The sequence below is a fragment of the Lepisosteus platostomus genome, chromosome 12, assembly GCF_059453375.1.
Source record: "Lepisosteus platostomus isolate fLepPlt1 chromosome 12, fLepPlt1.hap1, whole genome shotgun sequence".
NCBI classification, from domain to species: domain Eukaryota; kingdom Metazoa; phylum Chordata; class Actinopteri; order Semionotiformes; family Lepisosteidae; genus Lepisosteus; species Lepisosteus platostomus.
In genome coordinates this window covers 31,520,941-31,593,029 of record NC_142622.1, presented here as the reverse complement: position 1 = coordinate 31,593,029, position 72,089 = coordinate 31,520,941, and the positions used below count along the sequence as shown (strand labels likewise).

Genomic DNA, 72,089 nt, shown 5'->3' with positions numbered 1-72,089 from the left:
TGTAACAGTTTTGGCAAAAAGAAACCTCTACAGGCTTCTTAACAAGACAGTGTGTGGCAGATTGCTATCAAAAAGATTTACTAAATATCTAAATAAAATATTCTGTTAAATAAAGATGCAAAATAATATTAAATACTAATATTTATTTTTTATATATTATGTTTAATTATTATTATATCTTCTTGAATTATGATCTGTCTCATGGAAAACGTAATAGGATTTGTGAGAGGAACATTCAGGTAGTGTATATTGTAATATGTTTTCATATGCACTGATATCTTTGGTAAAATAAAAAAAAGTTATTAATAAAATCTATTTTCAATTGTGGCATAATTTAACAAATAAATGAGCATACAATGTAATGTAAGGACATCTTTTTAAAGTTTGTCAGACATTTTTAAGTGTATTTCTTATAGTTTTGTCAGTTCTGTCATTTAAATTTTTCTATAAAAGTAGAGATTAGGATTAAGAACATACTTATATATATGCACCATTTGGATTATTTATTTGTTGTTGCTTATGTTGGTCTTTTTTAAATATATCAAAAAACGTAAGAAATCCATGTTATGCACAGTGTACTTTAAACTAAAACATAATTTGAAATGTTAAATTACCATTTTTATTGTTGTTGCTTTTATTGTATATAGCATTTGGAACTGAATGTTGAGCATCTTTTTGAAAGATAAGAATGTAGGTATTGTTCCATACCTAAAAAGTCACATAATTTGTTTTTGATGTTATCATTAAGTATCGTGATAGCCTCAAATAGTTTACATTCCCTTGCACACACGTCTTATCCCAAAATCAACTGATTACTGTAAAGTAATACTTTCAGAAAAAAGTGCCCCTTGTTGAATGGACAAACAGGCATTTATTACCATTAATGGGTAATTCTATTTTAAAACTAGCAGAGAGGATTAGATTTCATAGGAATTTTTTGCAACTTTCTTCCTTTAGCATTTATAATTATTGCCTGTTGTTTCTGTAATGAGGTCATTAAAGCAGAAAGCCATCTTGTGGTATCCTCTGGAATGACATGCATAAGTAGGTCTGTACCTTCTATTATCCTTAGTATCATTCAATTAATGTCTGTTACAAAAGGCAGTAGTTTAGTTTATGACCTTACTTCAAGATCAAATTCAGGTCCTGTAACCTTTCCATATCTACTGATTCCTACCTGCAGATAAACATAACAAAACCCATTGTGAGCTTTGCTAAATTATGATAGTTTTTTTGAGTACTGTAATTCTCATACTTGAAAATCAAAAATGTTTTACAAATTCATATATCAAAATATATATCAAAATGAATATAAACAATTCAAAAAAGACAGTGAATATATTGTTGGTTTCATGGGAATTTTTTTATTTCTGTCAAAGTGACAGAACTATTTTTGCAGAAAACATATTTTTCCTCACTCAAAGTATTCAGGACACTTTGAATACATGGATAGAAGTATTCTAATGTACTAGAGCACAAATGAAAACAGGAACCATAGTTGTAATGGTATCTTTTACCATTTACCAATGATTTTTCAGTGTTTTTCTTTCTCTTTTACAGTATGATGGCAACATTCAAATATGTGCAAATCAGAGAACAAACCATTTAGAAAATGAGGTATTTAATGGTAAGAATATGACTAAATATGAAACTTTGTGAGCTTTGTGTGGAGTCCCACAACCACAATAAATCTGTACTTTTCGGGGAAAAATTGATTAACTGGCAATTACAAAAACGGAGGCACAGGCCAAGTACATAAGTGGTTTCATTACTCTTCCTATTGCTGTGTTTAAATCTGCATACTTGCGCTAAGTCACACATATTCTTAAAAGGGCACAGAATGCTGATTATCTTGTTATTTTATCTTCAAACTGCACTTTTACCTTGAGTTTCATGATAGCTGTAGGGAACCATAGTGGTTTACTTGAGGATTTCAACAAGAAGTGAAAGGGAGCCTCTTTCAATTAACATTAAATGATAAATAACTCCACAGTGACGGTGTGTCATAAATCACGGAGTAAACTCCATATTTTAGGATTTTTGATTTAGGATTCACAACAAGACCAGAATAGTGTGATCTTATTTGCTGCAACTAAGTACAGGGTGACAGCAGATTAAATAAATAATTAAATGCAAAATGTAATTGGAACTTTGAGAAACTGCTGCTTCACAGCTTTGCTCTTGCTTTACTCTCATTAACTTTGCTGCTGCTTTATTTATACAATTGTGTAAGGGCAATGGGATCGCAGCAGTTAGAGTATCAAGGTTGTGCAGGCAGATAGATACTTGGCATCTACTGATTTTGCAAGCAGAAAAATATGATTTTTCAATGGAAGAGATGAGGAAATTGCTTGAGTAGTTTTCTTGATTTCTAACTAAAGTCCAATATCTGATAAGTTCTAAACTGTTGTGGCTTACAGCTTCTAATAAGAACTCATTAGAAGTCTTATGTATCCATATATATATATATGTGTGTAGTAATCCACTAGTGTATCTCAGTCTTATCAGTGTAATGTTATAAAAAACATTCTGTGAAGTCATAATACCCTTCTTGACAGGACTGTGGGCAGACCAGCTCTTAGCAAAAGGAGAAGGAATGCATGCTTCCAGGCAACTAGTTGTTAATCCAGGAGTTTGCTGCCAAATCTGCCATTTGCTGAAGTGACGTACAGTATGAGGGCTACTCTGATGGTGACAAAACATTTTATTAAGTATAGAAGAATAAATCAGATTAAAATTTACTTTTATACAGATCCGTTTGGTACAGGTCCTAGCTCTGAATGTTAAAGTTATTAATGTGGCTCCGTTAAATTACTGTATGAAGGGTGCTGTTTATTATTTTAATGACCAAAAAAAGCAAATACTGAAGTTCTGGAAGACTCATGTCAGTCACTTACAGTCATACGGTAAATGAGAGAGGAAGGAGCCTTAAAAGTCAAATGAGGAATAGTAATGACTCATAGTATGAACCACAATGTCCCCCATTCACTAGACTGTCAAATGCAGTTGCTTCTGCATAGTGAGATGAAGATCCTTATGCCAGTCTACCTAATCAAACCAATGTGGCAGTTGAGAGAGTTGAATTGAGAACTCATTTGAGGACTCACAGTCATTAAACCTGTCTGGATTTAAACTGGCTAACTCTAGGTTATAGTGCTCATTCTATATTATGGTCTAATCCCTTTAAATTATAAATCTTTAGAGAGAACCAGACTTAAAGTATTTTGATTATGAAATATTTTTAATTTCAATGCATAAAGTAATGCAGCAGAAAGAATAGTACCAGCTGTAACAATGATTATCACAAAGGAGCTAAAGTACACATGGGGACTACATATACCTATTAAAATTAATTAAGATTTTTTTATATACATAGATTTTATTTTTCAAGCTTTATCTAGAAAAATACTATAAAGATTTGAGATTTGAGAGTTGCCTGGGGTTGTAATAAGGAGAAAAGTACAACATTTGGACAAAGTAGAGCTTCGAACTCTGAACTTTCATCACAAGGGCTTTCAATCAGAAAGCATGGAAAATGAACCTCCTGGAGAATATTGTACACACTGTTTTGCCCTAGATATTAGCTTCTGAATAATCTTTAATTTTAATAAAACTGTTTATCTGAACAGGACGAATTGCAGATTTTAAGGAGCACAAATGTCAGTTCAGCTTCAGCTTTTGCTAAAAACATTCAAAACTGCACCCCTCAGATTACTTGGTTTCAGTTTGAAAAAGGCAACAGGGGTGCAAATTACAGAAACTATGGGAATGACTTGCATTACACCTCCATTACGTGTGTCATAAACCTTCTGACCTAGCAGAACTACACTTCTAACACTCATCCATTAACTACTAAAACACTAGAACACTAAAACACTAGAAAGTAATAATCTCTTTAAAAAAAAACTGTGGCCTCATACATTATAACAAGGCTCACCATCTAAAGTCTTCTCATGGTATACATTTTTTTTTCATACTGCTGTTTGTAATTTTGGGAAATGTCTAAATGACACTTTTACACATAGCTTGTTATTGTAACTTTGAGCCATTTTTATTTTGTTTCAGTTATGTAAAAGCAGTTTAGGAGAAAAAGGTCTGATATAAATGTACTTGAAAACTAACGTTGACAGTGCAGAAACCATTGCAAAGATGAAGAAGAAGTACTTAACCTCTTGTGGAAATGTATCTGAGGGTTTTGTAGAGGTCACAGACTTCAGATCGGATTGTAAAACAATACAATTCCTGTAATACTATTTTCCTGATTGGTGAGAAAAGACAATAGCTCTACTGTTTGTTTCTTTAACTCTAGCCATCAGGCGTGGTTGGAATTTCGAGACATATTCTACATGCATTTTATTGTGGAAGTGTGTTGTCTGAATACTGGAAGATAATAATAATAATAATTGCTTACACTTATAAAGCACTTTTCTGGACACTCCACTCAAGTCGCTTTACAGGTAATGGAGACTCCCCTCCACCACCACCAATGTGCAGCATCCACCTGCAGCCATAGTGTGCCAGAACGCTCACCACACATCAGCTATCAGTGGGGAGGAGAGCAGAGTAATGAAGCCAATTCATAGAGGGGGATTATTAGGAGGCCATGATTGGTAAGGGCCAATGGAAAATTTGGCCAGGACGCCGGGGTTACACCCCTACTCTTTTCAAGAAACGCCTTGGGATTTTTAATGACCACAGAGAGTCAGGACCTCGGTTTTACGTCTCATCCGAAGGACGGCGCCTGTTTACAGTATAGTGTCCCCATCACTATACTGGGGCATTAGGACCCACATGGACCACAGGGTGAGCACCCCCTGCTGGCCCCACTAACACCTCTTCCAGCAGCAACCTTAGTTTTTCCCAGGAGGTCTCCCATCCAGGTACTGACCAGGCTCACACCTGCTTAACTTCAGTGGGCTGCCAGTTGTGAGTTCCAGGGTGATATGGCTGCTTGTAGATGGACATTCTTGTGTTTTGGAAGGTAGTTTGTGCAGTAAGAACTATGCGTTAGTCCTTCTACCTGGAAGGATTTGATTATGTTACTGTCTGCAACAGGGACCCGCACAACAAATTCATAACTGTTTAGTTTTAAATAACCCACTATGTCCAAAAATCTGTTTATAGAAGTATACTGTGCATAGATATAAATATATTTTTGTGATTTTAAAATATTTACTTTTTATGTGTCTCTGGCATGCATCTTTGATGTGAAAGACGTTTTTGACGCCCACTTCCACTGGACAAAGGGTCATGCATCTTTTCAGTAGAAACCATAGTAACTAGAAGCAATTTGAAGTGTCAACAAATTGGCATCTAATCCAGTCAGTTTCCTTCTAAACTGCCTATAAAACAATTTGTGGGAAATGACTGATGGTAATGTATAGAAAACAAAGCATTATTTATAAAAAAATTCTAGCAAGCTTCCTGCAAGCTGAAACATTAAATGATTGATACTGTATATGAAAGGATAATTTGGATTTTTAGCCGAAATACTTTTTTTTTTTTACTTTTTTTGTTACTGTGGTCTGTTCTTGTTCTTACTATAAAACAATAATCGTGCATTGAAAAATCATATGCTTCATATGTCATAAATGTGGATTCGTTTTATTTCAAATCTTAAAACAAATGAACTAGCAGAATTAGATTTTTGGAACTATATTATTGAAACAAGCCAGGGTGTCAGTTTCTTCAATTTGGCTGAATAGTTTGTTCTTCACTCCTACAACTGCTTGTGGAAAAAAAATTGAACACAGGACAAACATACAGTCTCCACACAGATACATTCCAGTTATGGAATTAAACCCAGGCCCTCAGTGCTGTAAGGCAACATCTTCTAACCACTGCACCACTATACTGACTATACACTATACACTATACCAGTGGTTCTCAAACTGTGGTACGCGTACCGGCAGTGGTACGTGGCGTGCCGCCAGGTGGTACGCCAAATGACCCTGGAACTGTGTTGTGTGCGCTGAAAAAATCGGGACGGGTTTTCATATTTTGTATGTCGAATACGCAGCCTACGTACTACGATACAGTGCGCGCTAATACTTCAGTGGACACAAGAGATACTGTACTCTGTAATTCTATACCACTCTATAGGAATGCGTGCTAGGGACGCAAGTGACCAATTGTATTTTAAAAAAACTACTGTATCTCCAGCAAACAGGGAGAAAGGAGAATGTGCGTGATTTTGGAACAATGCCAACGTTGTAAACACAGGAATGCATAGAAATGCGTGCTACGAACGCTGGTAATCTTGTGAGCACAGGAAAGCGTGAAAATAACAGAAAAATATTTAAGAACTGTTCTAAGTTAATTTGAGAAAAATACACCGAGCGTCTCTGTGTTTCTCTCCCATGCGCATGAAATAAATACTTAAAATAAACCCTGAAATAAAAACGGAAACGTGGAAAAATGCAAGCTTGCGGATTGCTAAAGCAGGTAAGCCCCACACTATTATGTGTGGAGAAAAAGCTGCTGCCCCCCCCCGAAAGACACAGTCATTCATAGAATTATTGAAATGAAGGATTATATCAAAAGTACGCTGACAGAGTGTGTTAAGATGAGCAGATGTTTTTCACTGCAATTAGATGAGTCTGTAGTCGATTTGGCCAATTTGCTCGTTTACGTTAGATACAAGTTTGAGGGCATGTCCCTTGAGGACTTTCTGTTCTGTAAGCCGCTACCAACAGGAACTACAGGAGAGCACGTATTTCAGCTTCTGAATGAATTTATCGAAGAGAATGGCATCGACTGGATAAAATGTGTCGGAGTTTGTACAGACGGTGCTAGAGCAATGACAAGCCGACACAGCGGTGTAGTTGCACGAATTAGAGAGGTTGCTCCAGAAATTAATGGTTTCATTGCAACATCCACCGCGAGACCTTTGCCGTCAAGAAAATGCCTGATGATTTAAAATCTGTTAGACTGTTGTGTATCAAGGCTCGAAAAATTAATTCACATCTGCTTTGCTCGACTAAACAGGCTCACCCCTCTCAGTGAAATGGTGCTTTTTTATTTTTATGTGTTGGTTTTTTTTCTGTAAAACACTTTGAGAAGCCACATTTTAATATATCAAACAAAGTTTATTATTATAATATTTATTATATGTATGTGTGAGTGTGTGTGCACATGCGCTCATGTTGGTCATTGATAATTTCTGGGGTTCCTATGAGATGATGACTTGTAGGTGGTACTTGGATACTTTGGTTGGATTAGGGGTGGTACTTGGTCCAAAAAGTTTGAGAACCACTGCACTATACTATACCACTATGCCAGCAGCCACATCACTCTGCAACTCACAACTGGCAACCCACTGAAGCTAAGCAGGTGTGAGCCTGGTCAGTACCTGGATGGGAGAACTCCTGGGAAAAACTAAGGTTGCTGCTGGAAGAGGTGTTAGTGGAGCCAGCAGGGGGCGCTCACCCTGCGGTCCATGTGGGTCCTAATGCCCCAGTATAGATCCTTCAGATGAGACGTAAAACCGAGGTCCTGACTCTCTGTGGTCATTAAAAATCCCAGGGCGTTTCTCGCAAAGAGTAGGGGGTGTAACCCCGGCGTCCTGGCCAAATTTCCCATTGGCTATACCAATCATGGCCTCCTAATAAGCCATGAATTGGCTACATTACTCTGCTCTCCTCCCCACTGATATCTGATGTGTGGTGAGTGTTCTGGCGCACTATGGCTGCCGTCGCATCATCCAGGTGGGTGCTGCACATTGGTGGTGATGGAGGGGAGTCCCCATTACCTGTAAAGCGCTTTGAGTGGAGTGTCCAGAAAAGCGCTATATAAGTGTAAGCAATTATTATTAATTATTATTATTATACTGCCTGTCACTGTGCTACCATGCCGCCCAAATCAACACTTATATTTTTATATTCTGTTTACCTTTTAACCTCTTTTCCACATTATCTTGAAGATGAACATCATTAACCAAAATGTATTTTCTTATATATTCATTCTTTGCATCCAGTGTTTCCCAGCTTATGTCTTTGCTTAATATTATTTTGCTAGCTGAATGTAACCCATTTCTAGTTCACTAACTAGAAGAGAAAATAGATTATTGACATAGACATGGAAGATCCTAAAACAGACACATGTGGTACTCCAATAAGTATACAATTCTGTGAAAAAGTATTTTCCCCTTTCAGATTCTCTGTATATTAGCATTTTTGTTATTTGTTGAGCTTCATGTGGGCCGTAGTGATACTGTATATAAAGAGATTCTTTGTGAACAAATAATACCAATGTTTGTTGACTGTTTCATTTATTTCATATACTGTATGTAGTCATCCAACATCCAATGTCTCCATGCAAATAAGTAATGGTACCCTAGTTCAATCAATTCAATTAAAAAGATAACAAGAGCCAGCTGTGTGAGTACTTTATTTTTGAGCCAGGCCTGCACTATATAAAACTTACAACATTTGGCTCTCATGAGCAGAGTGATCCAATGGCTACAACGGATACACCCTCTATTGGATTCCAGGGCACACACAGACAAACATACATATACACAGTCACACCAGGGCCAGTTTTCCCAGACTCCATAACCTACCAGTATGTATTTGTATTGTGGGAGGAAACCAGAGCATCCGTTGGAAACCTACATGAACAATGAGAGATCATTAAAAATACACACAGACAGCAATGAAAAATGAACTGAACCCAAGAATGGTACCATTCCACATTAATTTGGCCCCAGTGTCCTGGCCAATTTTCCCCATGGCCTTTATCAATCATTCCCTCCTAATAATCCCCATCTATGAATTAGCTTTTTTACTCTAATAGCTGACAACTGACGTGTGATGAGTGTACTGGCACACTTTGGTTACAATTGCATCATCCAGGTGGATGCTGCACATTAGTGGTGTTGGAGGGGAGTCCCCATTACCTGTAAAGCACTTTAAGTGTAATAATAATAACCTACAGGTCAGAAAATGTTTAGACAACCACAGTATATAAAGTAGTCAAGCCCTTGAAACTCCTATAGTCCATAGTTTTTCCTCTCTAATTTGGTTTACCAGCTCTCTGTTTATATACCTATCTGAAGTATTATTTATGAAAGCTATATTGTGACATCTCAGTCATTCATACTTTCAGGATGTTGTGTTTTACTCTGATCTACTATTGTAATTTTCCCCAAATGCACATACAATTTCTTCTTTTTTAGTCTTTTTGTGCTCTATCTTTTAGAATAAATAAAAACTAGCTTTGGGTGGTTATTACAAAAATTAGTTAATTGCTTTTAAACACACTTACTGGCTAATTACCTTTTTTGTGTTTATTCCTTAAATTGAACTTCATTTTGTTAGTAATTATATTGCTAAATGTTTACATTTGAACAAACCTTAGTATGATCCCCTTGTAAATGTCTTTCATAAGTGGATTTTTATTATCATTTAAATGTTTAATATATAAAACATAGTTTTAAAAAGTATTTTTTTAAATCATTGAACTAGTATCCTTCTCCCTTATATTTACAGACACTATAGTTCTCCACTTATTACACCACCTCAATAGAAAATTTCACCCCTTGTCTATAATTTGTGTTAACTATCTACTGTAACTAGTTTGCAATCCAAATATGCACATTATCATTCATCATTGCTTACACTTATATAGCACTTTTCTGGACACTCCACTCAAGTCGCTTTACAGGTAATGGAGACTCCCCTCCACCACCACCAATGTGCAGCATCCACCTGCAGCCATAGTGTGCCAGAACGCTCACCACACATTAGCTATCAGGGGGGAGGAGAGCAGAGTAATGAAGCCAATTCATAGATGGGGGCCATGTATGGTAAGGGCCGATGGGAAATTTGGCCAGGATGGAGGAGTTACACCACTACTCTTTTTCAAGAAACACCCTGGGACTTTTAATGACCACAGAGAGTCAGGACCTCAGTTTTACATCTCATCCGAAGGATGTTTACAGTATAGTGTCCCCATCACTATACTGGGGCATTAGGACCCACATGGACTGCAGGATTAGCGCCCCCTGCTGGCCCCACTAACACCTCTTCTAGCAGCAACGTTAGTTTTTTCCCAAGGAGGTCTCCCATCCTCCTGGGAGTACTGATCAGGCTCACACCTGCTTACTGGGTACTGATCAGGCTCTCACCTGCTTAGCTCCAGTGGGTTCCCAGTTGTGAGTTGCAGAGCGATATAGTTGCTGGCTATTACCTTAAATGTCTGTTTTCTTCAATTTGGAAAACATATTAAATTCTTCAATCCTGCCAGGTTTCATTCCAATTTAGCATATTGGCTTAACTGGGCTAGTTTAACAACTTCCAGGTCCAGGATCAGTGACCATTATACTAAAGTGTAAAGCATATACAGTAGATGTTCCTGTGAGTTAGAAAATAAAACATAGTATAAGACTAAAGGTGTGGAAAATGATTTAATTTGTTGCCGTTGCACTTAATTTGCTTTATAATGGTGCAAGTGTGCATAAGAGCAAATCATAACAGCACATGTGATCTGTATTTTAGAAATCCCACACCTGAGAAAATACATGATACAGTGGACAACATTAAGGTTGTACTGTATGTATTGTTTCTGAAAACTGTAAAATAATTCACTCTAAATAACAGCTACTTTCTGGCTTTAAAAGCCTTAAGAATTCATTGTCTAATCATTGAATGAGGCTTTTTCCTAGTTCTTGAAGAAAGCTGTTCACTATCATTTTTTTCTAAACCCTTTTGACTTTTACCATTTATATTTCATCTAACATCACTGCTAAGATGATCTTGATACCATCCTCAACACATTCTTCCATTTCACAGACCTCATTTAAACATGAAACAACCTACACTATCATATCAGTAGAGGATTCAAACATTAAAGTATTTGCTGCCACCTACATGTATATACGATATCTTCTTCACAAATAGTAGTGCCTGCATGCACAAAGGGGATTATAAAGTAACTGCTTGATTTAACAAGTGTTCATTCCCCCTATACTGTAAACCAGAGGAAAATAGATAACATACAGTGGTAATCCTGTGCGCTATAAAAATAGGCTGCTGTTATGCTTATTGTGCCACAACTCTAATTGAGAGTTCTCTTGTCTAAAGCACATAGGTTTCAGCTTTGGGAAAATCCTCTAATCCACTTGTTAGGAACATGGCCTTTGTTTGGGGATTTGTAGGTGACATGTATGTAATGTGTGATACTGGTTAAACAAAAGAGTGGTTTTGAAAGTCTGAGCCTATACAAATCATAATTTGCACAGCTTCACTTGAGAACTGCTTATCTATTGCGATCTCATAACAAATTTCGCGTTTTTCAGCTGAAATAATTTAAGTTCTGCATAGGAAAAACCTGATACCAACGCAAAATAAATTGACTATACAGAATTTTAGGTTTTCTTTCAATGATTTGGGAAAAAATGGCAAAAAAGTGCAGAAATTTTGAAAAGACAAAAATACAAATCAAAGATGATTACTGAGTTGGTCTGATATTATTTCAGGACAGTACTTACATTTTTGTGAAGCATTAATTATGGATTTTGACTTTATTTAATACTGAAATTGAAAAACGACGGTTCCGGCGACATTATTACACTGATTTTTATAAAGTAGTGTATGTGAGATGAAATGGAAAGACTTTGGGGAGAGAGGGTCATAGATACGGTATAAGCGTTATCATATCACGTAATTCAAAACATCGCTCTCTGATGTTTTATGTTAGGAAGAGAGGAAACTCACAGGTTTAACGCCAGTATCTGTCCATAAAGAAAAAACAAAACTTAAATAATCACCATGCGTTATCCTACTGAAGTAGTGTGTATAGCAAATAATTTGTCTCATTTGTCATATAGCTGCATTTTAACTGTGTAGTGTCACATCAATCTGCGGGTCACCAGATGTTTAGTAGAAGTCTAAATTGATAGGAATTCTTAGTTATATGAGATTAAATATACCAGGCTCAAAGAAAAAACGTCTTCGACATAGTTATGGGAAGCATACTATACACTTCCTATACTTAATTAAAAGTTAAAAATAAACTTAAAATATTATCTCTACATTGAATGGAATTACAGTAAAACACATTATCTTTACAAGAACAGTAGAGCACGGTGTACTTTATATACAGTATACATATTACTGTGAACAACGTGCTTTTTAAAATGATGCACGCTACTCTAATCTGAATTATATACTGTAGAACTATTAACTTTACATTAACGATGCTATATATAAAACATGACAGTATTTTGTTTTGAAATGGTTAAAAGTCATACCTTTGTCCAAAAGTTTGATTTTCATTTGAAATAAAATTGGTCACATTACAGGTATTAAAAGAATATGTATCGATAAAATAATGTATTCATAGCTTTTATTATTACTTATTAGCTACTTCTTCGCAGCTGGTAATCACAGAAAATGAATCCATAAAATCTTCAGAATAAAAGTTTTACCAAAGGTACGATGCATTATTGATTCATTTTTGACCATTTTTGCGATCGCTTTCCCTTGTCTCTTCTCCGTTTTATTGTATTGGATTTTCCGGACACTGAAACTATAAAGAAAATAAAATGCAAAATTTAGAAATGCCACGAAGAACATTTAAAGATATCAAAAATACAAATACATTACAATATTACAAAGTTAGGCAGATTTTTGCAACGTTTTTGTTTTCCTGGTGCCCAATATTTGAAAACACCTCGCACCGAGTGTTTATCAATGATACTTAAATATAATAAGAAATAAAACTTTTTAAAGAGTCTCTTCTGGACTGACGGTGATGATGATGATCATTATCATCATCATTCCAACTCTACTACTGAAAATATAGAATTCAGGATATTTTAGAGGTTTTGAAGTTCTTCAACTATTAAGAAACACTGCTAATAATTTCGCTCGTCTTGTCTGCGTTTAGGAGGGGAAAGGTTTTATTAGGATGGTAAAGGATGTCTATGTTATTGCAATACAGTATCTGAAAATGAAACATTTTGTGGTGGCACTGCGCGATACGCCTGTTTTATGGTTAACCAGGAATTAATATTTAATTCCGAAGTCTAGATGCGCTGTTTAATCTGCGTGATAATTCAAGGCACGTATAGGTTATTCTCATTTGACTTTGTTAATATTACCTTACATTTTTCATAGCAAAATTATGCATTTTCTATTAATGTAGACAATTTTATTTTTTAGACACGAAAGTACAACAAAAACAATGTGTGTTTTTCTTTAGAAATAAACCACATTAAAAAAGTCCAAAATATTATTAATGTATTTTAATAATATTCAGTTTCTTGTCAAGTAAGCATGTGGGGTAAAAACATGAACACAGATAAGTGAGACAGGGGGCAAAAACATCCTCGCAGTCTTCACTTCTCCCCGGTTACTGTGAAGCTGTCTCCCCAGGGAGCCAGCTTTGAAAACCGCTATAAAACAGCTCAAGGCTTCAGAAATGCTACGCCACAGCTGGCAAATCACCGATTTGAACATCAGAAACTGGGAGGGGTCGACTCGTTTACCTGACTTCCTTTCGGAAAACCCTCCTCCCCTTACTCTACCCCATTCCTTAACCCGCGCTGATCTCACTTGCATTCATTCGATTGACTCAAAACTGCAGCGGAGGAACAGTAGCACAGAAACACTGTCGCTGCAAGCTTTGATCTGAGGACTTTTTCTTTATTGGATCTCTCAGGCGGGGAACAACTCAACTGACTTCGTAACTTTTGATGGAAAACGGGAAATTTGACATCGTCTGCTAACTTTGGCATCTTTAAAGGTATCGTTTTTTTATTTTCCCAACTACGGTTACTAACACCTGCTATGATCTGCCTATGTGCGTTCTCTATCAAACCCAAAAGTTTACCTTTGCTCTTATCTCATTTACTTTTACTAGAACTCTTACTAGTTATATTTAGATAAAATAATTAATGATCTGTGAAGAGCTAAATTACGTAATGTTGATATAGTCAGTTTAAAGTTATTTTTCTTAAATAATATTTAATTTAATAATCATTGTATATATGATTTATGATTACAGAGAAAGTAAGGAAATATGTCTCTATATACTTTTGCCCAACCCATACGTTGTTTTTCCTTATAAAATAAAGCCACAAACGTGTTTTGGAAACGGGAAGCTGGGACAATGATAGGCAAGAAACACCGAATACGTACAGTGCAATAATTTCGTTTAGCTTTAGTAATTTGTTCTGTGATTTCGGGGAGGGGTGAGAGGGACAAGGGGGAGACTACAGTAGGATTTCACAACTATAACGGTGACTGCCATTACCAGTCATTTTAGAAGGGTTTTAGATGGATTACAAATCCCCGTACTGAAGAGAATGTAAAGCACTGTTAAAGTTTTGTTTTGCATCTAATTAACTATGATGAAACTTGAGACCCAGTCAGTGAATCTGAATTGCACCGCTGCGACTTTCACCTACAGCGCACCTGAAGTACATACTGTAGATAATGTAGTTGACGTTAAGGGAAGGATGTAGTGTAACGTAATGGATACTGTCTTGTACCGTTTAGAGAGACTAGTACTGTCTTAAATCTATAAGTTTAGTGACTTGTGTGATCTGTAAAAAAAACAGACTTTTAATCTGAAGTAAGGGTGTAAATATAATTCCCGTGAAAATAAGATTACATAAAAACATGAATAGAATATACGCTGAATTAATTCCGTTACGAGATCGTAAATAATTTAAATTAAGACGTTGACACTCAATGTACTGTCAAACAGCTTCAGATGCTTCTTGGAATTTATGAGGAGTACCTGAGATGCATAATTAATTGCATTTTTTCATTATTTGTTTTTTAATTAAAAAACTTTTCTCTTCGTCGTTACATTTTCTAAGATTGCTCTGTCTTTACTATTTGAAATATTGCTCCATCATATATAAGGTAAATCTGGTGGAAAACGCAGGATTGCTTGAGGAAGTGAGGAAGATGTCATCATTCAAAAAGCTCTCTAAATCCGTGAGTTATCTAATGAGAACCTTTCATCACTAGAGTTTATTTTAATGGAAAAGATTGTTACCATCCATACATTTATTACTGTACATAAGTTTATAGTATCACTACAGTTTACTTTCCATCGGTAAATAATAGGCTGTTTAGCAGTTTCCTAAACCTTGGCACATAGTATTCATGTGCTTGAGTTGTCTGGCTAAGTTTGCACCAGATATTTCATTTTAGACTGTAATCTTTCCTGAAATACAGGTAGAGGCTTTTAAGACTCCTTCTATAAAACGGCAGTTACCAAGGATACTGGCGTTAAGTATAAAATTTGGATAAAATAAAAAAAAAAACTTTTATCCCCAGTGGATCAAATTTACATGAAATTGGCAAATGTATGTCTGTTGAGTACTTAGTGGTAATAAATGTAGTTGATCTGTAAAAAAAATAACTGAATTGCATACCGAAAGCTTAAAATGCTTCTGGTTACAGAAAAAAAAGAACATTTTACCAGACAAGATAATCAGAAGTATCTTTGAAAGCTTTAGTGCAATTATAGTTTGTACCTTATAATTTGAAAACTGACCCAGAAGTTATCTGAAGTTGTGAAAAGTTGGCAAATGTATACAGTATCTGTTGAGTACTTTGTGGTAATAAATGTAGTTGATCTGTAAAGAAATAACTGAATCACCTTTTCTCTTATACAATTTATACATTGTATGCCAAATTATGCTCATACCTGTCAGAGAAGAATCAGTATGACCTCGGCTTAATTTCCACTATGTACAGTAATCCATTAATTAGACTTACAGTTATGCATCCTTTAAAAAAGTCATTTTGCAATTAAAGGCCAGGCTTTTGAGTTTGAAGTGTATATATTTGAAAATAAACACTTTAAGTCCTTTGGAATCTAATGAAATTACCAGATGGGTTTGGTTAATTGGGGTGCAAAGGTGAATTTTGAAACACTGCGAGTGGCTGATTCTAAAATGTATAAATCTGTAACACTTTTCTCAGGAAGTGAAAAGCAGCATATCTGCTTAAAGAAAAAAAAAAATATTTGGTTGAGTACCTCAACACCCTTTCCAACAGGGAATGGAGATTTTTGCATGTGTGAGGTCAAAATTAATTATGAGCCTTTTCTGTGGTTTTGCTGTTGATGCATGATATTTTGACGTAAACGAATTGTTTTTTGAGTAAGAATGGTAAATGCATATGAGATCACTAATGGGAAGTTGTACTGTATCATTCAAGCAGTGCGTGGGTGTCTGTAAATTAGCTCCATTGTATTTTTTAGCTTTATGGTCCATTGTTGCACACTGAAGTTCACATCAGCAAAATTTTGTTTTTTAATCTTCGTTCTGTCATCTGTTCTAACATCTTTAATAGTGGAAAAATATTGTAAAACAAATTGCCTCAAAAATATTTCTTCTACAGTATAATCCGCTGCACTTATTTAACATGCATGTCGTGACAATCATGTTGATAAAACTGACATACTTTTGTTTTGCATCATTAAAATAGACCCATTTAGTCAAAAATACACTTAAAGTGTAGATTGATCTTAATTTAAAAATTTCCATGGAAAAACACTTTGTATTGCAGACACAAACAGAAATGTATGTAAACTTTTCAGTATAATGGAGAGAGGTCCTCTATAATGTATTTACTCAGCACTGGGAAAGAATTGATTATTAAAATGGATTTTAATTTAGCTCCTTCTAGCTTTATATTATTCTTCAAGATTCCATTTTCATTTTGTTTATGGATTTTGGATCCTTTTAATAAAATATGTTATGAATCAATGTTTTCAGGGTTTGGAATTACTCCTCAGTAGAACTATCTACTAGGTTTAAGCACTGTGCATCACCATTATTTGCAATGTTATTGACATACATTTGGAAGTAGCAAAAACAAGTCAGCTTCTGTGGAAATCCAGTGAAGATGTTTGTTGATTATCTACACAGTTGTTATTGATAATGGTTTTTTTACATTTTGTGTATTTTTAGGTTTAAACATTGGTGTTGTTTCTTAAAACAACATCACCTTAAAAATAATAGAAATACATACAGTACAAATAATGTAAACCTTATTCATTCTTCTATAAAGATAATATACTATTAAAAGGGGGATAAAGCATTAGAGTGGGTCCTGGACATCATGCACAAATAAGCTATAGCCTTGTGCTAGAGTTGTTAGAAATCATGTCAATTCTTGTAAGTCCTTTTAGACTTCTAAGGCAATTTATAAATTGTGAACGTTATTAGCAACATTCTCAGTCTTACTGTATACTTTCATAGATGACTAAAAAGTGTATTATGCATTCAGCAGGTGTGCAAGTGTTGAGCACTCTTCTGATCTTTATGCGAATGTGTTAACCCCGCTTGTTGGCATGACATAACTTCATTACATACTGTAAGCTCTGAGAAATTGTGCCGATAAAGAGATCCTTAAACCATAACCTGATATAGATTAAATGCAGATGCAGAACTGTACGCTCCTTAAGTACTATACTAATGCTCTAGGGAAATGCTGTTTATCAACTGTCAGTGTTTCGTTATTAATAAAAAACACAATTTACTCTTCACTTCTTAGGTTTCCCTCTTCTTTGATAAAAACAAAACATGTTCAGACATTGTGATAAAATGGTGTTACAGCAGAACCAAAAATATGTGATTTCTTTAGAAAAGAAACGTTTCCATTAAGTGTCTGGTTTGAAGAATACAAAAGGGGCTGCTAGTGATACTGGAAATTCAATATATTCTTTAAACTAGGACAGTCTCCTTATGAAGTATTTAATGGATGGCTTGTAAAATTAATCATTTTTTCAGTCAATTTTTCCCAGGACAAGAAATCTAGCAAATACGGTATGCGTTCTTTTAAGAATTTCAGAATGATGAAGTATGTATTGTTTGCTACCAGCACTGGCAGGAAGTCATACCATTTTTGTTTTCTGGTTTTTGTGTTGTGATATGAACCCTGATGATCCCTGCCCAGATTCAGCTTGGCCTGAAGTTTACATCATATTCAGAGCTAATTGGTACTTAATTTGTCAGTTTTATCTCAGAGGAGGTAAGGGGGAAACACATTGTGAATGTGATCTTGATATAGTAATGTTTTTTTCTCACACATAGAAGGTCGGTGAATGTCATTGTTCAAAACAAGACATTGTAAATTTGAATGAGGTTTTATGGCTTAATTGAAAAAGGTTTGAAATGTGTATGCAGAAATATATGTTTTACAAAGAAGAAAACAACATTCTCCTGCACTGAACCTCTGAGACCAATTAGTCTATACATCAATTATTTTATGTGAAAGAGCTCAGTGAAGTGAAATGCTGCGAGATACAGGAAAACAGATATGTGTTTGTGTGTGATTTCTCCTGAATTTACTTGCATGCTTTCTATGGCAAAGTAAAATCTCATAAAATAATCCATCTTTTCGTAGTCTGACATTTTAAAGACAATTCTAAAAAACACAAAATGGTTTGCAACGTTTTACATTTTCAACTGCTTACCATTTTAAAAGATGATATTGTTAGTCGATCACTGGAGGCTGTGATATCAGCAAACAACATAAACTGGGATTGAAGAAATCTTCTGGTTTCCAAATGCTTACTTTCGAGGCACTGGTTCAAAATGTGTTCACAAAATGTGAACAAAGGTTGTTAAAAATCCAAAACCAATGTATACTTACAAGAATGGATATAAAGCCCTATAGTATGATAAGCAGCAAGCTGTATTGTTTATGTGTATTTCATTATTTTTATTTATGAGAAGTATTTATTAGACTTATATAAAATCTGCCAGTCAAGAGAGTCACAAGAGATTTAAAACCTTAATAATTTCTATTAAAGGGCTGAGAAGGGGTTTACACAAAAGAACCCCCCCACCTCACCCCCTCACTGGTATAGTGAATGGCAGAGGACTGCTACTTTGGCTATTGTGGGTTTCTGTAATCTGTCCCACTTAAGGGATGAGGCCTGATTTCCCACCTGAGACGATTAACACCCCCCCAGCTCACACCCCCCCTCCCTAAGTAATTAACAATGTAGTGAAATAACAGCTCAGCAAACAGAGGGAAATTATACCTGCGGTAACAGGAGAGTAAATACCTGTTTAGCTGCCAGTGCATGTATTTATTTTCCTGTCGCCAGTAAATAAGGGCTCTGTCTCTCTTTTAATGTGTAGCTGTGTTGTGACTCCTCCTTGTTTGAAAGGCCTCTGTTATGGTTCCAAATGAGGGGAAAAAACAAAAACTTAACAATGATTCAGATACTTTTTGTGGCAAGCAACAACCTGGATTTAAAGAGGCAGTATCTTTACATGGATTGTTTCTGAATTCCTTGGAACTGAGGCAAAAATGTAACTAAAAATTACGCACATACCTAAGAACATACATATTCATAACAACTGCAGACAGTTTTATTAGAGCTAATTTATGTTTTTAATTAGGAAACAATTTTGTAAGCACTTCTTGCTTCACAATGCAAGTATCTTACAATTCATCCAGGGGAGCAGAATATGAAGTGTGTTTGTTACCTTAGCTTAATCTTAAATGTTTTAAGGACAATGGCGTAGCCTCATTTTCTGTTTATTAAGTTCTCCTCTTGTTTTCAAAAAGAGTTGTAAATGATGAAACTATATAATGTTAATTGTGCCATGGTTAATCACCAGTGCAGCTGTATAGCATTTGAAAACAAAACATATGGATGGTTTTGAGGAAAGCTCATAACTACCAATGTTTTACCGTATTTATTGAAGCTTTTAACTTCTTAGGTTTTTCATCTCTTTTTAAGACTATACATTTTTATTTCTTTATTTTTTTATGCTTGTCAATATCAGATCTGCGTGGGTTTCCCAAATTCTTTGTTCTTGTACTGCAACAAATGTAAAATACCGTGCAATGGATGAAGCCAAAAATGACTCTACATCCTGGATTTTACGTTGTAAGGAAGCAGTTGTAATTCCCACCCACAGACCCCAATAAAATGATTTAAAACAGCATTTGATTCTGTTGTTCGTAGTGTGACAATGATATTCTATGTCCGTCATAGCTGGGTGCCAAACCTGAACACCTCACTAAAAGTGGGTAACCAACAATAAGCACTGGTACAGAACACACACATGCACAAAAACAATGTTTTATTAAGGAGGTGTTGTACTTTATAACAAATATTTCCTACACCATTTTGTTTCTAAAATTTCTAGGGATTATACAAGAAAACAATAATCAGTTACATCCCTGATAATGTGAACAGCACTCAATTTAAAACCCTTAAAGGTTTCTTAACGGCAGTGTACCAGTATATTCTTTGGGGAGGTGAGTGCAATTGTTAGCAGTAGTTCTGTATCTAAAATAAAGAACATTTCAATGTTTGCAGTGCTATAAAACTAATTTCATCATCAACTGTATGTCAGATATAATATTCCCTTGTTTGATTAATCTATGTGAATTCAGAATGACAAAGACTAAGCAACACTCTGTAGAAAGGAATTGCATATCTTTAGAACCTTACTGTATGTCCATCTATACATTTAGATAAACAACATATGTTTTTTGGTTAAGAATCATTGCAAAATATTTTTTGACTAAAGATTACCTTGGCTACATATTCAGATTTTCTGTATGTGCATATAAAAATGTAAAAAAAAAACAGCTATACTGTGTATATTAGGGACATATTTATATTGTTACATAATATACAGGGAGCAAACTATTTGACAACTGTCTTAGCACTAACAGAATAAACAATTGTTTGTAACAGCTTTTCATGACAGATGAGGCTTTAATTACGGTGTATTAAGTTGCACTTAAATACATATGGTTAACTACTTTTCAGGTAAATTGTTGGTCATTCTTGTAGATGATCATATATAAGAAGTCAGTGAGTGAATTATTATTACTAATTTTGCAAAACATCCTTTCGCTTATAGGTGAGCAGTTTTTGTATGATGCAAAAAAATCTTTTTGACCTGAAAACTAGTAGTTACCAATACAACAACCTATATCATCTTTAGTTAATTTTCTATATTACACTGTCATACACCATAATCGTATATACATATCATCTCATATGCTCACATCAATTATTACCACATTGCTATTTTCAGCAGTTATGCACAGTCAAGATTAGAAGGCCAGGAACTACTAAAATTCAAACAGTTCACTGAAAACATCTGATGACAAAGTGATTTATATGCAGTTCTTACAGATTCCATTCCTGACATTAAACCTTGCAGTCAGGGGGCTAAGAAATGCTGTAGATTTCATGCATTCTGCAAGACGGCTGGACACATCAGTACCGTGAGAACAGTGCTCGACTCACATTTTAAATAAAAAAAGATCATAGCACCCCCTACTGTAACTCCACCCTCCATTCGGTATACGCGTTATCACTATTGTATGTAAGATGTATCTTGTTATTTTCTAGTTTTGTAGGCCAATTTTTAACATTCATAAATTGATATCCTGGCCTGCAGAAAAAAATTGGAAAGAGTCACACAAAGTTACACTAAGGGATAATTTCAACATTTAGGTGGTTTTGAACAATAAAATATTTAAAACATTGTCATATAGTATATGGAATTTAAATAGCTGATTTTTAAAAACTCTAAATCTGTGATTCTCCACCTTTTTCATACCAGTGACCAGCTACCAAAGGATCTCCTTGTTAAAGGACCGCTTAAACTAAAAACAAAACAATAGAAGAAAAATATTGAATTCATCCATTACAACTGTGTCTCTCTGGCTCTGTAATTTCCCAGCAGAGATTGGTCAGCATTGCTCCAGGGACTGGTGCCAGTCCGCGGGATGAAGGCTTGGGAAATTTATTCTAAAACATTTCTGTTATTTAATCCAGCACTTTCATAAGATTTTCATAAGAATCAGCACAGCAGAAGCAAGGTATCTCTTTTCTATTTCCTTTTTAATTTTTATGGTTCTTAGAATCTGATGGTTCTTATGCATCTTGAATCTCGTTGACTTTTTAAAGTGCATTTATCGTAGTAGTCGGAATACTATTTTTGTATTACTTTTTGAAACTCAAAGATTCCCGTGTTGTTAGATCATCCCAACATGCTGGACAATAGCGAGATTATTCATTTTTGCCCTCATTAGAATAACGCTTAAGGAGTATATTTTTTCCCTGGCAATGTCATTTGTTGCCAAAGTATTTCATCACTGCAGGATCAGAAGAGTATAATTTCCCAATATTTACAGATCTCCTACCTTTAAAAAAAAACAAAAACCCTGTTACACCATTCATCAGGAATACAGAGCCCTGTCTCTTTAACATATCTTGTTTAACTCTATTAATTGTTGATACGTTGCAATCCACGAGGCAAAAATTAGACCTCTAATTATTTAATCATGTGATGCTACTCTGTACCAGTGACAGAAAAGTAATTTTCAGGGCCCTCAAACTGAGATGTTTGTTGATTGTTATATGACTAATATATTTTATAATTTAATAAAAGCTGGAGGAATAAACAACCAGGCAAGCTGATAAAGAATATTCTCAACACAACAAACCACATCTGTGATGAAATAATTGGTTTTAAATCATTAATACTACACTTACACTGAGGGTTAGCTAAAAATGAATGCCGAGCGTCTCTCTCCTAACCAGTTAATTGGAATATTTTTTACAAGGTTTATGGATTTTGTGAAGTACGAGGCTGAGGAAAAAGCCTAGAAAACTTGGAGGAAAATAAAGTATTCAGATTACCTTTTAGAAATGCATTGCTTCAGTGTTCAGGCTTGAATAAACCGCAGAAGTCTGCTCTTATGCGGAACATTCATCTGCAGTCACTGTCAGGATCCGTTGTTTAAAAAAATACCCACAGTAACATGCATCTGCAAACCGACCCTTCGTGTTTCCGTCTTGTGTTTTGGTCACATTCTTGCAACGTGCAACAAAATGTGTTAGAAGAGAACTCTTTTTCCAAAAACTAAATTGTTGTCAAGATGTTACAGATTTATGGTCATTGCATGTACTCCAGTTTTATTTTCTATTTTTTTTCCCACAAAAAAGTTATTTTAATATTGCAATTCACACAAAGTACATTACTTCTACCGTCTTGAAATGTAATTCATTCTTTATGTACCAAGAGAGTCATGAAATGATTGAGATGAAGTTTTGAAAAGTTCAAGGAAATTTTTATTTCTAAATGTTTAAGGAATTTTAAGTCATAATCAGATCACATTGCTTGATGGTTAAGTCACAGAAACTTCTAATTCTAGAAGATTCTAATGAAACATAGAGATGACAGTTCAAAAGAGAAAATATTTGAGGCTTAGGGAAACAGCAGGATTAAAATAATGAGGAAAATAAGTAAAATAATGACTTAGAACTAACAGGATTCCAGCAATTGTATAGACTTGAAACATATAGGAAAGCATTGCATTTTTTCAGATAATGTACTATAAAATCATCACTAGCTGTAAATTGTAATGCTACTGTATGTATATTGTAATTGACTTTCAAACCAGTTATTGTACAGCATGATACTTTGTTCTGGTATCTTATGTCTATGGAACAGTAGGTTGAACAATTATGTATGTTTAGATGATGTTTCAGTTTTTTTAACCAGATTAGTTAATTAAGTATTCTCTTGGGGTCTATATGTTCTGTGTATGAGAAAATTGGTGTCTCAAATTGATATTTCATACAGAATCCAAATTGACACATAGACGTTTTTTAGAGTTCATATTTGAAACCCCTCAAGCAATCTGTCCTTTTACTTGACTTATATTCTAAAATGACAAGATACTGTAATTGCAACCATTACAACATTTCAGTGGTTTTGCTGAGTTTTTTGAGAAATAAGATTTATGTTGTTTTACAGCTCAGGATACAAATGTTCAGAAAAAAATACTTGTATGTCCTTTTCACAATAAGGAACTAGAAGTTTCATGTCTTATATATTTTAGTAGTTCACAAGTATTGAAGTAAAATAGTATAAAGAATGTTTAAAATAATACCGGAATACAACAGTACAAGACTCTTTGATCACACATTTCTTCAAATGTCATTATCTTAATATGAATTGTAAGGTAACATATATTCAACATCAATATGATAAAATAACAAATAACTATATTGTCCCAGACTAATGCTACTAAGCATGGAAAACTAGTGGATGTCCTTGTTTTCCTTATTTTATATTCATACTATATGTTGGTCTTTTAAGGAAAAAATATGTTGATGTAAGAGGCTTTATGCTTTTCATCTAAGGTTTTTTGTGTGAGTATTTCACTGGAAAAGTTCTTAGCAGCTCAAGTATTACCTACATAAGAAGAAATTATTTTCATTATGCAAATTCAAAATGTCTTAAATCAAGGGTATGAGGTTACAAAAGTGCATAAAGTTTGCTTTATAAACGCTGTCATTATTATTCTTTACTGCCTGCAAGGGATCATATATAATTTCTTTACGTTTTCAGTATGATGAGGTTCATTATAAGCAAGAGAGACCAGTGACATATTTTGCCTGTCCAGTTTAGCCATTTACTCCTGCTGTTTTGTCTTGCATTTAGTCTGCACCACTGTACTGACATGAAGGTAAGTTATACCAAACCAAACCATTTATTAAAAATGCAAACAAATACTTCAGTGTTACATGACATAATACTGTCCTGAAAAGAGTGTTTGAGCCCTCTTTAAATGTGTATATTAATATTTAATTAATTCAATGAATTTGATGTATTTCTGCTCATAAATAGAAAGTTTATGAAAGATTACCAAGTTCAAAACTGGTGTTTTTTACTTTCCTTTTCTAAAACTTTTAGTTACAATTTTAATACTCCCCCTTACTGTTGAATATTAGATCTGTATAGTGTTTATGATAAGCTATGTAATGCTGACTTCAATGTTAGAAAGATATATTGTACACTACATCTACTTTCACCAAGATTGTATGTAATCAAGGTTTTATTAATAACACTTAGTATCTTATTTGAAATTTAAAATCTCGCTGGTCTTATGTGAACTTATGTGAACTTTCTTATGTGAAAAAGAAAGTTTTTTACAGTTGTCCTAATACCCTGCACAGTCATTTTCTCGGCTACAGCTAAAGCAGCACTGATAGCTCTACCCCATGCTGTTTTTATCCACAAACTGTTTAAATGCATGGAAACAATTTGTAATAGCAATCCAAATAATCGTGTTAATGCACATTAGACATTGTGACTGACAAACAAAGAAACATCATAAGAACATTTTATTACACCTACATACAGTAGATGCATATTGTGCATACTGTATGTAGGGGATTATAAATTGATCACTTTTAAAGCCACAGTCATTGTAGTTTTCAGCTATGGAATACCTAATAAAATAATTTCGTGAAATATTGTATTATCTGTTTCAACACAAAGCAAAGTCATTAAAAAAAACATTTTTATCAAAGATGATGGGTAAAAAAGTGTGATGTTTCTTTGTTAAATTTGCTCTGTTTTATTTTATAGTACAATATATCAGTCATTATTTCCCAATTGATTAGGCTCATACATTATTTAAAATGAAAACAAATTAGCAAAAAAACAATGAGCCATCAAACCATATTAATCCAACAGACATTATATGCTTTAATGCATATGCAAAGCAAGGGTGATGTCAATTACAATTAATCTCACTGACCACATCTTCTATAGTTAATAAGCATTTCAGGTAAAGGTGGTTGTTATTATTGACAGCGATTCTTTTTATGTAGGAAAAATGATATCTGTTAATTATACACTATCCACAAGCCTTTTAAAGCTCTGGTTTTCAAGAGACAAAAGGAAATACTGGAAAAATGATAACTGTGGGTAGTGGTTTGTGGTCCTGTCCTTTGTTTTTGCTAAGGTAGCACTGACTTCTGCGTGGCCACTATGTGGACAAGGCCAAGAATCCTGACCTTCAGGTTTGCATCCTAGTGGTGGCACTATATCTGTATCTGTAAAGGGACACTTGAAAAATCAGTTAAGGATAAGTAACACATGATAAACTGTGTTCATGTCAGGGGATTTGACAGGGCATAGCAGAGCAGCCTTGTCTGTGTTTTGATCTTTGTGTTATACTAAAGGTACGAGCAAGGAAAACATTTTCCCTAAAGATGGTGCTTCCTGCAGACTCTCTCACACAATGCCCACTCCACCAAAGACGGTCAGCTCTTCACAACTCTCACAACTCTTGGCACATCAGGTGGTAGACATGAATCTCTTTGTACACGAGTAGGCTATACTCAATCAAAACCTGTAGAGTTGTTATAGGAAAATGCATTTCTCACGACGCTGTCATACTGATTCTGTGCCACAATCAATAAACCAGTCTTGAGAATCCATCTGCAATCCTGCGACTATGCTTATTAGCCTTGTCCATACTAAGTTTTGTATAGCACTGCCTTCTATAAGGGATGCACCACGGAGTATTAAGCCCAAACAGTATTTTGACTTCATGCAAGTGCCCACCATTTGTTTAATGCCCACTCTTATACGCTGAGAACTGAAAGACCTAAAGCATAGGGGTGTTTTGAAACACTCCCGATACTTTCTTTATAATCTTATTTTCATATGCTAGTTTACAATCCTGAAATTTCTCAAACAACCATAGCTGCCGAGGTGACATCCTTCTGAAACTTCTTACATTTGTGAATTACATACTGCTTAATAAAGCATTATTCAAAGTCCAGATATGTGTGATTCCTGGGTGCATAGCATAGCACTTCCTATGAGAGGCATTTCCTTGAGATGCATAACCCACTGCTGTCAGCTGTCATTTACATGCACTGTAATTATAAGATAGTATTTCCTTTGGCATTGTGTCTGGCAATTATTATGTCGCCAAAATGTGGTTTATGTACAGTTATGTGAAGAATGGTGTCTATGTTTTTGTGGTATTGCAGACAAAACAGGTATGCTTGCTTTTACTAAGTCAATTTGAATCCTAGATTCCTACAGTAACCTTCAGGAAGAACTCTCCAAAGACATAACTGCATACAAAGAAAGCCATACCAAGCATTTCATTTACCTTATTTTCTGAAACCTGTTTAATGTAACAATAAAGCTGTTGGTTGTATATTGAGTAAACTAAATCTATTAAATTTAAATATTTGTATATACCTTAGAGACTATTATACAAAAAGAAACAATACTGCATTCTATATTTACTTAAATTTTAAAGTACTCACTTATACGGATTAAGAAAATCTCAATCTGCAAACCTCAACTGTTATAATGAATTCATTTTTTGTAATTGCCTATATACTATTTCATTTTTGATGTATTAATTTCCAAATATTTAACATTTTGTTTGTGCCATTTGTGTGACCCGAATACCTACAGTATGTGTTAGTTTATTTTACTGTATCTGCCTTGTGTTTTCTGCCACTGAATTCATTGAATGCATGTGCTCCTCCCCCAGAAACCCCATATTTAATATTTAATTTGAATTTTGAGGTTTGCACATTAATATATGACTTTCACCTTTGTATCACCATCTAAACTGAGCAATACTGGGACAGTTACTTAGAAGGCATTTCTGATATCTGATCAGTCACATACTGGGTCTTTTCTAATTATGTTTTCATCCACACTGCCTTATTTCCCGTTGGCTTTTTTATGTTTCCTGTTTTGAAGTTCATGTTAATTGTTTTGAAGTGTTTTGGGGTTTTACATTTATTACACAGTTATTGTTTTTAAAGACTTCTGTGTCTTGCCTTTATTCCAAAAGTATTTTCTATTGTTGTTATGCTTCTGACAAGGTATGTTCTCATATTTTCCAGCCTTTATCTCTGAATTTGTAAATGCTGCATGTTGCTTATGTCTTTAATGTTTGAATCTGTGCAGCAGTTGATGTTCTAGGTACTTTGATTAAGCAAGCATATGTTTAATAACTCACATTTTCCTACATATTCTGCGTTCTCTATAAAAAATAATTGTTTAGACTTCCATATTTAAAGAGTGTTGAACTGCATTTGCATCATTCTTTATGCTAGAGGAAATCTAGCAAATCAGTAACCACAAGATTATGATAAAATAAACACCTTGTGCCTACCTGTATTTTGACTGAATTTGCACTGTATTTGTGAAGTGGTGATGGAGACAATAATTAAATCTAGTTTCAGGCAATTTTGTGCAGGATTTATTTTTTTCCTAGGATAAATGTAACTTGAAACGGCTCTTTGGTGAGGGTGCATGAGTTTTCTTCCCACTTCACTTTTTTTTCCTACCCAACCTCTACCCCCTCTCCTATTGTGTGTATGGATAATGCAAGTGTCATTTGTGTTATGGTCAGGCTCTGCTAGTTCTGAAATTTGATCTGTTCAGCGCAGCTAATAATCTCTCTTTTCCTCAGCACTGTGCGCTGTGTCACCTGTGAATGCTGTATCCTGCCTGTGTGCAGCATGTGTTATTAATTCAGATATTCAGTCTATTCTGTGATGCTAATAATTCCCTTGCTCCTAGTGCTTCGCCTGTTCAGTGCCATATGGCGGGTGCTTTTGTGCTGTGTAAAATTCTGCAATATTTTTTGACGTTTTCCCAATACTTTTTGATATACCGAGTATAATCCATACAGCATGCGCGCATAATATATTTTCATTGGTAAAGTTATATTCCCAAAATATTGCACCGCTTTTTCTACTGAAAAATACATTTAGTTGTCACGTATTAAAAGAAGGTATATATTTTTTATTTTAAGAGAAATAGATATTATGTTGTTTGCAGGATATCCTTTTAATAATACATGAACACAGTGCCCGTTCTGTTTTGCTTTTGCTTATAATGATCAGCTGGCTACCGGAGATGCAACTGACGTATGGAGCACATAACTATAATATAGTTCTAATAGGTAGTTTATATAATGTATTTATCTGAATATATTCCTTTATAGTTACGATGCCTGTAATCTCCTTTCCTTGTTTCGCATTGTGTGTTACCAGACGTATTTGTGTGTGTGCTAGTGTGTGTGTGTTATTCTGTAATAAATGCAGAGCCGCCTCACTCTAATCAAGCTGATTAAAAATTCCTGCGCGCACAGCCGGAAATCGCACCCTCCTCTGTTTTCTTTCCACTTTTTAGTTTATTTTTCAGGTCCTAATTTCGCTAGGACATCGGATGACACGGCGTGATGTTTTGAGTGGTTCCGTACGCTCTTTAATACCCGATCATTTCGGCGTTATTTTCTACTGAAATGAGGAGAAAGAGGAGAGGCAGTAGCAGCACCAGCGAGGGGAGTGATGAGTCAATACAACTAATAATTTAATGGGGACACAGAGAGAGGGAGAGAGAGAGAAAGAGAAGCTCCGTCCGGGCACAAAAAACGACCAGAAAACATCACAACACAGGGATCAGACTTTAATTTTTAGCACGTTTAATCCGTATTTTCGATTGGAAGCTATAACGCACTTTTATACCTGTTAGTGACTGCAAAATCGCACATCGTCTTTTAAATGGGAAGACAGGTCGTTTTCGCATTTTCTCCTGGACAGTAGAGGCAAAACTAACGCACTGTTGGGGATCTTTTTACATATATTCCCTACCCAGTTTATAACAAGAGAACATAAGTATGTGTTTATCCTTATTCCGATCGTTGCTTTTTCGGTGCACACATGGTATTTTTTGTGCTGAATAGTGGTAACTCCGCAGGAGAACTCTATGCACTTGTAACCGGTATTGTACTTTTCAGGCATACGTTTCAGGTGTACCAATGTCTAGCTTAATGTGATAAGAATTTATCTCCGCGTCAGCGTTAATTAGTTGTTTGAAATATATAAGAAATCGACCGAGTTAATTTCTCATCCATGTTATCGTTTTTTATACAAGATAAAGTTCTCGGTTTTATACATTTCGTCTGCTGCTCTTGGAAAATCGCCTTTTTTCGCCTATTGGGGAGAGCGTATACAATCCGTTTAAAGAAGAGTATTAATGTCTGCTGTCATACAGACCTAGAAAGCGTCAAACTTTCAAGTGTTCCTTCCTTTGAAAGAACTTAAGTAAAAGAAGGCGCTATTCACCCAGGCTGCTGTGTATATGCTTTCAAGTTTTGAAGTGGTGAGTTTCAGGTTGGTTTTCCTAATTTGAGTTCAGCTGCACTGTTTCTGTTTCTAGATAGTACTCTTGCCTCTTTGTCTTTTTAAAAGGTCATCTCAAAATCCTGACCTGGAACACCACCAAATACGGAATCTGGACTGTATTTTGGCTTGAATTTGAAAATTAGATAACACCGAATGCTAGGAATTTAGAAGTTTGCCAGTAACTAGAATGATCTTTTATGCATGCATAAGAAAATGTCTTCAAATATATGAATATCGAAACAGCTATATTTGGGATTAGTCCTTACTGTTTTAAAATATCTTAATATGAATGTTGTTGCCTTATAATGCAGTATGAATGTTGTGATATTTTAAACAAGTAAAACCTATTTAGCATGCTCCGATATTGATGATATGAGGTTAAGTTTGGAAAACTAAAAAAAGTATCTCATAACCCAGGTATTTTGAAAGCAATGAAGACACTAGATGTCTTAAAAGAGGCTGTGTTCTAAATTTGTTATTCGTAAAAGCTTGAATTTTCCATGTTTTAATCTTTTGTTTATTCGTTATATTCTTTGTGGTAGGAAAACTTTTAAAACTATAGATTAATGTAAAAATCCAGAAATGAGGTAGGAATAACCATTTCTGTTCATCGGACCTCTGTAGATTGTCTCCCTGTAGTTTATTGTACTCCTGTAACCTCCAGTATGAGTTACCAGCTGTTCTGTGTAATACTATACTGTACCTTTTTGACATTGAAAAACAGCGGCAAAGAGAACAAACGGGCAGTGCTTTTTTGTTTTATTCTGCTTGAGTAAACATTTCCCATTGTGAAAGGTTGCTCTATGTACAATATTATCAAGAATATGCAAATGAAAGTTGTGAAAGTTTAAACAAAAATTCACGGCAGAGAACTTGGGGGTCCTGGTGGTGAATTAAGAATTTAATTGGTGGTGTCATGTAAGATCTTGCATAATATATTTGCTTAAGGCGTTTATAAAAGTTTACATGTGATTCTTTAATATTTAGTCTTTTTCACATCCAAGTACATGGACTGTTTAATGCAGGAATCAATTTAATGTTTTTGTATAATACTGTGCCTTGTTTTCTTTTCCTCGTGGGAATACAGAGAGATAGGCATACATAATATATAGTCTTTAAAAGGGGATCTGTGATGTCATAAACCATACAATGATTGCTTATTAAGATAAAAGGGGAAATGTGTGAAAAAATAAACTACAGAATTATACAGTTTCATATAGGGTTCCAAAATCTGTTTATTTGCTTTAGCACCCTTTGTAACAGTTTGTCACAGAACGCTTTTGCACTGCGTGATTTAATGGGTATAAAAGTAATGTCACTTTGCACTCTATAAATATAAGATATGAAGGAGTTCTAAATGTATTTCAAAATCATTTTGTGAAAACAATCAGCATTGTTATAACCTTCACCTTTCCTTCCAACGAAGAGTCTACAGACTGAGCTGGTGTATGAAAACCCATTACAAGTCTACAAATGGTTAACTAGGCAACTTGTTTGGAATACCAGACATCAGTGCTTCAGTAATTTCAGGCTCATTAAATTATTTTAAAAAAATCAGTAAATATGTTATTAAAAAATAAGAGCTAATTTTGTCTTATAAAATGAATATGCAGTTTCTCTAGTAGCTTGTTCTCTTTTTGCAAGGACATGATCATTCCATACATATTACTTCCCATGCAGTGTGCAATAAAAGGCCTCTTCAAATGTCACTTGAAAGGGTCTGTTTGTACCAATTGCTGTCTTATTAAGGTTCTTACTGAAGAGACTGTTGTACTATTACATTAATAATGAACCAGATGTACATGAGATTAAAAATGGAGTCAGATAAGTCCCTTGTTGAAGCTGGAAAGACTTTTTGTGTAATTCAGTATCAATATTTAGAAATGACTCTAATCAACTTCTTACAGTCTAAATAGTTTAAGACCTAGGTTCATATGGACTTATTTTAAGGCACTAGTATAGTTCTTTGTTAACATGTTACTGTCTTTGTGGACATTACTGAGTGGGCTTTTTATGAATGAGTTGTCACGTTTTTAACTCTTCTAAAAAACGTCATTTCCATAACCTGTAGAGGTTGTGGGTGGAGAGACAAGGTTTGAGCATTGCTCTGTTTTCTGTTTATGTAAACCTGACCGTCAGTGGCACTGAAGTGTTTTGTGTCTGCTCATTGCACAATTCAATCTTTTTCTCACAGGTGACTTTGAAAGGTGGCGCTGAGGATGATGGATCATCTCAGCGATCCTTGCCATGGGAAGGAGAACTGCGAGCTTCCCAATAGCATTGGAGATCCCAAGGCACCACCGACCAAGATCGCACGTCTGGAGCAGAATGGAAGCCCTCTTGGAAGGAGCCGTTTAGGAAGCACGGGGGCCAAACTTGCCGGGGTGTCTTTGAAACCTGGTGGACACTTGATGAAAACATGTCATAAGAGAGGTAACTCTTCCATTTTTTTTTTAGCACTTCAGGTCAGCTGGTGGTTGGTAATTACGACTTCACTGATCAGGTGATCATCTGGAATAAAAGGACTTTCATAGTGAAACGTTGCTTTCCTTAATGAGATGGATAGTTTTTCGTTTTATGCTGTTTTGTAGCAATGGGTTATTTGAAATCATTTTGGGAAGATGTTCGGTGAAATAAGATTAGGTTTCAGAAAGTTTTCATGTTATGGTCTATATGTATGCTGTATCCCTAGAAACATTTGAGACTTTTATAATTTAATATAATAATTTACAAAATAGTGTTGTCTGTCAATATATCTTTTAATATATGTAAATGTACTGCTTTTGCAGTGTTATGGGGAACATAGCTTTTATTGAAAGAGTGGCTATTTTATGTGGCTACTGCAACAGTTTATAGAAACTCCAGCTGAGTTTTTGTGTCTTAATGTTTTCAGAAAATTCTCTGAACTGAGCTATAGCTCCCAGCACACTTGGTCTTTAAATGTAATATTCAAAAACTTCTGAAAGGTTACAAAACATTTGCAAAGTTTTGAAGCAGCATAATTTATTGTTAGCTGAATAACATTTACCATACAGTCGTTTATTTTTTTTTCTGTGTTCCCTGAAAACAAAGCACATATTGATCCTGAAATGAACCTACACAGCAGTCCTTATTGTTAGATCTTTATCTATTAAAAATGGAAAAGCGGCACTTCAGCAAATTCTTTGGCCTCTGCTCATGATTACCCTATTTATTGATTGTTTGCCAGGAATGTATGCATCTTAAGAAAGCCAGGGTAAGAGCATTAAAAATATAATTTATTATGGCTTCTCAAACAGAGTGCATTAATATTATGCCACGAATCACTGGGGCTATATAAAAAAAGACTCTCTGACGCCTGAAAAGTTATAAGTTCCATAAATTCCTGAATAGAAGATTTCAGCTGTCTGGTATTATGTGATATTTGCACAGCAAACTGTAATGCCAGGACAGTTTTAGACAAGGATTCTACAGACTTGATTTCTTCTTATGGCAGCATGCTGTTTACCCAGACTCGTAAACCTTATGCAAAAGTTTAACACTGCCTTTAGCTTTAAATCATACTGTATTTTTAGCTCCTACTGGTCACCAGTGTTCTCTAGTTTTTATGTTGGAGGTTACTGAAAGTTGCCTCTGCTGCAGAAGGGAGAGTTCTAGGAACTGTAAAGTAATTGTGAAAAGCCAGCAGGCAGGAAGTCTATGTAATGCTGCTCCTTTTCATAGAAAGGTGGTCAAATGTAGTATGCACACCTTTGCAATGTTTCCTTATATTTGTAAGGCCAAGGGGAAAAAGGCACATTTTGATTATTTGGTTGTGAAATAATTTTCTGTTAATTCTGATTTGAATTGACCCAGGTCTTAAGTGCATCCAGCGTGTATCTATATTTGGGAGCAAAATACTGACAGAAAGAACAAATGTTAAACCACCTTATTTAGAGATGCCGGTTTCTGGATGGACTGTAAACTTTATTTTTTTATACATTTTTTAACTATTGTAAAATAGTGACAATTATGACTCTGTGCTTACTATATATGAGTGTTTGGTAAGTTGTATTATTTAAACGTTCTCTCTATTTTGCAGTGATTTACTAAGAAAATGCATGTCTTAAATAGACATTTCTATTGGCTGATAAAACTTGGGTTGTGCTTTTTGCTTTATAGTAAAAGTTAAATAGTACAAATCTTTTTTTGGTATTTCTGTTAGAAAGGCATGTTGATTTGGTGTCCTAACGCATTTTCTGTTAATGTTTAAAGCATTAAAGCTTTCTGATTTTATAATGGAAAGATCAAGATACATGTTTTCTTTCTGCTACTACTACTTTCACATGATAGTGCTACCTTTCTCTTTGTAGGGAACATGCTTCCAGTGTTTTGTGTTGTTGAGCATTATGAGAGTCCTATTGAATTCGACAGCAAAGAGGAGCATGCAGAGTTTGTGTTAGTGAGAAAGGACATGCTCTTCAACCAGCTCATTGAAATGGCACTGCTTTCTCTCGGATATTCCCACAGTTCTGCAGCTCAGGCAAAAGGTAGGCATTAATTAAAATGTATAATAATTACAGGTTGCTGTGGGTGTTTATTGAAAATCTACTTTACTGCACAAATATATAACAAGGTGACATCTAATTAAAAGAAGGCACTACATTAAAGCTAAGGTGAATCATTTCTGCTTCAGAGTGAACCCTGAACAGATTTTCACTTTTCTTGATTCTAATAATACATTTTCCAGGTGGGACTGAAGGTAGACTTGGCTTTGATGAGTTTATGGTAATTATACTCCTGTAGCACCAGCTATTTTAAGATGTTAAACTTTTTCCCTCTGTAATCTTTAACTTTTTTTAAAATTGTTGTGTAAAGCAATGAAATACCAGCAAGTTTGCCAATTTCACTTTTAGTCAAGGAAAATATCATGCTTAGCAAAAGTATTATAAAATATGCATTTATCTATTCTCGTAATGTTCTTCAGCATGTTGTGTACAGTCATACATGCTTATTTTAAATGCTGTCAGAATAAGATTTGATATTTTAAAAATGCAGCAATCTTCTGTAGCAAGCAAACTGTTGATGGATTTTATTAGGCATTTCAGGAATAATTATGTTGGGCATAGTTATGTCCACAAACAGTCTGTAATTTATTGGCAGTATTGTTTTTGTCCTTACACTTGATTGATTTGTGGTGTATTGTACCATAGGATTTAAGACCGAGTCCTCTCCTTTTTTCTCTCTCTGTGACAGGCCTAATCCAGGTTGGCAAGTGGAATCCAGTCCCCCTCTCCTATGTAACAGATGCACCGGACGCCACAGTGGCAGACATGCTGCAGGATGTGTATCATGTGGTCACACTGAAAATTCAGTTACACAGGTTAGTCACAACACACCAGTCGTGGGGAATAAATGACTGTTTATCAGGATTGTTGTTCTTTTTTTTTTTTCCTCTCTGTAAGCTTGCAGGCTTCTTAGCACTTTTAAGGTGTTCCTAAACATTTCTGTTTCCTTCATTTTTACACCAATTGTGTTCAGAGGTTGTCTGATGAAAAAGGTTGTATTGAATACTTCAATCAGACGCATGTTTTGAGCAGCATCTGTTTCATGTCTTGCTGTCTGTGATGGACATTGTGTATGTGATGTAAGAGGTTTGAGTACTGTATGTGATGACATTTATGGAAGACATGCACAATTGTAGAACATTGCTTGCGATTTCTTAATGTAATTGAAAGCATGTTTTTCCCGCATAGCAACGTGTCTTACAAATGCATTTATTTTAGGGTAAGGCAAAAACAGACTTCATAATTGTGCTGCAAGTACAGTATGTATTATACTGTATGAAATTTAAGTTCTCGTGTTCATGTACATTATAGGTTAAAACTGAATCTAGGCAGTAACACCTTAAATTGTTTCACCAAGCACATCAGAGCAGGAAGGTAGAAGTAACATGAAATAATAGTCGCCACATGCAGCTGATGTATAATTCATGCATCAATACAGCAGATGTGTTGTATAAAGTAATTAACTAATCAGAACAATCAGGAGACTGAGAGCAATCTCCAGATGCATCTGCTTGATGCGCCAAATGAAATCTGTCTGTCTTAAAGGAATGCTTGCAGCAGGATGCAGCCTTGTATTAATCCTCTCTTTAATCTATCCCCTCCATGCAGTTGCCCTAAACTGGAAGACTTGCCTCCTGAACAGTGGACACATTCCACAGTAAGAAATGCCCTCAAGGAGTTACTGAAAGACATGAACCAGAGCTCATTGGCTAAAGAATGTCCCTTGTCACAGGTGCTGAAGCTTTAAACAAACAAAATACAGTAACAGCAACTGCAGTGTCCCTTTTCAAATGCCAAATGCCTGACGGAGTGTAAAGCAGTTTTCTGAACCAGACAAAGCACTTCAAATCTGTGGCAAATGTAAATGTTAAAATCGGGAATATTTAACAATTGGTGTATGCATTTGTGAGGTTTAGTGTTGGAAAACATTGGACAACCTGAATTTTTAGTATAAATATTTCTTTGAAGCCCTATTTATTTAGCAATTTTCAGGCTTGTGTCATGTTTTTTGCACCCTCATTTATCTGCTTTAGACAAAACAAAAGCTCCAAAATATTGTATCGTATAAAATAAATATTTGGCATTCCTGCATTAAATGCAAATTTATAATTCATTTTTTTCCTTGCTGCCTTCATGAAAGAGAACAGTATATTTATTGCATCTAGCACAGGAACAATCTAAGGTGGAAATAAATTTATGTTCATATTTCCTGTATAGAATTGCCTTCCCAGAACAACAATAATAATTTATGCTTCAGGCAACTGTGAGTTTGAAAAGAATATAGAATTGCAATGTTGTAAATAGTCCCTCAGTGTCATTAAGCCTGAAATGAGGTCCAATCCTAGCAGATCTATATAATGTGGTGTGCTTAATGTTTGCATGTCAAGAATTCCCTTAAGTAGATTTGACTGCCTTCAGAGTTCACACCCTTGTGGATGCAAATATAAAATCCTACTCTACTGGCCAAACCAGTCACTGTACATTATTCTGTTAATGTCAGAATGAGACACATTTAACAGCAGGTGAGCTAGCTTTATACTTCATGAGTGACTAGAAAAGGGGGAAATAAAGAGAAGACTGTTTGACTAGCAAGAAGTGATTGACATCTGTTTTAGGATTAGTGTTTGCCAGACATTCAGCACAGGAATCCAATGAAGAAAGGTTAACAAAGTGGAATCCATTGATGGAACTACCCTTCATTTGATCAAATCTTGAAAGTGGAAATTTTTTTATATGACTGTTTTTTCATAGTCTTCTGGTACAGTAATGTTTTTATTGCTTCATGTAGATCAGAGACTGTAGTCATGGTTTGGGCATTGGAATAAACTGCACACAACATTCATTTTGTATATTTATATTGGAAAGACTTGTAAATAGAAAATTAAATCGATAGAATTGCTGCTTGGTTTATGTTGATGTATAGTCTCTTTAGCTTTGAAAGGACATTTTGTTTTAAAGATAAATGTACTTATTTGCTTATAAATTTACTTATTTTACAATTTCTTAATTTTATGAATTTGCTCTCATGCATCAGCAGTCTTTCAAGAGATATTTTCCAGTGATCAGGCTTAACCCCTGTCCTCTTTGAAACTAGAGCAACAAAAGAATTCCCCACCCACCCCCTGCCCCTGAAAGAGCAGCTGTTTAGTTGCATAGCAGCAAATAGCCATCAAAAGCCATCTTTGTGGACTGCTTTCTAGAGCTGTCAGAATCTGAAGTAATAGATTTTTTTTTTTGCCTGAACTGGTGTCAAAAGAGGTTGTGATTAAGATGTTTTAAAAGAAGGGGAGAGGTGCCGTCTTTCTAGTACAATAGGGATTAAAGATTTGGTTAATAAGAAACTTAACTAAGAGTTGAAAGGGAGTCACATTTGTAGATCTACTCATCTTTGTGTCTCTCCCATCACGGAAAGTAAAATAGATCGTTTTACCTGATAACGTCTTCTGTGACTTCCTGGGCATTCTGATCAGGTTGTAGATAATCGTAATTTAAAGGGGCCATGTGTTATCCTGTACCTGTTGAAAACTGCTAATGTAATGGAAACTGTATGTGTATGTATTTGGTTGCTGTTCTTGCTGTGAATACACCAAGACAATATCTCAGGAGACAGTTTTGATGCATTGCAAGAGATGCATGATTAATGAATTACATTTATTAAAACATCTGTGTCAAGACACTGGTATTCTGGAGTCATCAGTAGACCCTGCTGAGAATCATTACATCAATATTTTAACGATAATAATGATAATGATAGATGCAGATTTTTTTTTCTCAAAAGAGAAAAGTGTTTAAAACTTTGACAATAAAATAATTTGGTTATTGTTTCAGTAATTTCAGCAATAAATGCTTCTGAAAGGATTGACGTCAGCCATTTTTTCTTTCAGTTTCACAACGTTTAGAAGTCAGTGAGATTAAGGCAAAGGCTTCTCTCCTGCTTGATTTCTTTTGTATTAGAATTCTGTTTTGAAGTACTGTAATGTCTGAAAGGGTTGACCTGTTTGGACCATATGTAATCGCAAATCTTTCAGACTGAAACTTGAGTGTATTCCTTAGGAGTAAAATTAATACTGCACAAGACATTTAAGGTTTTAAATATTAGTGTGTAATGGCAAATTAACTGAAAATATCATGCAAACCTTAGGTAATATACCAATTGGAATGTCTTTTGGCTTAAAAAAAATGCAATTACAGCTGGGATTTTTTTTTGTATTCAGAAATGTAATTTTTGAGAATACAGTGAGTCATAAATTACATTTACAGTTCCCCTAGTATGTTCCATCAATACCAAGGTTATGGAGAAGAGAGAAACTGTTCAGAAAGAAGTTGTCTTGCACTGCCTTGCACTCTGAAGCTGATTTTGTTTTGTACTTAAATGCATATCGCATTTTCTTTAACATCATGTCATGAAAAAAATCTTTGCTTCCTGCTGAAGAGTTAAGTCACTGTTATGTCTTTTAGACAAAGCCAGAGGGCTAATAATGCCCCAAAATATTCAGATTTTTATAGAAATAGTAAAGATGGCATACCTGTAATTTGAAAACAGATGGTTTCGTCTTTTGAATATTTATAACAATCAAAACAATCTCTATGCTATTCACCCTCAGGCCTGTAAGGTGTTAGAAACAGCTTCAATTTAATAAAAAAGAAATCTCTCTTGTTTTTGAAGAATGCATAAAAAAAGTTGAATAAAATTTAAAGACAACACCAACTTGTCATTTATATGTACATACAGATAGTTAAGGTATTCAATAATTTGGTATAGACTGTCATTTGGAAACCCAGCAGTTTTGATATGCACTTTTCTAGTGGAATAAAGCAGATTGTACTGAACACTTCAAAGTTAACGTGGAAAAACAAAGTGGCAGTTTTAAATGGCTATTTCTAGAGGCTAAAATTTAAGATTGATTTCTTTAAAAAAAACAGTTATATTTAATCTAAGTGCACCAAATAAAACTACCATTGCTTCAGAATTCAGCTTAGCTTAAATAACCCTACTGAAAATTTCTTTATGCTCTCTCAGGCTTGTTGGCATTTGTTGTAAAGGGATATTTTTTAGACAACAAAAAGACAGAAATGCATGTGGCTCTTAAACTGAAATATTCCTGTTATTTTGTAAAAAGGAAATGTTCAATTTCTTTAATAGATATAGGATGCATGTGAACAAAACAGAATTTTAATACATTACGTTCAATTTGAACCTGGCAGCTTTTTTTTGTACAACACTCTTTTCTCTGTTGCAGAGTATGATTTCTTCCATTGTGAACAGCACTTACTATGCAAATGTCTCGGCAGCAAAATGTCAGGAATTCGGGCGGTGGTATAAACATTTCAAGAAGACAAAAGATATGATGGGTAAGCAAAATGTCTTAAAATTGTAATCCTAGTAATCATCCCACCTTGAGTCCAGTTTTCAATTCCAACTACAGTTCAGCTGTCAACCTGGTGTTCTTACTAAATTCTTCAATGATTGTTTTATTTGTAATACAACAATTATGATTCTTGGGATTTGTTGTGTAGATTCATTGTGTTCTGCTTTATCATGTGTAAATTTTAAAGAATTAATTTAAACGATACTTAAAACAATACATAAATATACCTTATGGATCATTTGTATGGATTCCCATACCAAATGTATTCCTGTGACGCCATATGACTTTAATACAAATAGACAACAGATCAAACAAGTAAAATTGCACTTGAGGAAACAAGTAACAGAACACATTCTCATTTCCAAATACCAACTCATTTAATTTCAGAAACTTTGTCTTAATGTAACGTATGTGTTGTATCAAAAGGGTAAAGTTTAGCCCTCTTTTCATTTTTATATTTCACATTTAGCTCCAGGAAAGTGACCTGTGACATATGAACAAGACCAAAGTGTAGCCTATGTTTTGTTCCGTCATTATTTGCGACAGCCTGATTAATTTAAGTTTCAATGTTTTAAAAAATAGGAAAATAATGTCTAAAGTGTAAAGTCTTTCAACACCAGCTAGCCATCAAGTATATGGCCTCACTTCCTAATACCAGATTGTGTGTCTTGGGACTGTTAAGTGGCAGGCAATATTTAATACGTAATGAGTAGCTTAATGAATTTTTCCCATATTTTTGTACGTGTGTATTTGCACAGTAGCGTGCCAGCCCTCCCAGCTGGAGGGATACCTGGAAACATGCATTCTCCACGACAGTCCAAGATCCACTGCAGTAGGTATGTGAGAAAATAGAAACTTTAGAGGCTTCAAAACTGGCAGAGTCTGATGCCTATGGCCTAAGCCTTCCTCTGCTTTTTTTTTTACTCTGAAAATCAATACTGTTGTTCTGATAGTGAAAGGGTGATAAAGTAAATAGTTCTGTTTTAATGTTAAGTCATGTCCAATATTCTATAGGACAAGATGTGCTGCTAGTCCATTTTACTACTTGCTGTCTGACGTTTCTTCATTTAGAAAATGCAGTCTGAACACACTGTGTTTATCCCCAGCTTAAAAAAAAGATGATTTCATGGTTTTAAAGTTTTGTCATTTTTTATTTTCACATAAACCTCTGTGCATTGTGTTGTTACTTTGCAGATTTCAGATTACTTCTGAGAGGATCACGAAGGTCTAGAGCACACATTAGGTTTTGCACATACAGAGCATGCAGAGGAGCATTTGAGGGATTTTTTTATCCTACATATTTGTTTTAGGAGAATTGTTAGGATGTAGGAAGAGGGACTACATTGAAGAGAAACTCCTACTGTGAATCTAAACATGACTGTTTAACTTTTTGATGGTCAAGAACAGTGACATTTCTCAAAAATTGCTAGTGGCTTCTTGTAAAACTTGAAATCCACGAAGAGCAGTGGCTTTTCCACACTGAGCTATTCCAAAGAAAAAAAAAAGGTTTCCTGTTGTTTTACGCTTCAGGAGGTCTGCTCCTTCATGGAACAAGTATTTGTCCCATAGCTGTATTTTTTTCATTGTTGGTGACGACCCCTTCTCATTATTATTTTGCTGTATGGCTTTGGCTTTTTGTGCGAAGCTCACATAGGGACGTCTCTTAAGGTTTGCCATCCCTTTCATTTTTGATTAATTTTCAAACCACATGAAGAAGTTTGCCTCCTAGCTGTTTATAGATTGGTGAAGACAAACCACGTTGTCAGTGTTTGTGCGAGAGGAAAAAATAATATGCGCAATAGGCTTTTGCGTTGTTCCCCCCCTAGAGATGGAAGAAACATTGGAAACATGTGTTCATGTGATCTTGTGGTTTTCTTCCTCCACTGAAATCTTTTCTGCAGTGCACTGTAGGGTGATGTCCATTTCTATGATATTTTCATTAGAATTTGTCTCCAGAGACATTCCTTTCTTTTGGCCTTTTTCTAGTTTTCTTTTTAGTATTGTGCACTGCCAGGGAACTGTAACTCTTAATGATTTTCATTTTGGAGTGGTAGCACGTGGAATTCATTATTCAGAAAAAAGATGCAGACTATACCTGTTTATTCCTCTGCATATTGTTCTGTCAAACGTTTAGAAATAGAGAAATTAATTGGTTCTGGAAGTAATGGTGAATATTGTAAAAATATTTTCTGTTTTCTACATTTCAGTGCATGCTAAAGTGTTTTGTGGCAAACCATTTTCCTTTTTCAGCTACATAATATTTTACAATCCTCCCATCTATCCTTCAGGTATTGTTTTGGTAGTTTTCTGTAGATCCATTTTTTTTCTTTCCAGTCATGTCATAGGGAAAAAAAATATCAACTGTTCTAGTTATAATATCGGTAATGCTACAGTGTCTCACTTAAAGCTTAACTGAAATGTCAAGTTGCTGCAAGTTTCCTAATGTATAGTTGGGATATTTAATTATATAAAATAAAGCAGCAGACATAACAATTAGATAAGTGTAAATTAAGAATATTAACATTCTCAGGTTGAACTATATAGCTATTAAATAAAATTGCAGAACAAAAATCAACCTTATGCTTTTCTACACGTGGTTCAGTTCTTGGTAGCTTAGGCTTCTCGTGTTTGTAGTGCTTTGCTAACTTTGACAGGTTATATTTAGATTGTTCCATATTACATTATTTTAGTTAAAAGTGTACAAAATGATTTATGCTTATCAGTTATTGTTTGGATATATTTTTAGTAACACTTTTGCTTAAAATTGTCAATGTAGTTCTGTCTGGCCAAGGTTTTTTTTTTTTTGTGCTCACATGATACTGTCATGGTGTTTATAAACTAATTACCACATCTACTAAGTAATGCATCTCTGTGTTCATACAGTGCACTCCATTATGTGCAAGAAAAATGTGAATGTGAAGTGTCCTCCTAAAATGGTGTTTGTTTCAGTGTGTGCCTTTTTGTTGGAGCTATGCGTTACTTTAGTATTTAATTTTTAACATTTTTAAATTTGTATCTTTAGTTTGGCTTTTCAAGAGGCATTAGAATTTGGCTGTTGGTACAATGTTTCTTTGCTGTTGTTAAAGAATATTGATGGCTTTCAGTATGTTATGAATCAAAGTATAGAATATAATGTAATGGGTGACTGCTTTCAGAAAGCATCCTCCTTAAATATAAATCTGATGGCATGTACAGTAACTGTTGCATTATTGGGAACATCTATTATTTTGTTTAAACTGGCTACACTTTGGGTTGTTGGTGTCTGCCTTGATCACCTCAGTTATCCAGCAGTATTGGAGCACTCTTTGATATAGTGACTAGCTATGTTCCAGAAATATTTTGCAATTTCACGTTTCCTTTTCTTCTCATTGCAGCTGAAATGGAAAGCCTGTCTGACCTGTCTCCACCAGGCGCTAACCATGTGAATTTCAGTCAGCAGCCTATTCCTGGAAGCACTGCTGAACAGCCACCTTCCCCTGTACAGCTTCCTCATGGAGGGCAGACATCAGTTCGATCCCAGATGCCTAGCTTGCACCCTGGTCTTGTGTCCACACCCATCAGCCCTCAGCTGGTCAACCAGCAGATAGTGATGGCTCAGATCTTAAACCAGCAGTACGCGGTGAACAGAATCTTAGCACAGCAGTCTCTCAGCCAGCAGTACCTGAACCACCCACCAGTCAGCCGTTCCCTCAATAAGCCACTCGAACAGCAGGTCTCCTCCAACACTGAGGTGTCTTCCGAAATTTACCAGTGGGTGCGTGATGAACTCAAGAGAGCTGGAATCTCCCAGGCGGTATTTGCCCGTGTGGCTTTTAACAGGACTCAGGTAAGACTTTGTAAGATATTTTTCATTATATTCTTGTCATATCTGTCCTTGCTGTGTGGGTCTGGACTGAAACCTATCCTTTAATACAGTGTCTAAAGTTTGTAATTAAAACCTGTAGATGTAATAGGATGCCTGTATGGTTTCAGTACTTAGAAAGCCTTGACATTTGTTAGTGTTTTTCTGATTCATTCATTTCACTATTCATAGTTATTTTTAATATGCTCTGTTTGACACATAGATGGGATTATTGTTAAAGTGTTGCAACACCTATCAAGGTGGTAGTGTGACTGTTAGCACTGCTGCCTCACAGCTGGGGTACTGGGTGTCCCAGACTGGAATTCTTCTGTGTAGGGTTCTCCTAGTATTTGTGTGGGTTTTCTGAGTGTTCTGATTTCATCCCATATTCCAAAGGTGAGCTAGATCAGTTCAATGGATATCCCGGCATGTTTGGTGTGCAATGGATTGGCATCCCATCCTGGGTGTAATGTTACCTTGCACTATCTGTTGTGGGGATAGGCTGTGGGTTGCCACAACCCATCTGAGGCAACCATTGGAAGTTTTGTATTTTAGTTTTTCAACACTATTTTTTTAAGCCTAGACTTAGTTTAGTCTCTATATGATGAGGAACACAATTAGGTTCAGAATTAAAAAAAAATCTAATAAAATGTTACTTGGACCAGAAAATGGACCAGAAATGTTTACATTTGAATTTGCATTAAAGATAAATGGTTAATGTTTTAATGCTGTATTAAGTTATATTTATGTCCTTGGATCTAGTTCCGTTTTGAGAATCTGTGCCACCTACTTTACTACACAAAACACACTTTTTATAGGCACATGTAGTCCTGTCCTGTAATCGTAATTTAGCATACTTATTAGGATTGTCCCACATGCTAAGGATGAATGATTTTCATGTGGAATAAGATTGCAGTAGCACACTTAAGAGCTGTTCTTGGCAATCCTTATCATACCACATGCTGGAGTTCTAAGGAGGAGAATCAGGGTGATGGAGAAGAATAGCTCCTTAAGACTTCTTGGTAGAGGAATTCACTGTCTAGAAATAGGAAGGTCTTATCTTGAAGTATTGGAGACACTGATCCAACTCTGCTGAGATGAGTCCTTAAACCATCTGTGGCTGAACTCTCCACTGCAACAAACTGGCCTCTCCCAGCGTGCTGTGATTAGGAATTTACATTTGAGAGAGCCCTTAAATGAAAAGCGGTTTCATAAAACTGGGAAAAATGACAAATAATTTCTTTGTGTACAGTTCCCTTTGCACTGCACTATTTGTGTACAGGATGCTTATTCCAGTGCTTTCTTAATTGCTTAATTTTGTTTAGTTTAAAAGGTAAAATACTAAGTAGAACAGGAATGTGACTGTTATTTGCACTACTGTACATTACATCTGCATGTAGCTCAACATACAACACAGCCACTCAAAAGGATCTTGGTATCTTTCTTGGCATCCTGCTAAAAGCTCTTTGTTTGCTTTGAGCAGCAGTGCCTGTTTTGACCTCATGATTACTGAAAACAGTAACTGACCAGAATTCAGGGTTCCAGTGGGCCAAAAATCATACAAGGGTTCTCTGTAGGAGAGAAGGGGTATATGGTGCACTCTGCTCACAATGTCTTTGTTTCAAAGCAATGCAAGACTACATAGTAAACCAGAGAGCCAAATGTCTTTGCTCACACCTTTAGTTCAATATCATTGTTTTCAAATGGCTGGTTTTGTGATGGACTGGTCATAGCCCCTTCACTCCTCATGATGTGGGAAAAAAATTAAAAATGAGGTTAACATATTCCGAATCTCTTCTTGAAACTAGACCAGAAGGCAATTTGTCACTTTTCAAATTAAGTACAATTAATTTAGTATAATTTTTTGTTAGGTTAATGCCTGGGTTTTTCACAGCTTGGACATCTCTATAAAAGAAGATCGAAGTACTCAGAATCTCTCTGAAGCTTTTTGTTCGCATGCGTGATGTGTACTTTGTCTGATTGCTGGAACTCTTAATTGTGACAAAAGTAAAATATTACCATCTGAATTTTGGTCTACAGTCTAAAGATATAGATCTTTTTGAAGATGAATGTATTAGTTTTAAAAAACACATTGTGATGTGACAGTTGTACACATTAAAGGCAAAGTGGAAGGGGTTGTAACTGTTAAGTTTAAGTGTAATTTACTGCTTTAATGAATGTGCTGTTGCTTCTCTTTATAGAGCTTGATTTCCTGTTTATCGCACTTTTTTCTTGTCACTAGTTTGATATTAGTTACTCCACGTATCTTCATTCATGTCAGTCATTTATCACATCATGTCATTGTAAGGAATGTTTTTCTACATTCAACATATGTTTGCTTCAGTGTTTTTTTTTAACTGAATTAACCATTTGCAATAATACAAATGCATTAGTTTCCTAATTATCACAAGAAAGGTTATAGAAGATAGATGTATTCTGTTGGTGAATTAAGAGGGAATGAACACTCATCTACATTTTATTAAAGCACATTATTAGAACCGTTTAATCTGAATTCTTTAAAAGACTGACTGCCATGACAACTCTGTTTGCTGTCAGGTAAGACAGAAAAATGTCTGTGCTCTAATACATCTGGCAAACAGCCAGGCTTCTGGGCGGAGTCTGGTCACGGACCACCACTAAAACATGTGATTTCAGTTTATGGCAAGAAAAAGATAATGTCTAAAGATGTTCTGCATATTTTTGGGAGGTTGCAGCAAACCACATTTCTTTTCAGGAGCTTTGAAGTTCTGTGAGGCTGATAAAATCTATTGGAATCAGTGATTACGTTCAAAGAGGAGACTAAGTGGAGACCAGACAGGCGATGTTTTGTGCAAATTGGCAGACTCTTTAATTTATCTACAGTTTAAAGAATTCATAATGAGCTTTTGAAAGCTCTGATAATATTTATTGTACATTTTTCTGCAGTGTCCTAATGAACATTGCTTGTAATGACATGTAATCTTCTGTTGGAGGGGGAAAAAGTATACCAAGATCTGTTTGTGAAACAAACTAGTCATGCCAGTTTTCTGAATCTTTATTTTTTTCTTAATAAAACAAGGTAGACATGTGCATGCCCTTCAGTTTATGTAGACGGTTTAACCCTCAGGATTATTTGGTTTCATTGTATGTAATGGTTCAAACCAACATACAGTGAAACACACTAAAATTACTGTATTCCAGTGCATGCCCTTGGGCTTCTCAGGTTAAGTGGTTAACCATTAAGAAGCATGTCTCCGAACAGACCTGTAGAGCAAGAGCCAGGTTCAATGAGATCTGTCCCCACTCCTTGCTTCCTTAGTGTTATCTGGTAGTTGTTTATAACTCTGCCCTTCAGAGTTGTCTGGTGCACTTTTATTATTTCTAACTTGAAAGGTTGAGTTAAGAGAATCTTGAGTTTGTGTGAAGCTGAAAGAACTAATCTTGCACATTCTAAGTTTAGACATCTGAAATGCTGTTTTATTGAATTTGTCATTGCTTTTAAAATTTGCTGAAAATTGCTGAATGTATTAATAACCTCTTGTCCTGGTAAACCAGGGTTAAAATGGTCTTCCAGTTTTTGTTCCACTTGAGCCCTATTACACTAATGGTCATATTCTCTGAATTGCTGTACTACTTTTAACCAGGCTCTTTAATGTGGTGGATATGCTTCTTTCTCGTAAAACACCTAAGGAATAATCCTATAAATGTCACACTAAGAAGAAATTAAGTTGTTTAATTGCTCACTCAGGCTGGACTAAAAACTAGGAAACAGGAGACCCTCCAAAGAATTGAGTTGTAAACCACTATCCTAAACTGTGAGCAACCCTGGAAATACTTTTCCCCCCTAAGAGCAAAGCCTTGGTAATTTGAAGCATTCCTTCCCGTCCTTATTAAACCAACTTCTCACCTTTAGTACATTTGAAGAAACATTGTTGTGGTCAGGCCAGGTAGTATGGAGGGACGAGAACACCACATAGCCTATAACTTTAATTATGATGAGTTGGTTAAATTAATTAAAATATCTAAGTGGAAGGTGTCCAGATCAAAAGATGGATCTTTTATTACGGGGCAGTCTGCCTTAAAGAAGTGCTCTTGCAAATTGTTCATGTTAGGAGTCTTCCTGGACATGTCGTCCATCATTATTGCAGCATATTTTGGAACACATTGAATTGCAGTTAACTGGAAAGGTCCTCTAAACTGATAATCATTTCCCTACCCCTTTTTGATAAAAGGATTCAATATTGACATTTGTTTTTAAATGGGATCTGTTTTATTCTATAGCCAGGTTGCAGAGAAGAATGCATTAGGCTGCTGTGCATCACAGGAGCATAATCTTTAAGAATGTCATTACATCATATACACTGTTAGAAGACGGGTTTTTATGTTGCTTACAGACTATTCTGTATATAAGTGTAGTTTCTGTTGACACCAATTCTTTGTTTTTATATAGCTCTGTGTATTTTGTCTAGATATTGTATCGTAAACTATTTACAAAATGCACAATGAGTACTCCTATCCAAAATGTTTTTTTTGGGTGTTTCTAAAACGACACGTTTCTGCTTTTGAAGGGAAAAGATTAACATTTAGTACAGGTTTAACAATTTTAATTCCCAGCAAAATAGTGTAAGAATTTCTACTATTCCATGGATGTGGTTGGTCTGTAGATTTCTACAATTATCTTATAGAAAAGTTATGTTACTTTTCATAATTTTAAGTGCAAAACTCAGGCTTTTATCCATGCGACCTAAGTAATACCTAATGTTCTTCCACAGGACTGACTATTCAGCTTTGAGATTTAGAGGAAAGAAAGTGTCATGAGCAAGTCAACCTAACAGTTCATGTTTTGGGAAATCGTGCTGTTTTTTTATTGAAATGGGGTATTTATTTCACACAAGGGCTTACTCTCAGAAATCCTGCGAAAGGAAGAGGACCCCAAGACTGCCTCTCAGTCTCTGCTGGTCAACCTGAGGGCAATGCAGAATTTCCTGCAGCTGCCTGAGGCAGAAAGGGACCGAATCTACCAAGATGAGAGGGAGAGAAGCCTGACTGCTGCGTCAGCAATGGGACCTACACCCCTTATAAGCACTCCTCCTAACCGCCCTGTGCAGGTATGTGACAATGGACCCATGTTTCTAAAGTAACTCAAAGTTAAAGCAATCATTTAGGCATGGAGTACAGGAATGTATCCATAGCCCAAGGCAACACTACTTAGAATTTCAGTGAAAACTAAAATGGGCAATTGAATGCATTTTCAAAATTCCGACTTGCGCTTCATTTTTATGGAAAAAGTAGAAGGATGTTCAATTATTTGTGCTGCATCAGTTTAGACACTGCTTGTGCATCTCCCAGCAGTTAACATAGAAGTGTCTTTAAAGGGGCATACTTATTTCCACTTTAGTAAGTTTTTAAAGTGGTTGTCTGTGTCTTTGTTGGGGGTGAGAATAAAATGGGACAAAGCCAGTCTCCGTTCAGCCTGTTGAAGCACAACTTTTACAAAAGGATAAAAAGCGCCTTCGTCGTGCTGCTTTAGTAGTTGAGGCCGTGGCCGATGCGGTCGGTGGTCTTTTATACAGAGTGCTTGTTAGTGCTGTGGGCCAGTATGGCGTGTGCATAAACAGTAGCACAACCCGGCATTTTGATCTTGTCAAAATGCCAGCTTTTCGAACATCAGATAGCATTATGAGATTACTGGTTGGTTTGAAGACTTATGACAAAAGCCCTAGTTTTCAGTCTCATTTTGCACCAGGTGTTATTCTAGGAGGTTAACAAGGATTTCACTGTAGGTTTGACCCTTGCATCCGCACTGTGAGTGACTTTTTTTTTAAATTTATTTTGTAGATTTCAGATCTGCAGTTGTTTGCATTGCATGTACAAAGCACTTGACAACTTCCACTCTATTTTTCTTATTGTTAACCCTGAACATGACGCTTTCTAAGCTACACTCGCTATGATTAGCTTTGGCAGGAAAGGCTAAGTAAAATTGTTTAAAAAACTGGAAACATATTTTAAGCTACAAATGATCTTCATCCTTCACAGAAAATGGTTTATGGAAAAGACAGAATTTTGTTCTTGAAAAACAAATGATTGTATTTATCCTTTCACCAAAGCACTTTCCTTAGTATGCTACATAAACCCCACTGTAAGATACATATGTAGGAATAGGCATTTCATTGGTTGGCTACTGCCAAGTCCTTTTAGCATCAGAGGCTCAGACAGAGCATGCTCACTTTCATCAACCAAGGCCCTTTGTGGTTTAATAATTTGATTATGTGTGGAGGCAGTCCCACCTCCCAGGTTATTATTTTCCAGTACATCAGACATACACAGATAGTCTGCCAGCTGGTCAACAGTTAATATGGGCCTGCAGTGTTATCAGTATCAAATATCCTGCAATACAAAAGACGGTTATTTCATGGGGAAGGAGTAGGCTGTAGCTCAAGTTATTTATTTTTTTTGCTAAAGAAATATGCACAGACGGAGCAGTTGGGTGTTTATTTTTCATTTCATTGTCAATAAAACTTTTGTTCCATTTTACTCAACTTTAAATACTGTTTCAAGTTCATACTGAAGGTTTATCTTTGCATTACTGAGCTATAATGTGAATACTTCTATATTGGAGAGACAGTATAATGTTTTACAGGTGTTTTGAAAGCTGATTATTAGGGATTCTTTAAAAACAGTAATAACATTGACCTAAATGAATTGACTGCATTATTCTTATCAATATTCCTGTTGAGTGATTTTATTTTTTGTCTTTAGCAACTGGCTACAGACATTATCAAAGTTCATAGTTAATAGTCCGTTAGGCTTCATTCACATTTACTAAAAACATTTTATAGCAGCATTCTGTATAATATGTAGCAGTATAATTTGTTGAATGCTTTATTTTTTAGTTAAATATGTAATTGTGGCATGATATGAGAAATTACAGTATTTGTTGATACATTATGTTTTACTATTTGCCTTTTTATTTAGAAGTATTCAGAGCGTTGTCTGAAGCCTTGTGTGAAGTTTTAGCCTTTTATTCTCCTAGGGATGATCCTGTTATAATGTCACAAGTGTGGAGAGTATTAGAGTAGCAGAGGAGATGTCTGGTGAGAACATGAGAAGTCTGTCTACCTGCTAGTTGATTTAAAATATCCATGGCAGCCAAACACAAATGGATTCACAGCAGCTCTTTCAAACGTTTTAAGGAAGAGGAGGGAACAGAATAAATCCAATTTCAACAAGATTTAATTTTGTGATTTAAAAAAAATAATACTTTGGCCATAATGATTTGATGTCTTACTCTAATACAGTTAATTTCGGTAATCTCTGTTGCCCTATTTTTAAATGATGTATTGTAAGAATCGATACATCATGTAAAAGGCATGTAAATGCTTTTGCCCCTTTTTTTTATTGGTTTTGTCATAATGTACTAACTCTGTTGTTTTAAAACCCTAGCCAAGAAGAGAAGAGTGTAATAATTCTAGACCTGAAGATTGGAATTCAAGGATTCAAGTATGTATAGTTTTGATAAACATTAAAACGTATTAAAATCTTTCTGTACAAATGCACATATCTAAAAAGAGGGAGTAATCAGTAGGCATGAAAATTAAGTTTATTACACTTACAAAAAGTTTGCCAGTTGACAAAGCTCATTAGGGCTGTATGTCTTTGATAAAGAAGTTTGAATGGTGAATTACATTAATGCATGACATGTATATCATGGTTTATTAGCCACAGCACTATTGCAATATTTCCAGTTTGAAAACAGTTGGGTGTGGCAGTTTTTAATGTATAAGATGGTCATTTCTCTGTCATGACTTGGAAAAAATCCAATTACATGTGATCTTCGTAGCGAGTCTTAATCTTGAGTATTCAGATTACTTAAGTCATTATTGATCAATCAATTTTTTATCATTCAGAAGCAATGAAAGATTATAGTATAATGACTTTTCAGGATAACACGTACTGTATGCTGGCACTGCAAAAGATAAAATTTGCTGCAGTGCAGCTTGCGTAATTATTGTCAAAGTTAGGGTTCTGAGAATATGAATCCACTTTGTTTGGGTAACTCAAAAAAGTCTCTTTGGTGCTGTGTAATCCAATTATAAATATGGTTTAATTGACATTTTTTGTGAGGTGGGTTTTCCCTGGTGTATCTGAATAATCCCATTATTTTCTTTATCTAGGTGAAACCATCTCCTATCCCCATAGAAAGGAATGGAAAACCGGACAGTTGTGTCTTGAATATTAATGCTTCCATCTATGATGAGATACAGCAGGAAATGAAGAGGGCTAAAGTATCTCAAGCCCTGTTCGCGAAGGTTGCAGCATCAAAAAGCCAAGTAAGATGTGATAAATGCATTAAAACAAAAAACTGGGTTAAGCAGCTATGTTCTTTCTCACAACACTTATTCTAATTTTCTTTCAGTTTAATTAATTTAATTATATCTTTGTGTGTATTTTAACCATAATCTCCATTTAAAAACTTTCTCTTTTGTACTTGTGTGAAGTGTGGAAAAAATGACATCAGATTAGATTTTAATTGAATATTTTTTTAGGCAGTGAGCTTTATGAGGGTCTTACGGTTTAAAATTTGGTATGTATTCAGGCATGCTTGAAAAGCTTCACATGTTGGAACTTGCAGTATACTAACATCAATCAGTTTTAATCTTTCGGCCACTGTCCATTAAATTTGACAAGGACTATTTTAGAGCCTTTTTTCACCTGAATGTGAAAATAATCAGAATGGACAACAGTTTGAGAGTTTTTAGAGAGGAAAAATAAGGGAATCTATACTTTGGCCTAAAGAAAATTAAAGGAATACAAGGCCGCATAGTTTCAAAACCCACAATCACTTTCAAAGTAATAATTTCCACAATGACACATCTCCTTTATTGTGGGTTTGAGAACACCAGAAGATGTTTTATGTTTAAACAAGTGTGTTTACATTAGCATAGCTCTGAATATGTCATACATCAGGCGCTGTAATCTATCTCAGAGAGCAACCCAACCATGAATCATGGGTTTTGCAAGTAAAATTACTGTCATTTAAATCTGTAATAATGGGGTTGCTGGAATTTTTTTTAATTGCAGTTTTAATAAAGGTTTTGTATATCTGTATGTGTGCAGGTTAACATTATTCAGAACCTTACTCAGCGTAAAATTCAATTTGATTAAGGCCCAAATTATCTCAAAGTATCAGTATGTTTTGCTGATTGAGCTGATTATAGCTTAAGATATCTTTGTTTTATCAAATTGCAGTTTGATGCATAAACCAGTGTTTTTGTCAAGGGGTTCAAAGATGGGGAAAATAAAGGCCACCCCATTCATTTTGTGAGGGTTTTGTCGCAGCAAATACATTGAATTGTCTTCAGAAAATTATTTTTCAAGAGATTTGGGTGGTTGACAGGCACTTTTTATATTTCAACACTCTGCTTCCACATAGTCTTTCTATTCATCTCTGGTTTGAATTCAGCTCAAGATAAGAACAGTGCTAATTATGTAGCTAAAAGGGTGCCTGGGAGAGTCATTATCAGAAGCTCCATCTCGTAATATAGACTCTGTGGGCAGCTGGGGCACTTCCTAATACTTAAGGGGACTGGCTTGCAATCCTAGCAGAAGGCAGCATATGCATATCTGATTGCCATGCTTGCTGTATACAGTATAGGAATTCTCAGTCATGGCACGCAAAATGGAGTCTTGGCATTCTGGTGAAGAGGCTGGCATGAGCATTGTTGTGTGGCACACTTGGTACAACCTTCAGAGATGGAGGGAAGGCTTTAGTGTTGCTGCTGCTGTTGTCCCTCAGGACCAGAAAGACCTGGGGGGGGGGGAGCTGGAAAGGGGGAGGGGATTTTGATTCTACCCACATCAGCCATATGGTTTCCACTGAGGATTAATAAAAAGATTAGGCCTCACCATACCGAGGTGTGTCCAGGTCCGGTTGTCAGATTTGTATATATAGACATTTTGACACTATTTTAATTGTACGTTTCTAAGGAATATTCTAATTTTTTTGTACCTTACGTTTACTACTAAAGTTGTTGTTTACATGTTTGTGATTTCAGTTTTGATGTTAGTTAAAATTTTTATTTTATGTTTAAAAAATGTGCTTTTTCATCATTAGTTGAGTATATTTCATTCTGATGTCAATGTTAATTGTTGCTTATAACGGTGGAAGGTCAAGCTTCCTGAACATCTTTTCATGTCTCCTTCATCTACGCTGCAGACATTTTGTTTGGAAGCCTTCTTTTATTTAGAATTAAATTCAGGTATAGGATTTTAAGAGACTCCATTGAGGCCCGGTGAACAGCGAAGGCTACAAATAACTGACAGCTGTTTCCATTGTCACCCTTTCAGAGCAGTCATTCACACAGGATACAAGTCCATAGTAGACAAGGTTGTGACATTTTGGCAACAAACTACAGCACACCAATTATAAACACTGTTCCCAGTGGAATAATGAAAAATAACGTTAAAGCCAAGTCATTCAGCTGCTGCTGTCATTTTAGAAAATTTACTACTAGGGAAAACAATGTTCTTGCTGTTCTGATGCTTATTAAACTGAAAATCTTATCAAAGTAGTTTTGTTTTTATATTCTTGTTATGGGATAATAATCAAAATGCACCTGCTCTGTCAGTTTTATATTACACAATATATATCATATGTAAATCTGCAATGCATAAGTCTGCAAGTTATTTAACCTGCTGTTAGCAAACCTCATTTTTGTCTACCTGTCTTTTAGCAGATTTTGAGCCAGTTTCCTTATTAAAACTGAAGAGAAGCACATTACATGTACTCTTGTAGTTCAGTTGCTTTTTGCACCACAGCTTGAATGAGCCTTTTGTAGTGATAATACACAATAATCATTTATAAACTGTTTAAAAGGTCAAGTTCTTTTTTTCTGTTTCATCAACATCTTAACATATTTCACAAATCAGCTATACAGAAGAGTATTAACCCTTGATAGCTTGTAGTATGGATAATACTTGTATACATACAAAGTATTTATCCAATTCTATTTTACATTGCAAGTCATACAAGCACTTTTTAACTTCAAAAATGTTTTTAGGGGTGAAAATTATTTCCTGGTCTATAAAAGCTGCTTTCGAACAGGTGGCTCTATAGAGAGAGATGATTGGCTATAGTTCTAGAATTTGTTATAGTTTATCCTTATGAGCAGAGCATCCTCCTGAACTGTCACATGGGTGTTGCCTGTATGTTGACTAGGAGGGTCATACAGTGCAGTTAGACAGGAACAGCTGTTGCTCCATTGTTTGGTTGGCCAGGTTTTAAAGATGCATTTAAGATTCTGATGTAATTTGGCCCTTTGTTTTTATGGTTAGGCTTCTTTGCCTTTTTATTTTTTGCCTCAGTTGTTAAAGTGATCATATTTGTAGTCTTGTTCTTAACTAAGAAGAAATTCCAGTTAGTACTCATTTGAATGTACTGCTTTTTTGCATTTTTTCTTCCCCATTTTGCTGTTTGATGTGCAATACATGCAGCAAATAGTGACCAAAGGTAAAATGACAAAGGGAAGACATTAAGAAATGGATTTGTTTTGCATGAATCAAATTCTAAGTTCTAAAGTGTTTTATCATATTTCGATGATCTCTCTTGAGAAGGAACGGCACTTCCTTCTCCGACCCCTAGTGCCAAATCATGTTTGATTAGAAAGAACCGATAACCTTTACGGTCCTACAGCTAGCTATATACCCGTAAAGAGCAAAGCCTTGGTAATATAGCCATTGGTTTCACTGAACACTATTAAGAAATGTCAGTTGTATTCATTAATACAAATTGTTTTCATGTTAGCATGCCCCGATTCATCCTGAGTGTTTCTGATTCCATAAATCAGATCACAGGCAGCCTGCTGTCACATAATAAGGAGCATGGTCCTTATTACCAGTTTGTTGATGCACAAACTCCTTCAAATTGACCATTGCAACACATGGTTTCCCCTGAAACTAGCTGTGATAATTAGCATGGCTCTAATGAGACAGAATGTCACTGATCTTGTGCAGAACTGTAGAGTATCGATGCCACGGATGGGAGCTGTCAAAGTCTACCATCTGTGACAGAGCTTGGCATGTTACGATTTTGGGTAGGGAGCATGCTCACCGAAGCCTTGGGGGAATCGATGGCCAGTTCCCTTGCATCTAAAATAGATTTTCACTTATAACAATGCACTAGCTACTCTCAGTTTTCTGATTAGCTTTAATCTGTGCCCTCTCTGAGTTACTGTGACTTTACCTCATCTGCCTGCTCATGTCCCATTAAAAACAGATTGCCCCTTCTTGCTCAGAGAGTTAATGAGAGGTCATCTTACACAGGTACTGCAGTATACAGGGATTTGTCATAGAGTTTGGAATTAAGGTTGACAGCAAGAACCAAGTCTAATAACCTGGCCTAATGTTTCCTTTTCCATAATGGCAATACTACATTAATCGGGCGGGCTTGATAATCAAAAGAGGATTTAACAAGTGACGCAGGTGGTAGTGGGCGTTAAGGGCTGTATCAGATGGGTAATGATGAGTATTCTGTATCGCAAAGAAATTCAAAATGAAGTTGTATCCAGTTTACTGATTTTCATACTAGATCTGGTAGCAACTCCTGAAAGTATAAAAGAATCACACAGTTTTTACAATGGCTAAAACACCAATATCAAAGCTGTAACGGAAGCTTTATGATGGAAACATACATACAAATATTTATTTTCTGGGAACAGTTCAGAAGCCATAAACAGATGGGTTGGCCTTAAATCATGTTTGTTTATTGGGCTTTCCTTAATTTGTGATTGGGTTGACTTCAAATAAGCTTTTTTTCCGTTGGGGAAGAGATGAAGATGAACATAAAGTGGGGAGGAGGGGTAGGATGTGCATATCCAGAAAGGAAAATGGCCATTGCTGTTTATTTATTGATTGATTTATTTATTTTGTTGCTTGGGTATTGAGTTTCCAGGGTAACGGAAACAGAGGTCGCTCTGTATTATTAAAGAGACAGTTTCTTGAACTAGGGACTTACTCGTAAATTAATAATTCATCCTATAAATTATAGCCAAAAAATACAATCCTACCTAGGAAGGAGCTCTCTTTGTCCTCCCTTATTGGGCAGGACAGTTTTTCTTTCCCTTTTCCAGATAAAACCCAATCCCAGACTATATGACCAGTGGTTCATAGATTTCCAAAATCTTCAACAGCATGTCAGTATTATCATTTTTGCCTTATTTCCCTTTTTTATTCCAGAAAGATTCTTATATCTGAGCCACTGAAATGCAGACCCATCTCTGCTTATCGTTCCAAAAATATGCTTTGTTGCTTTTTTATTTCCTTCTCCTTTGGCAGACCACACAGGGCTTGTTCTGAAGAACATTTTCGCTAATCTGATCAGGCAGCCAAATACGCCGGGAAAACTGCTTTAATGATCCCACTAATTACCTCAAGTCAATATGAACTGTATTATTAGACTCAGGGAAAATATTCCATTAGGGTCCCCCCCTTGGGAGTTCCTCTGCTTTGTGATGTCACTGAAGCTTTCGCCCCCTTGCTTGTAATTAATTTTATTTACACACGCAGGCACGCACAAGGTCACACCTGCACAACCGGAGCCGGCCGGGGAGCTGGTGGCACTCAGGCTTAATCAGATCTGTCATAATTACCATTCTGCATGTTTCTGACACACGCTGTGAAATATTTCAATTTAACTGCCGCTACCAGCAGAACCAGATGTAGTGTGAGTGCTGCTGCATTGGAAATATTAGTCCTTGCTATAAGCTTTCCCCCTCCTTCCCTTTTCCCCTCCCTCTCTCCCTCCCTTGCCTGCTTGCTCTCTCTTGCTCTCTCTCTTTAGCTAATGTGCCACAGAAGCTGAAATATCCTGTAAATCTTGAACGCACTGCAAGGCTGATAACAGCCGATTAGACAGTTTAACCACAAACAGCTTGTTCATTTTTCTCAAATGAAAACCACATGTTGAGAAAAAAAATCAGCCATTCTTTGTTCACTTACTTATTCAAAATAGATCATGTCTTCTTGTTATTGCAGTTTTAATTCTCCTTAATTTAGCCCTTTTCAACTTTAATACAGGGTCCATTGGTAGTTTAGGAAATTTAACCCTCTGCCTGCTGTTTTAGCATGAGTTTCTAATCTAAAATGCCTGTCTGTATGTATTTTGTTTAGGTATGGTAAATTAGCACAAACTATTTACCTACAAGCACAGACTGAACCAGCTGAGATTTGAACAGATAATTTAAATTTCTAATATATTTCTATAATATGTAAGATGCCTACAAGATGGATTATTGCACAACATGACTTTTCCATTTGTGTAGTTTGTTTTTTTGTTGTGAAATCTGCGTAAAATAGGTCTGGTGAAATATTTTTGGAAAAAAAGTCTTGTATATTATCAAGGTGCATACCTGGGACAGTTCTAGAAAGGAAGTTCAACAAGAGCCTAAAATACATACTTTCTAGAAGAGACCCATTTAAGTCTTTAAAGTTGACCATTGTTTGGTGTATTTACTTGAGGTTAGCATTTAGTACATGTAAATATCATGGAGGAACAATGTTATGAGACTAAGTGTCTGAAATTCACCATTTTGTCCCTTCTAAAGCATGAAAATGCCAAGGGTGCTGGTGTTTAAACTATTAACAGCTAAGCCATTATAATTGCCTCATTATGCTAGTAAAATAAGAATAATCGCATTTATATAGTGCTTTTGATCCCAAAGAGCTTTGTTTAATAAAGGAGGGCACAAGCTTCATCTCCCACTGAAGTACTGAACCCACCTTGTTGACACGCTGCAGCCATTAAACACCAGCAGCTCCAATACATAACAGTTCAGGTGGAAAAGTGAGAAATTGCTTTCCAGTTGAATTAAGAGAAACTTTAGGTAGGCTAGATTACATAAACCTGGAGTGGAATTCAGCTATGACACCAGGCTTAACTCCGTTATTCTAGTGATCATTAGAGTCCTGTAATAGTAATAGTTGGTATTTTTATCCGTATTTATTTAGAAAGCCAAATATACGGTTTAACAATGAATGAAGACCCTAAAATCATATTTCACTAAGTTTTCTTTAAAAAAAAACCTTTTAATGAAAGCTGACAGGGACCTTCCAAATGACAAAGAAATTTTATCTTATGAACATCTACTTAAAGCTCAGTACCTAATAAACACCTAGGAGTGTTTCTAGATTAAACAGTTGCCTTTAATTTGAGTGTCTTAAATTTATCTAAAAGTTGCTAGTTTGTATATAAGCCTGATATCCAAATAAACTCCTGGTTTGTATACTGTATATGCTACACCTTACTTATGAGCTATAAAGGTTATGAACATTATAGCACCACAGAGAATAAGGAACAGTCTTACTCCTGGACATGACAGGCTATTGTCCTTATTAAATTAACAAATGATACCACTGGAAAAAAGTGTAATATTTCTTATACTCAACTTTAATGCCTTTAATCAAATAACTCTCTATGAGAAATAGTTAATTTTAAGCATTTACTGAGATCAATACCACTTTACCAACAAAAATGGCTTAGATGATGAAATCTGATGTATTTAAAGCATCAGCTCACCCTTTTAACCTAGTAAATAATTTAAAATGCTTTCACATCTACTTTGGAGCCTTTGTGAATTCCATTGTACCAAGATCTGGGATTGTTTTTCAGGGGCAACAATTGTTTTGGGGTAAGTTTCTGTTTTATCAGACTGCATGCAGATTTGAAAACCTGCAAACTAAGCTGATCGAAGTGAAAATGACAGGATGTCCTGCGAATAGAAAATGCCAAACATAAACAAAAATAACATTGTCTGTGTGGAAATGGAGGATTATTTTCCCAGCATGTTTGCATTGTGCATGAGAAACATTTGGCACTCCCATCTGCGTGTTAACGGAGGGCTTTTAAAAATTTATGCTCCACATAAGGAGTTTCACTTGCTGTGTCTAGACCCCTACTGTTATGTAACGGAAGACCTTTAACCTGCTTAGGAACACTTTACTTTAGACTTCAAATGAACACAGGCTGACAAGTGCTATTCTGTAGGTAGTCAGAGGTTACAACCTTACACAGCTTAGTGCATGTTGCAAAATTTCAGACAGTAGGTGTTGAGGCTTTACAGATGAGACGCATTTCTTCGCCAGACCAGATGTTCATAAATGTATGTATCTCCACAAAGCTACAGTAGTATCCCATTGTACTCCTGTTGGTTTTGTTCCTGTTATCCAAAACCAGGCCTTGGTTAAGACCTGATGTTAAGAAATGTATTAATTTTAAGTGTTTTGCCTTCCTAATCATTAAGTGTTTTTGGCACAATCGTAGTTAACGATTTTAGAATCTTATTTTAGTTTTAGAAGATATTGACTACACATTGTTTGCAGGGAAATCTACAAAAACGTTTCTTGGAATCAATAAATAATCAGGTTTTATTTTTAAATGGGTTTTTGTTTGAAATGATATAGGTTTGCATAGGTAGGTGTGCTTTAATTTAAAGTATTAATGTTATTCAATTCTACTTGGAGACAACACAATGTGCTAGCTAACACAATCTTTTTGCTTAAGACAAAAGTAGAAGCAGATCTACTACATACGCAGTGCAGTTAATTTAAACATACCGTTGTGTGGTGTGGGGTATGAAGTAAATAAGAATATTCATTAACTTTGTTCTTCTTGTCACTGACGATGAGTTAGCAACCCTGCTTGTCAGTAACTATTTGTATAAGGCAGTGCTAAAACCTATGTTGAATCTGAGTTCTTAAGAGAGCTTAGTAAAATGCAGACTTGGTGTGTTATAAAATGCTTTGAATGCTTTGGATTTTAATCTAGTGCATAGATAGCAGAAATTAGTAGGGGCTACTGTCATCAATGAAGCTGTTTACAGTTGATTGTAAGTTCATCAGGGGCATTGGCCCATTTTCCCTCTCCATGTTTGCTGTTCGCCAAGAAAATTTGAATAACTGCTTAGAGCTGTTATATTTGCATAATAAGATTCCCTCAAAATGCGTCCGTTCAGATTCTATTTTCAGCATGTGTTTGCTTATTGTTGCAAGAGATTCACATATGCTGTTAGAACATAGGCAAGTGCACATTAATATTTCTTCTGTGGCAGATGGATGTGGAGTTCAGTGTTATTTAGTTGTGTATTTACAATACAGTGCATAACTTTGCAGAGTTGTTTGCTGTGAATAACAGGTTTCAACATATTATCTTTGAATTTATCTGCATAACATTTTCGTGCTGGGCTAGTGCCAATATTTAAAAAAACAACAGTGCATTGTCTTTAACAAGAATTTTCTTCCCTTGTCTGAAATGTTACTGGGTTTCACTTTGAATACAATACATTTGTATAAAGTAGATTTAGCTCTTAACAATGAACCTAATCTTGTCATTTGGAGCAAATATGTTTCACGATTTTTCCCCCTTTTTGTAAAGTGACTTTTTTTCTATACTTTTCTAGTTCTAGGGAACCCTTAAATCCGTTTCCTGTAAGCTTTTTGTATCAAGAGGAGGGAAACACTTTATCTGTGAGAAAAGCTACCTGCACAATTAACACAAGTCAATTTACTTTACATTTGTTCTTTATTCAAATGTTCTATATAGTGCTACATTTATATAGCAAATCCTACTTCTGCATTATTTGTAGCGAGGTTCTATAGAATTGAAATTTCCCTCAGCCATGTGCAGCATGTTGGGAGCAAAAACAGCAGAGCTGTTTTGCAGGTCGAGGGCTGTCTCACTGGCCACCTTATAAAGTGGCTGACAGTTGGTGAGAATTATACCAGTTAAGTTGTTTTAAGTGGATAACCTGTTAAAATGATCAAATATGTTAAACATTTGGCACCTGAGCTGAGGTGACTACTGGGTTTGCTGAAACTCTGGTATATATTAACTGATATGAGCTGATGATAAAAGCTTTATATGATATTAAATATTCATTTCCACCTGCCATTGCTCATGAAACATCGGCAAATTGAACTATCTTGGTCGTTGAAGCTCCAGCCAAACGCACCTCAACAATTCTGCCTCTTTCAAGGCCCATCATAATTATAGACAACCGAGGCTATCCAGCATTTCTGTACATGTCACTAAGCATGCTGGGATGTTATTTGTTTAATGTATGAACCACACCTGTGAGAAAGCCCTTTCTTACAATATATGTGCTATCCACAGAACACGTGTGATTGCCTAATGACTTGATGAGCATGACAGTCATGCTACCCTCATGTCATTGCTTTCTCAGTCGCCAGATCCGAATCCATTCAAGCAATTATAGGACACACCAGAACAGCACCTCAAATATTCTTGTGGAAGAATAATGCTATATTTCTCGTGCAGAATTCCAGACTCTGGTAGACTCAATGGCTCGTTCGAGCTATACTTGCCACATATGGTGGCCTAACAACCTATGAGGGTGTCTTCATTGGTTTTTCTATTTTTTTTTCCCCGTTTGTACCTAAAACATTAAGTGCCATCTGCTAGGAACACTGAAACCAATGTTTTTTTTTAAAAAAGCTTTTTCTTCATGTTTAACCAGAATGCTGTAAAATGCTGTAAAAGACTGTGATTCTACTGTGGAAAATGATTTGATTAAGCTTTATTAGCCTGTTTGTATTGTTTTCACTGGTTAATCCCGAAAAAGGCCAATAAACCAGTATTCGGCAGTGCTTTCTTTTCAGACCACAAAGAGGATAAGAAGGCTCAGTATCAGTGACTTATTAATATCTAGGTTTTAGTGTTGACAATGGTGCCTGTTGGTTGTGAAAGCTTAAATTGTATTCAATTGAATACTAGAAATGTCTTTCTGTTCTAATTAATAAAAAAGATGGTAAAAGATTAAATGTATTAGTGTAGACATTTCCTTGGATTTCACTACATAAATCTAATTTAGTGTATTTAAATTTCATGTGTATACTTTAAACGGAATGTTAACACTTTGACACTTGTATGCATCAAAGTGTATGCAAGTGAAATTCATTTAGATACTATTATTGTCTGCTAGCAACTTCTTAACTTGATTGAATAAAGCTTACTCTTTTAGGCTTTATAAATTGAGTTTTATGACTGCTTAATTAGTGAGTGATAAAATAAATGGTCAGTTAGCCCTGTTGTACCATCCAAACTAACACTCTCTGCATCTTTTTTTGGTAATATAAGACACTGGAAACTGAAAGAATATAATAATGGAATATAAGGAAAATGCTTCTATTTAACTCAGCCCAAAGATGCTTCTGCAGGAAGTTGCTGTCCACAAAGTGAGGGTGTACTTTTTTGCTAAGTATGCCTTTTTTAAAAATATTTTGCTCTCTCAAAACCTCAATTGTGAATTTTGCATTGACCTCATCACCTCATTTACAGTGAGGTTGTTAAAATAAAGGACTAAAGGTCTCATTAAAGTGTACTATTCTGGATCTCTTTTATCGGACTATGTTGTATGGTTTACATTTTAATCTAATTTGGATATACGAGTGTATATTGTGTTGGATTGCTTCATTCCTTGTGGTTTTGGACTTTGGAGTGAGTGTTCCTTATTCTGCCACATTTAAATAAATTCCAAACCCAAATCCCAAAGAGCACAATTTAAAAAAAAAACATGGCTGCAGAACAAGGTGGGCTCTTCTTTGTTTTCTTGCATGTTTTGATGTCCCTTCCTTGGGAGGAGTTAGAAGCTAAGTAAAGAGTCCAATACTTATCTCAGCTTTGCAGCGGAGCATCATCTTTCTGTGTGGTGAACAAACTGGTTCATAGTTTATACTAAGAAAGCCGTTTCCTGAAATGCCTTTTATAATCCTGCACAATTGAAAGGTGCTGCTGCGTACTGTTGTAGATTATTGCTGTCGGCCTGACACTGTGCCAGGCCCAGTGCTGTCCAAACAGCTTCACTCCAGCTTTCTTTGAGGCTTCCAAGTGCTAAACTGACAAAACAGAGCGACTAAACAGATTGCGATGGAACGAAAAAGAAACAGGCTTAATTTTCTGACAGAGCGCTAAACTATATATGTATGTTTCAACAAAGGCTGTCCAAGCTGTTTCCCCAGAACAGTCATTAAATGAACAGTGCACCTTCATAAATGAAGTATTGTTTTATCTAAAGATTTACAGGTTTTTCTTTTAATGTTTTATTTAGGTTCCCTAGCTTCCCTTACACTAAAATAAATGTACACACTTTAAAATGTATAAAAAGCGTATTTGAGCACCAATCTCTTTCTGTAAAGCTGTGTATTTTCAAAGTGTGAAAGCATTTACCTAGTTCAAATATAAAGCTTTTCTTTATTTTCTTTATTTTTTTTTAAACCCTTCTTCATGTAGATTGGTTTGGATATTCGAATTCTGACACTCCTGTGGTTATGCAATACCTGTTCTTTTTATTTGTCTAAACTTCTTTTTTGAGAAGTTTTTATCGGGCATCATTGACACTAACAAAAACTTTTAAATCTACTGGAATTGTTTTTAAGTGGTGACTTCTCTTTGATTGTTGAAGACTGAAGAAAACCTGAAGGCAGCAGAGCAGAGTCCTTTATTGATGCATAAGACTTTCTCCTTTCTTCTTAGGGTTGGTTGTGTGAGCTGCTTCGCTGGAAAGAGGATCCCTCCCCTGAAAACAGGACTTTGTGGGAGAACCTGTCCATGATCCGCCGCTTTCTGAGTCTTCCTCAGGCAGAAAGAGATGCCATCTATGAACAGGAGAGCAATGGAAGTCAGCACCATGTGGACCGACCACCCCATATGATGCACGTACCAACTGATCCTCTGCAGGTCAGTGTAACTATAAGGCTATGATTATGTTTTTCTGTATTTTGTTGTTCAGATGTGGGAAAACTTGCAATGGGTCGTGGTTGGGCTAAAGATTGTGAAGGAGTTGCTTCATCTTGTATATTAATTATTATTTATCGGTGGATTAAGCATTGCAGACACATTGTACAGGTATATTGTCTGAAGACAAATATAATTTGGACCCATGAGTAGCATGTGTAGACTGACAGTAAAACCTCATTAGAAGCATGAGGTTCTCAAATGAATGCCAGAAAAACAGTATTCCCTTACTTTGACCACATATTGCTGCAGGACCTATGGGAGTTATATTGCTGCAGGTCATGTATGTCCTTCCCCTTCAGCCTCCTGCTTTAGTTTCTTTGTATACTATACACCTATGTGCTATTTCCCGTTTTTTCCAACTCTTAAAGATGGCATCCTAGTACAGCCTTAACCTCTTGTAATTATTATGGTATGTATTTTAAAAAAAAATAGGTACATGTACATACCCATGTATGTAAACTTTATCAATAATGGTCATACTAAAAAACATTACATTCTTCTCCTTATTGTCATTACAAAACAAAATCCCCTAATTGTGGTTTTCTTGTATGCATTGCAAATAGCTATAAAAGATGTCCGGTTAGCCTGTAATCTTAGATATTGAACATTTAAGAAACCTCTTAATAATTTGCCAGTGGATTATACTGTACCTGAGCTAGTGTTAAGGGATTCTGGTGTATGCAACCTTTTGTTTCTGTGATATAAAGCTGCCATCTAGAATAATGTTCTCCTACCAATGCAATACCCCTGTCCTATCTTTTTACTGCAATCAAATTTGATTCATATATTTATGGGGGGAAAAAGGTTGCCTGGAATCTCTTTGCTTAACCGTGTTATATCAATACATCTCACCTCTCTCAACCTTACAATTTAAAGTCACTCCAATTATCGTTTTGCTGCCTGAAAAAGCAAGATTGCCTAAGAAAGAATAAGTTTAATGCTATTGAATGGCAATGACTAGTGTTTGAATGTGTTTTTTCAAACCCGTGGTCCCGATATGGTGTGTGTGTTTTGTGTGAAACGTACAAACTACCAGGCTGAATCAACAGTTAAAGTTTCCCAGTTTTCAGCATGTTGAATAAGTGAACGGAAGTTGACACATGCATTTAAAAAAAAAAAAACGATTACACCCTTAGATTAAGATAAGGTATTTTTAAAAAAATGTACAATGAACACAAATAAAAAGTAGAGTGTGTGAAGTTGGGAAGTAAATCTGGCACAGGCTTTTTCTTTCCACTCACAAACTTTAGAAACAGAACCTCCAGCTCAGTAATGGTTTCTGGTTTCTAGCGGATTTGGGTGTGAAACCTATACACAGAGCTATTGGGCCTCTGCTACAATTTATTAGCTAAGTGCTTCCTATTTGGAATGTTCAATATTGCATCAACATAGGCGCCGATTTAATCAAGAACGCTGGGGGTGGTCATGTCTTAACTTTAGTTATGCCTTTAGTAAATTCAAAATTATCATCTACATTTTTATGATATCAATTACAATTAATACTTTTCTGTATAATTGTTCCAATAACCCCTCTCTTAAGATCTAACATCTTAAATAAATATAATTAAATATTAATAATGTACTATAAAGAATTTTACTTCTCCATTTTAGAGTAGTGATATTTTAATGGTGTAATATCCAATTGACAGCCATGAAATATACAGGAATGTTAATTGAAATAAAATGTTTAAAGCAGTAAAAATTACTTTTTAATTGTTGACAACATGGGGCTTCACTAAAAGTGACCTCGTGATTTGTCCTCAGGTAGGGTTTTTTGATAGAATTGCGCAATTACTGTGTACACTTTGTTGTGTACATTTACATAAGTTAATGGAATTGCCCTGTTGATACAACAATGATTACTGTACAGTGTTTTGTACTACTTTATTACAGTACATTTACTGTACATTGTTTGCTTTGAGAGGGACATACTTGCTGGGATTTTTTAACTGTTTTCTTGTTACAAAAATAAAAAAAACACTTGTAAAAGGCTGTGGAGCAGGAATTATAAATATCCTCCCAAAGAAACCCAAATGATTTTTTGCTCTGTTGTTGTCTCCTTAACCATAGTCGCAGCAGCAACATCCACAGCAGCAGCAACATCCACAGCAGCATCAACCTATGCAGCAGCAATCACAGCAACAGCCACAGCCAGCAGGGCCACGGCTGCCCCCCAGACAACCTTCCACTGCGTCGCCAGCTGAGTCAGAGGACGAGAGTCGTCAGAAAACTAGGCCTCGAACCAAAATCTCCATCGAAGCTCTAGGAATCCTGCAGAGCTTCATACAAGATGTAGGCCTGTACCCTGATGAGGAAGCCATTCAGACTCTCTCTGCGCAGCTGGACTTGCCCAAGTACACCATTATCAAGTTCTTTCAGAACCAGCGTTTCTATGTAAATCATCATGGGAAGCTAAAAGACAATTCTGGCTTTGAGGTGGATGTGGCAGAATATAAAGATGACGAGCTGCTCAAGGACTTGGAAGAAAGCACCCAGACTAACAGTACAATCTTTTCCATTAAAATAGAGGAGCATTTGTCAGGGGAAGGCAATTCAGAATCAGATTCTGAATCTAAAGATTAGTATTTTTATTTCCTTCATTTAAACTTTTTACAGTGCCACTGAAAATACTATTTAAATAGACTTTTTTGAGTGTTTTTATTTTTTTGGGGGAGGGGGGGACTGTTTTTTTTGGTAATCCCGTATTATTCACTGTAAAGACTGATGCTTCTTATAAGAACTTGCACAAAACTTATTAATATGTACCCATGGATATCGCAGACTGCACTTGACGTCCCTTGATCTGTTTATACACTGATATTGAGCTACTGATGAAGTCATTGGAATTAATAGACTGTTTACTTGTTGTTCGCTGGATTTTAAATGCAGATATTCAGAACACAGTTGACAAGTCCTTAGGTACTGAATATGAAGCCTGCTGGCAAGCATTAAGTTATTCTTTCAAACCTAAACTTGATTATAAACCACTTGAGCTCTGGAAATTAACGCAGTAAATGTGCGTTTGAGAGTATGGCTTACTCTTTAGATATTATTTGTTAGGAGAAATATATAAATTATATATATTGACTGTAAAAAAGATACAGTTTTAAAAACTATGCCAACAAATGCCTTGTATTATATGGCACTGCCGATATTCAATTTTTTTGCAAAAACTTTGTCACTGTAACTTTCTGAATCTCATCTTAAAGGTTTAAAATGTGAAACACAACTTTTATTTGTCTCGTCTTAACATTATTTATTTGCAGATCCTGCAGCATCCTGATGTAATTAATTTTTTGGAAGTTTTGGTTATGTAACGCTTATTTTTTTATTTTATTGTACTGATATTTTTTCTATTTATAAATGTATTTTGATGGGCAGTAAAACAAAAGTGTCTTAAAAGTTTTAAATGGAAAATGTGCTTTAAAGGTTGCCTATAAAAGTGCTATATGTTAAGCAACTCATGCTAAAAGCTTCACAATAAATGTTGTATGCAATTTTTACTATCATGCAAATAAGCTTAGGTAAATTACTAACAGATAGAACACCTTAGAAAAAAACATATGCAATTTATGTGAAATTCGATGTTTGCAATGTGTCTTCCTTTGGTTTACAATCCAATTTGAAGCTATTCCTGTATAAATATTCTGTATAAAAAGTGCATTTCTTTTTTATGAGTTTTCTTGCAATGAGAACACCGGTTATTTTGTTACAACTGGCTGTTTTATAAGTGTTTCTCAGTTTCTTTATGCAGAAATGTTCTAACTAGGAGTGGTTATTGATTGTTAATGACACAATTAAAATGTTTGTATGGTACAGCAGATTTCTTGGTATTTATATAAACCAAAAATTTGCAGCTTGAAGGACTTAAGACCATGTGAAGGTAATTGTTTCATATAATAGTTCTGAGTGAAATGTGGAATAACGTGTTATGCATAGGGATGGGAGTCATACCACAAATTAACAGGACGTCATGGTGCATTTTCAAAATGTTGGAGACCAGAGGATACGAGATCATGACTGAACAGATAATTTTTAGAAACTCACAAATTCTAAAACTCAAACAAATAGTTGCTTGAGTCTGAAATCAGGAATATCAGAATGTCACACCATTTACAGTTTTAATTAGAAAGCTTCTTGGAGCATCTACTTAAAATCACTCTAGATAAATTGACAGATCTCAGGACTCCAGTGCTATTGTGCCAACAGTCACTTTTTGGACACAGAGGCATCTTGATCTATGAACATAAACCCTTCCTTTATTTACTGGGACTACAGCATTACAGGACAGAAAGCTGTCAATTTTACCTTAACCTTTACATTGCTTTGGGAGAAAATTGTGGTTCTACGTATTTTAAAAGACTATAATACAGTGTAATACACATTAATACACCTTTTTAGTGCCACTCCTTCTGAAATACATGTGTATTGTGTAGATTATGCAAAATACAAATTTTGCTCATTTTAAATGTTTGCTTTGTAGCCAAGGGAGACACTTTGTTGCTTAACTCAGGAGTTCCCTTCCCCAGAGTTCCAGGGCCCTGGGGACTCTCATACAAGGTGCTTTTCACTCCAGCCAAGCTCTTTACTCCTCTTCAGTCGCTGGTTTTTTTTTTCTTCATTCAAAATTTAGAGACCTTAAGTTGTGTGAAATGAAGGTGAGTGAATTAGTTAAAAGGCACCTTCCACCATGAGGAAGAACTGAAAATGGAGTTAAAATTGATATAATTATTATGTGGGTGAAGTGGCCAATTACTGTATGTAACCAAAATGAAAACCAGCAGGTCTTGGACCCCAGAACAAAGGTTGTGAACCCCCTGATTTAACTGACTACCTCAATGTCATTTGTGCATATTTGCATACTTAAAGTTGAAGTTCAATGTATGCTACCAAAATTAACAAAACACACCATAAACACCACCACAAAAGAAAATCTATGCCACTCATGAACAACTTGACTCTTATCACTAGCCTTAATAGTATTATAAATCATTGAATTTGGCAGGCTGAGACTAAATGGTTAATCATAAAGGTATTCGTTTTTAATGTTTTTAATTAAATAAAACTGCATTTAACATTCTATTAGAAAATGTAATTAACCTATAATTGGGAAAAGGCAAGTCTTTTCAGATTACTTTGGCCTTTGCTTAATTTGTGCTCCTCACTAGGCACTTTATTTAAAGTTAACATTTTACCAGCAGGAAAACCTACTGTATGATCAAAAACATCTGTTACAGCTAAAGTACTTTTCACACGTGAATATGTGCCTGATGCCTTGGGATGAACATACATTTTCAATGATAATAAATATGTAAGTCACAAGAGGTGATATCTTAAGTGCTTTAGACATTAGAACACTAGACCGTAAATATTTTTTTTGGAGACCGTGATTTACAATCAATTTCAAAGGTAATGTTCTGAAGTCCTTCTGCAACTTCTGAGAAAAGTTTCAGTGTATATAAAATTCCAGCAAACATGGTAGTCTGCATTAGTTATTTCTCAATGCAAAAATAGAATGGATATTTCTCGGATATTGTAGAATTTACAAACTCTTTTTAAGCAAATACCCTTATCGTTGCTTTTATCATCCACTTAACAGTATTTCTAAAAAATTCAAAGTTGCTTTGATATTTCTTGACATGCATCATCATCATAATGCTTAATGTCATGTGAGCTTGGCTGGTTCCATCTTACTGTAGGCTAGCTTGGTTTCTGAAATTGAAATAGTGGGTATTCATTTACAGGTAATGGGAAAAGGACACCTTCAAGGAAAATATAAATACCAATTTCAGTGTTGACAAACCACTCTTGAATGAACCTTGTATTGCTTATTGTAGTCAATGCTTATGCTTATGATCAGTGATGACAAGACAGGGCAGGTGGGACCACTAGTGTAATGGGTATAAATACAACCATAATGTCCCAGGACCACAGATTTCCCACAGTGAGTAAGCCAGACAGCTCAGCTGATACATAATATATATAATGAAGTATATAATGGGAAAATGAGGATCTAAAGGTGGCATGGTGGTGCTGTGGTTAACATTGATAATGTACCTCACTGCGCAAGGGCCCTGTGATTCCCATTCATTCCCATTCCCATTCAAATTCTTCACTCAAGCCTGCCAGTTTTAAAAATCAGACATTCAATTCTAGACCCGGGGTGCTACCTGTGTGGAGTTTGCATGGGTTTCCTCCGGGGGCTCTGGTTTCCTCCCACAGTCCAGTGACATACTGGTTATGCTTCTGAGAAAATTGGCCCTGGTATGAATGTCTGCCTGTCTGTGTCTTGTGATGGACTGGCATCCCATCCAAGGTGGACCCTGCCTCGCACCCCTTGCTTGTCAGGATAAGCTATGGCTTCCAAAACCCTGAATTAGATAAAGCAATTAAAAAAATCTGAAGATTGTATAGATGGTAGTTGTGACCTGTAACTAAACCCTTGTAGCATTCAAATGCTCATTAAATGTTCATTAAAATTGAATATGTTTATTTTCTCTTTATACCTTGAAATTCTAAATCTCATATGAAATTATTTAATTTTAATCCATATTATAAAATGAGGATACTTTTGTGTTCAAAGGGAAATATTCTTACAGTTGTATACACTGTTTGGAGTTGCTGGTTTCATGAGCCAAAATATGAGCCTTTTAGATTTCTTCATCAGCACTAAAGAATATCTTTCCATATAACTCAGAAGTACTTAACACAGATGTAGAATTGTATTTACTGTAAAGCATTACATTTCTATTTACAAAACTCGCAAGAAACTAAATCAAAAGCCTAGCTCTGTTTTGGGAGAACTAACTAAACTTATTTTAAGTCTCTTGCTACCAGCAAGACAGCTGTCCTGTTTTGTGACTCAAAAAACACTTCCTATAAACTAGTCCACACTTATTTCATATACTGTAAATAATAACTATAAAGAAAAAACATAAAGCAAAAAATGGGTAAAGGTTAAAATAGAATGATTTACAAAATATTTTAGTTTGTAAGCTTAGCATAAAACAGCATAACCAAGAAATTCAACACACTAGGTTTAACTACTCATATTATCACAGGAGTAGAGGTTGACATGAATGTAACAAATTCTCCTCACACTACCTCAGATACATTGTTTTTTTTTTAAGTTATAATTTTTTTTTTCCAGTGACACATAGGTGGTAATTTCTCTTGACCACATTGAGGAGCTTAATGGTACACTACTTTTCTAGTTTAGAGCAATACATTTATTAGCAGTAATTCATGCCATTTTAATAATAATGGTATCCGCACTGTGCGCACTGACTCATCCTCCCACAAGACCAGCCTAGGATCTATTGGAATTTCCTTTCCAGTAACTATCTTTATAATCTCTTGCACCTCTCTCCTGTCTCCAAGTGAGAGCAGGACCCAGAGAGAATCAATTTCTACTTTAGATCTTGGACATAATTCGGAGTACCCAGAATACATTTTTTTAAGTCTTTGCAGTGTGAAGTAGATCCCAATGAATTAGATTCCATTTAAACAAAATAAAAATATTAAACTCTATTAAAAGTCAATGACATTTTTCAAAAATCTTCATCCTTTCATCCTCATCAAAA

The 72,089-nt window shown here is 35.4% G+C and overlaps 1 protein-coding gene across 9 annotated transcripts; it reads left to right on the top strand.

Annotated features, from left to right (window-relative positions):
• The first annotated feature begins 13,534 nt into the window (after positions 1-13,534).
• LOC148651403 (DNA-binding protein SATB1-like) lies at positions 13,535-68,322 on the top strand. 9 transcript variants are annotated; one of them, XM_088601632.1, is made up of 13 exons: positions 13,535-13,746; positions 32,180-32,418; positions 34,317-34,493; positions 35,200-35,326; positions 36,120-36,168; positions 39,752-39,863; positions 40,642-40,716; positions 43,255-43,706; positions 48,596-48,808; positions 51,144-51,200; positions 51,875-52,030; positions 64,243-64,452; positions 66,586-68,322. In XM_088601632.1, the coding sequence occupies exons 2-13, from the start codon at positions 32,205-32,207 to the stop codon at positions 67,087-67,089; spliced, it is 2,346 nt and encodes a 781-aa protein (XP_088457758.1). In that variant the 5' UTR covers positions 13,535-13,746; positions 32,180-32,204; the 3' UTR covers positions 67,090-68,322. The 9 variants fall into 9 exon arrangements, with proteins under 9 accessions (XP_088457758.1, XP_088457756.1, XP_088457755.1 ...); XM_088601630.1 differs by having other exon boundaries at positions 40,639-40,716; XM_088601629.1 differs by having other exon boundaries at positions 36,120-36,243.
• The last annotated feature ends 3,767 nt before the right edge of the window (positions 68,323-72,089 follow it).

Coding starts and splice junctions, on each gene's coding strand:
- LOC148651403 (XM_088601625.1), top strand. CDS start 32,205: ATGATGGATCATCTCAGCGATCCTTGCCATGGGAAGGAGAACTGCGAG. Junction 40,717..43,254: donor TCCAAGATCCACTGCAGTAG/GTATGTGAGAAA, acceptor TTCTCATTGCAG/CTGAAATGGAAAGCCTGTCT. Junction 52,031..64,242: donor TTGCAGCATCAAAAAGCCAA/GTAAGATGTGAT, acceptor CTTTCTTCTTAG/GGTTGGTTGTGTGAGCTGCT.